General features: G+C 35.7%; 2 protein-coding genes and 1 pseudogene across 2 annotated transcripts; 1 reads left to right on the forward strand and 2 right to left on the reverse strand.

Annotated features, from left to right (window-relative positions):
* Nucleotides 1–9,774: 9,774 nt before the first annotated feature.
* LOC130941748 (cathecol O-methyltransferase 1-like) lies at nucleotides 9,775–13,215 on the reverse strand. The gene is made up of 4 exons (XM_057870326.1): nucleotides 12,758–13,215; nucleotides 11,310–11,620; nucleotides 10,930–10,994; nucleotides 9,775–10,139 (listed from the first exon to the last, which is right to left on the reverse strand). Exons 1-4 carry the CDS (start codon nucleotides 13,186–13,188, stop codon nucleotides 9,840–9,842), a joined length of 1,107 nt encoding a protein of 368 aa, XP_057726309.1. The 5' UTR covers nucleotides 13,189–13,215; the 3' UTR covers nucleotides 9,775–9,839.
* A 20,060-nt stretch (nucleotides 13,216–33,275) lies between these two features.
* LOC130939530 (protein FAR1-RELATED SEQUENCE 5-like) lies at nucleotides 33,276–36,918 on the forward strand (annotated as a pseudogene).
* A 4,885-nt stretch (nucleotides 36,919–41,803) lies between these two features.
* LOC130941608 (uncharacterized) lies at nucleotides 41,804–44,516 on the reverse strand. The gene is made up of 8 exons (XM_057870168.1): nucleotides 44,243–44,516; nucleotides 43,559–44,141; nucleotides 43,208–43,429; nucleotides 43,038–43,124; nucleotides 42,819–42,956; nucleotides 42,606–42,727; nucleotides 42,431–42,506; nucleotides 41,804–42,351 (listed from the first exon to the last, which is right to left on the reverse strand). Exons 3-8 carry the CDS (start codon nucleotides 43,343–43,345, stop codon nucleotides 42,232–42,234), a joined length of 681 nt encoding a protein of 226 aa, XP_057726151.1. The 5' UTR covers nucleotides 43,346–43,429; nucleotides 43,559–44,141; nucleotides 44,243–44,516; the 3' UTR covers nucleotides 41,804–42,231.
* Nucleotides 44,517–72,089: the final 27,573 nt, after the last annotated feature.

Raw genomic sequence — 72,089 nt, forward strand, 5'->3', positions numbered from 1 at the left:
GCCCGTGATTATATTCGTGAGTCGTCCGTGTCGTGTTTGCGTTTTGAACGGTTACTTGCTTTGTCTTAGTATGCTGGTTACTAATTTGTTCATTTTTTGTTTGTAGTGGGGATGTCTGCTGAAGTGACCGGCCTCGAGAATCTGTACAAGACTTTCTTGGTGGAGGATGATGGTGAAGAGGCCGGAGATCAATCAGCGGCGCCTCCTGAGGACGAGGGAACGCAGACGGCACCCACGCCTCCCGAGGTGGCCATGGCGGAAAAGGTTGCCACTCCACCTGCGTCCCCCATTCTCCAGGAGGTGGCTGTCCCCGGGCACTCGTCTTCCGTTCGCTGGGAGGAGGATGAGGAGTTGAGTGTCATCCCCACTCCCAAGAGATAAAGGTCGCAGTCTAGCCCTGAGGGGGTCCTTACCGTTATGGAAAGGAACTTTGATGCCGGGTCGTTCATAGATACCCAACTGCTTCCCGGCATGGAGGAACATTTCCATGGTACCGACCTCTCGGGGCAGGCACGATGGATGTACCGCACCCTCCTTCGCGGTGCGGCCATAGCTCGGAAGGCTGAGTTCGAGCTTTCGGGTATGGCCTCGGTTCGTTGGAAGCTCGAGACCGCCGCCACAGCCAACAATAAGCTCAAGGCTCAAGTTGAAACACTTCAGGGGCAGCTGACCGAGGCGAGGAATAAGCTTGATGCTGCCGAAAAGAAGACTGCGTCAGCCGAAGAGAAGCTGAAGGCTGCCGATGCTTCTGTGTCCCGTTTGACTGAGCAAGAAATGACTTTGAAGAGCCAGTTAAGTGCTGCACAAGGTCGAGTGTCCGTGTTGGAGAAAGAGCGGGACACAGCCGTGGCAGCCATCAAGACTGCTCAAGATGAGGCCGATGCGTTCAAGAGAAAGCACAAGGAGATTAGAGAGCAGGGCAAGAATGCGATTTTCATGACCGAAGAGGCTTTCAAGGCTCAAGTGAAGGTTATTGCTCCCGACTTCGACATATCGGCAATTGGTGTCTTCAAGACCATTAAGGACGGGAAGGTTGTTGATATGCCGAAGAAGTGATTTCTTGTAACTTTTTTATAGAACTTTCGTACCGAAACTTTCGCGCCCGTTAGTGGGTCGGTTGGTTTGTATATACGTTTGTTTGTTTGTTGTTGGTTATTTTGTTTGCCAATTTACTCGCTTTACCGTTATGTTGGTAATTTACTCGTTTTATTGTTGTGTTGGTACTTCTTCGAAGTCAAGTTCTCTCTTTGCTACGGTTGTTTGTTATGTTCTTGGCTTAGGGGGCTCTCGGGGTGATCAGTCCCGGAGCCGTGTATCGCCGTGCTTTCCGGTTCGTAAAGCGCGGGACTCGTTTGTGCGATAGTCGTCCCAGGAAAGTAAAAAAAAGAGAGCAAAAATATGGACAAGTATAACTTAACCGGTAATCAAGCAAGTCTATAACCATGGCAAAGGTATTGTTACAAAGTAAATGACTTAGGAATAAAACCTTCTCAAGTTGTTTGCATTCCATGTTCTTGGGATCTCCTTGCCATCGAGCTTTTTCAACTTGTAGGCGCCCTTGCCGATTACCTCTTTAACTCTGTAGGGATCTTCCTATTTTGTCGCCAGTTTTCCTTCTCTTGGGGCCGGTAAGCCAATGTCGTTGCGTCTTAGGACGAGGTCGTTCTGTTCAAATTCTCTTTTGAGTATTTTGGCATTGTATCGCATGGCCATCCTTTGCTTGAATGTTGTTTCCGACAAGTGGGCCATCTCCCTTGTTTCGTCCACAAGATCCTTTTCCACCGCTTCCTCTACTCCCTTCAGGAGCAGTCTCGGGCTCGGCTCACCGACTTCCACGGATATTACCGCGTCTAATCCGTATGTTAGTCGGAAAGGTGTTTCTCTGGTGGATGACTGCTCGGTTGTTCGGTAGGACCAGAGGACTGAGGCAAGTTCATCGGCCCAAGCACCTTTTTTATTATCAAGCCGCTTCTTCAGCCCTAGCAGGATGATCTTGTTTGCAGATTCGACCTGGCCGTTTGTCTGAGGGTGCTCTAGCCAATGTTCGGTAGGTTGGGTACCGGACGGTTCGGGTTGGTATCCCGGTTGATGAAGTGGGGATCTTGCCTAGTCGTAAGCTCCCGGGCTGGCGAGGACAATGTTCCAAGTACTTCGTGCAAGGAGTGGGGGGTGTCACCTGCAAAGACACTCCGATGCTCTAGTCAATAGAGTGTGCAGACGAAAAAGGGTGAGTGATAGGTGACGTACCTTGGGGGAAGGGTATGTCCCTCCCCATTTATACCGTGTCAAAGGTGGGCCCTGTAAGGACAGGCCCACCTCCTTTGAGCCCTCCCTTGCACAGCTGTAGAGTAGCTGTCAGGGACGCGTGTCCGGGTCGACGATCGAGGCGCCCCGCTCCCAACCGTTCGGATCGAGTGGTGCCCGAGTCGGGCCGACCCATATTTAATTTGGACCAGGCCGTAACAGTATGTTTATTGATGCACATCATGAATTTTCTATATATGAGTAAAGACGTGCTAATAGGTATATATGTTGATAGACATATATCATTATTTGATTATACATTAGGACATGTATATATTTTACATGAGACGGTCTTCCTTTTATTAGTTTGGCAGATTTTTTTTTTGGTAAGTAATAAATTGATTTTTTTAATATTAATAAGTATTACTAATTTTTTATCGTCTCGGATCTGTTTTTTGTAAAGCATTAATTAGAATAAAATTGATTAATAATTCTTTTGGGATATAAAGATTATTATGTATATGTCACTTATGCGAATATTGATCTATCCAAAAGAAGATCTATATTTGGCCAAGTTATGTGTACATATTAATAATATTTGAATAATAAAAAAAATTATTTAATTGTTACATAAAGAAACTAGTAACAATTTGGATTAGTATACCCATCTATTTTATAAAGATTTGGTTTTGGAATAAATTGATTGAACATTATGCTGCCAAAGTAGCCTCTTTTGTGAAAATTGATTTATTTAAAACATTAGGAATATGGTGATATGTAATTCATGCGAATATTGGTCAGCCCAAAGGAAGGTCTGTATTTGGCCGAATTACATACACATATTGATTGTAAATACATATTTGGGTAATTAATTAAGAATAAAGTAATGCTTATTATTTATGCGAACAATAATCGGCCCAAAGGAAGTTTATTGTTTGGCCAAATAATAAGCATTGCACACTTTTGTTTATTTTCTACTAATTATGCAGTCAATAATCGGCCCAAAGGAAGATTATTGTTTGGCCAATTAATAGAAAATATATGCAGTAATAAATAGGTTGCGAAGTTTAAGTCTCCATGTGCGCATTAAGTCGGTCCCATTATTTAACTAATGTTTACTGCATGTTCTTTTTGTTCTAAACCAGAAACTATGGCTTTAGCTACCAATGTTTCTACACAAATTAGCAGTATTCTTATGCTGAATGGTTCAAACTTTAAAGTTTGGAAGGATACCGTGGAGATTGTCCTCGGTTGTATGGATCTAGATATAGCTCTTCGAAAGGAGAAACCCACTTCCACTCTGGAAAACCTCAATGAGGTTAAAATAGAAAAGTGGGAAAGATCCAATCGAATGAGCATTATGATCATGAAACGCTCAATTCCTGAGGCGTTTCGGGGCTGAATTACTGAGGATAAAGATGCCAAAGAGTTTCTAAAGGGTGTTGAAAAATTCTTTACTAAGAATGAAAAGGCGGAGGCAAGTAGTCTTTTGAGCAAACTTGTCTCCATAGGGTATAAAGGTAAAGGGAACATTAGGGAGTATATTATGGAAATGTCTCATCTTGCTTCAAAATTGAAAGCACTAAAGTTAGAGTTGTCTGAAGATTTACTCGTGCATTTTATTTTGATTTCCCTTCCTGCACACTTTGGGCAATTCAAAGTGAGTTATAACACTCTGAAGGACACTTGGTCCCTAAATGAGCTTATATCTCACTGTGTGCAAGAAGAAGAGAGGCTACAGTAAGATAAAACTGAAAGTGCTCACATGGCTTCATCTTCTCAGAATAAAAGAAAGCGTGATACTACTGCGGATATACCTTCTCAGCAGAAAAAGGCTAAGAAATAGGATCAAGTTTCAACTTGTTTCTTCTGTAAGAAGGCGGGACACATGAAGAAGGATTATACCAAATATGCCACTTGGCGTGTAAAGAAGGGTATAATTCTTACTTTTGTTTGTTCTAAGGCTAGTTTAAGTTATGCACCTGTTGATACTTGGTGGGTAGATTCTGCTACTACTACTCATGTAAGTGTTACTATGCAGGGTTGCCTATGGAGCCGACCGCCAAGTGATGCTGAAAGATACATCTATGTGGCAGACGGCAATATAGTTGCAATTGAAGCTATAGGAACCTTTAGATTATGTTCCACGAGTGGATTTTACTTGGATTTATTAGAGACATTTTATGTACCGTCATTTAAGACGGAATTTGGTTTCTGTTTCTCGTTTGGACAAATCAGATTATTTTTTGTTCGTTTAGAGACAATAAAGTTAGTCTCTTTTATAATTCGAATAATATTTGCTCTGGTCATTTGGTGGATAATCTATATAGGCTTGACTTAAATTCCTATAATAATGAAATACTGCAAACGGGTACAAAACGAAAACTAAATGAGAATTCGGTATCATTATGGCACAAACGCCTAGGTCACATCTCTAAACAGAGAATTCAGAGGCTTGTGTCGGATGGAATTCTTGGACCCTTAAATTTGGCGGACTTTGAAGTCTGTATTGAGTGCATGAAGGGGAAAACAACAAACAAAAGGAAATTAGGTGCCGAGAGAGCTAAAGATGCCTTAGAACTGATACATACCGATATATGTGGCCCATTCCCTGCTGTCTCTTAGAATGGACAACGGTACTTTATTACGTTCATAGATGATTACTCTCGTTACGGGTATCTATATTTAATTCATGAAAAGTCCCAAGCCTTGGATGTTTTCAAGTCTTTCAAAGCTGAAGTTGAACTTCAACTTGGAAAGAAAATTAAAGCTGTTAAATCTGATCGTGGTGGTGAATACTACAGAAGATATGACGGTTCAGGTGAGTAACGTCCCGGGTTTTTTGCTATTTTCCTGGAGGAGTGTGGTATTGTTCCGCAATACACCATGCCAGACAAACCTAGCATGAATGCTACTGCAGAGCGAATGAACCGAACTCTTAAGGACATGGTGAGAAGTATGATTAATCATTCTTCCTTGTCTAAATCACTCTGGGGAGAAATCTTAAAGACCGCAGTGTACATCCCTAATAGGGTGCCAAGCAAAGCAGTTAACAAAACCCCATATGAAATTTAGACTGGAAAAAGACCTAGTATAAAGTATTTGCATATTTGGGGATGTCCAACTGAGGCGCAGCCTTATAGGCTGCATGAAAAAAAATTGGACTCAAGGACAATTAGTTGCTACTTTGTTGGTTACGCTGAGCGTTCACGGGGGTACAAGTTTTACAATCCTGTATTAAAGTCTAATTTTGAAACGGGAAATGCGAGATTTCTTGAGGATGTTGAGTTTGGGGGAAAGGAAATATTAGGAATGTTGCTTTTGATGAAGATTCTGTAACTGACAATGATCAGGTCCTTGTGCCTATTGTTGTTCAAGATACAGTTATAGTACAAGAGCAAAATGAGAATCCTACTGTAGATCCAGTTACAGTACAAGAGAACAATGAGAATATTGTTGTTACTCGAGATACTGCTACAGTACAAGAAAATGATGAGAATCCTCCTCAATCCCAATCCATACAGCAAGCTCAACAACCTCAAGAAGTGTCATTAAGGAGATCCAATAGAGAAAAGAGAAAATCCATCTATGATCTGAAACAAGCTTCCCATTAATGGTATCATGAGTTTCATCAAGTTATTACCTCATATGGTTTTGAGGTAAATATTATAGATAAATGTGTATACCGCAAGTTCAGTGGGAGTAAATACATCTTTTTGGTCTTACATGTTGATGACGTTCTACTTGCCAGTAACGATATAGGTTTGTTACATGAAACTAAGAAATTTCTATCGAACAAATTCGAAATGAAAGATTTTGGTGATGTCTCTTTTGTATTAGGAATCGAGATACTAAGAGATCGCTCTCAAGGTATTCTTGGATGATCACAAAAGAACTATATCGAAAAGATTTTAAGTAGACATGGCATGAAAAGATGTAGACCAATGGACACACCCGTAACTAAAGGAGACAAGTTCAGTCTCAAGCAATGACCTAAAAATGATCTTGAGAGGACAGCAATGCATGATAAACCTTATGCATCAGCACTAGGGAGCTTAATGGATGCTCAAGTCTGCACAAGTCCCGATATATCATTATAGTGGGAGTGTTGGGTAAATACTTGAGCAATCCAGGCATGGATCATTGGATAGCTATTGAACACGTAATGCGTTATCTAAAGAGACCAAAGGATTACATGCTTTCTTATCGGAGATCAGAAAATTTTGGAGATCATTAGGTACTCTGATTCTGATTTCATGGCATATGGTTGCGAAACTTTGTCATTGAGCTTCATATAGTAGATGACATTGAAAGGCCATTAAAGATATTTTGTGACAATAAGTCAGCAGTATTATACTCCAACAACAATAAGAGTTTGACAAAATCGAAGCATACACACATCAAGTTCTTAGTTGTCAAGGAGAAAGTTTAAGAAAAATAGATTTCCATAGGACATATAGGAACAGAGTATATGCTAGCAGACTCAATAACCAAGGGATTGACCCCTAAAGTCTTTCATGAGCACATTGCTCGGATGGGTGTCAACATTTGTGATGCCTTGGTTTAGTGGGAGTTTATTTTATGCTATATGTCCTATGACAGATATTGAGTTATTTTTCTGCAGAATTAAGTTGATGGTTTATTTCATGTTATATGAAATGTTCATTTTGCAATATTTGTATTGTGTTTGATCTCAATAAAGTTGGACCAGCTGGAAATAGACATGCATGAGATCACTTGGCATATAATTTCCATATTACTCATCCAAATTTGATCTATGTCGTTAAGTATATTAGGATGGTGATTGGCGTGGTTTAGTCACGGCATTTAATGTGATAAAAGTTGTGGTAGTTTCATATCTAATGTATGAGACGGACTAGATTGTTAAAGTAATGAGAGAAATAGCATTCAGATGCGCGCATAAAGTTTATGAGATGTGATTATGTCAAGAAAGAATATATGTATAGCCCAAGTGGGAGATTGTTAGGAAATTATTTAATTTCCTAACTTATTTGTGGGCAATACATATATCAATTATAATCACAAATGATGCTATTTCAAATTAAATGACTTATATAATGATGATTTCATTTATTGTTATAAATGCTAATTGAATAAGTCATTATTACTTTTGATTTGGAATTAAATGAGAATAAAACCGGATATTATCTTTTGTTCTTTAGATAATTATTTTTTTGGATTTTAGATATATTATCTTTTGGGTTTTAGATACTATTTTATTTGGGCTTCAGGGTTTAATGAGTGCCATGCTCAAATATAAATAGACCTTCAGGGTTTCGGTCCCCAATATACCAAAGCCGCCTTTGTTGCTTTTTCCCCATCAAAAGAGTTGCAGTTCAGCCGCCTAGGAATACAGAAGGCTTTGGTTGAGGAAGATCGAAAGAACTACAAGATTCAAATTCTTCCATTAATTTCTGACTCTTATGAGTAAAGGTACGCTTTCGCATTATATTATATTTTTTGGTGATTCAATATAGATGATCTGGGTCAATTAATTAATTTATTCTAACAAAACCATGATAACTGGTGACTAAAATTGTAGTATTAAAAAGAAAAGAGAATAAGTAAAAATAAAAGATAAAATAATAACCTCAAACAATAACGATGGATAATTGATTTTTTTTAGGCTGAAATTAGTTGTTTTTGTTGGTTTTTTAATTTGGATTGAGGGAAAAAAATTAATTTACCTCGTTAAAATAACAATTTGTCTCTAGAAATTTTTTTATGCATTCATATTCAAGAAATATTTACGCATCTGGTTCATATACGGGTATTTTATATAGGGTTGGCAATAGGTAGAGTATGATAGAGTTTAGACCTTACCTTAATTTTATTTACGAGTTAAAAATTTTATTAAAATTCTACCCTATCCTATGTGCAGGATGAAAATCTTTCAATTTTAATCCTATCCGCACTCTAAAGTTTTAAACCTTACTCTATCTTATCTTATCTGAAAAAATATCAAATTTTTTTAAAATAAATATAAAATTTAATTATTTCAAATTTCATATATATTAATAAATATTCTAAATTCTTAAATTAACTAATTAGTTTAGTTATTGCTCATTTATTACAAGTCATTATATGAGAGAGATTATGAGGATAAGATATAGTATGTATTGCCCGCCTAAATTTTGACAACCATTTTTCCAGTAACAAATTTTATGAGTCGATCTCTGTATTGATATTGTTATTTTTTATTATGAATTTGGAATATATCGTATTTACAACCATCAATAGGGTTAGTACTATAAAATTTAGGCCTTAGTCCTATATGGGTTAGGATAAAAAATGATCCAAAAATAAAGATTTTTTTTTCTCAAAAAATTCAGTTTGACAAAACTATTATACAGCCTAGAGGGTTTGGAGCCAACTTTAGAACTATCCTTTTTACCACATTTTTTAAATTTATTTTTAATATTTAATTTTGGCCTCTCATTTTAGCCCTATATTAACTATAGTTACCATAGAAGTGAACACGGATCAGATTGGATATGACCAAAATTTCAATCCGATCCGCACTAAAATTATCTGATCGAATCGGATTTTATATCCGCATTTTTTAAATTTGGATCCGATCCGATCCAATCCGCAAATGTGTGGATCGGATCGGATATCGGATATCGGATATCGGATATCGGATATCGGATATCCGATATCGGATATCGGATATCGAATATATCCGTAAAATACAAAAATATTTTAAAAAGCTTATTTTTATTAAAAAATATATCAATAAAATTCATTTTTTCTATACTTTTAAATATGTTTACTCTTAAAATAATATTAAATATACATTTCTTAAAGAATAAATTAAAATAATACAACATATATGATAATTATTAGTTAAAATAAAATATAAAAAGAATATTTATTTATTTATTTCTTTATTTTTTCGGATATGCGGATATGCGGATTAGATATGCGAATATCTACACAAAATTCGCAATTCGATCCGATTAGTATGCGGATCTGATCCGATCCGATCCGATAGCCTTACGGATCGGATCTATATCCGTAATTTTTAGATCGAATTTGGATAAATATCACGGATATGCAGATCAGATGCGATCCATGAACACAAAATATGGTCCATATTTTTACCACTTTCGATCCTATATCATTGAAATCGGGTGGTAATCATCTAGGGAGTTGGTCGGTCGACGATTATCCTGGTGTCAACAAATGATCGATCATAATAGCAGGTCACCATAAACTAATCGATTAAGTTAAAGTCCATACGTTATTACGTCAGTTATTAGAGTTGGTTGGTGTTGTTCAATAAGTAACCTAAAATTTTAAATAGTTTAGGATTAACTTCATAGATTATCAAGTCTAGCATTTTAATTGGAGGACTATTGGGAACTAAGACTAAAAAGGACTTTTTAGAGTGTGAGTCTGGAACTAAACCGAGAGCCAAGAGCCAAATTGACATCTCTATTCATATCTATTGAAATTAAACACAATTGTGAGAACACTAAAAGATATAAAGACCTAACTAATGATTTAACTTAAAATTTATCAAAATAAATTATTAACTCTTGTTTTAAGACATTTGAAAGTTTGTGGTGTGGCTATTGGTTGAAGAACTCCATGACCCATAAGCTAGATACATTACAAAGCAATGTTATGCTACTAAATCCAGATGCTTTGGCCAAATGCATGAAATCTTGGTGGGTTCGTTCCTTCCCTTTTGGCATTTGAATCATCATAAAAACATCAGATCTGAAAGTCATCTTAGCAACATCTGTCTGCTCTGGCACTGCAGGAAGAACTTTATCCACCACAATCACCTTCCCATCATTTGGTATAGCCTTCCGACAATTCTTTAATATCTTCAAGCATCCTTCATCATCCCAATCATGAAGTATGTTCTAGAAATAAAATAATATAATTTAAGAAAACTATGGGATCAACTCAATCATAATGTATATAGTTTGTTCCATTAACATTAACTCCGGTTTCTAGTGTAAATGTTTCGGAGAAAAAATTTATTAATACATGCTAATGTGATCAAACATTACGTGTACATAAAAAATTAGCTATCAAATAAATTTTTTATATAAAATAAAAAAATACATATAAAAAATGAATTCAATAACACATTTATTATACACAAATATTCAAAATCTAATTTACTAAATAATTTTTTGAATATGCTATATGTACATTAAAATCAGTTACTAGTATAAAATATATATTGAAAATAGGCTACACAACACATGTATTTATATACAAATACATGATGACTGATTTTGGTAACTAATTTTAGTATACAAATAGCATTTTTATTAATTTGTAGTGTGTATATTTGATAGATATAAGAGCAATGCATCAGAGAAGCATAAGGACCAAGTGACAGAGCAATCAAGAAAGCCTTCAAGAATATCTGTTTTAACTAATTTTCCTTTGTGCTTAGTTAGTTAGTTGTTCTCTTATCCTCTCTTAGACCAAATCAATCTCTTATACATGTATGTAAAGTGGATAACATGATAATCAAGTACACAAGTCACATATTCAATATCATAGTTTCTATATTCTGCAGAATTCATTTTCTCCTCTGTTTTCATCATTCTCTCAATCTTAGTGCCAAGTCTTTCAGATATTTTTTTAAGGCTTATCATGATGAATAATTTGCAAGTAACAGAGTAACTTTGAACTCACCTTAATAAAAATGGCATCCCCGTTGGGAACGCTCTCGAACATATCTCCGCCTATGTGCTCCACACCTGCAACAATAGAACAACATAACATTCAATTCTTTTTAGTACTTCAACAAAATGTTTCTATCAACTTCTTATAATAAGAAAACAACACCGTAACACAATATTCATAAATTCGAAGCACATATACAACACGAGAGATCGCTTACAAAATCAATAAAAAAAAAAAAGTTGGAAATTTGTTCTGTCATGCTACTAGCTTCATGTAACATCATGCCATCCTTAATTTCTAATATCATATCAACTTCAAGAGTAAACAAGCCATCTTAAATTAAACAAAAATGTATACAAATAAATTAAATAATGGTAGATCATATATACCAGCATAGATGGGAGCATTTTCTATAACATGAGGCAAATCAAAATTGACACCCTGGATATGAGGGTATTTGGAAGTGATCAAGTTGAGAGTGGCTCCAAGACCACCACCAACGTCAACCAGTTTATTGATGTGGTCGAAGCCTTTGTAGACATCAAGAATCCTCTTCATTGATATAGTGGAGGATGTGAGCATAGCTTTGTTGAAAACCTCGTTGAACCGTGGATCAATATTTGCATACTCGAACACATTCATACCATAAATCCTGTTGAATGGTATACCTCCTTCTAAGATCGCTCCTTTCAGTTCACTCCTGATAATTAAAAACCCACCAATAGAAAAAAGAAAGATACTATCGTAACTCATGCATATACTACTTACTTTGGAATGTTAAGTCTAAAATAAGTTGCAACTTTATTTATTTTCATCTGAAATTGATGGTGAAAGATTATTAGATGAGAATAGTAAATATATCAAGTTACCCTATAATTTTGAATTATCAGCTTTATATAAAAACAAAATAATTAACTAGATCTAAAACTCCTGAAATGAATTATTTGTTCATAAAATTAAATTTTAATTTATATTATCAACGATACACCTAGATCTTTATTAGTTAGGAAATAGTCAAAATCAAATATAATTTGTTTTTGGAAAAGTATAGATAGATAATAAAAATACTAAACAATGTAAACAATAGATATATCAGATGTTTAATTCTCTAGGTATGCGAATAGTTATCCTAATATTAAGATTTAAGTGGGTAATTTGGGATATATTGTGTTTTTACTTTATTGGTCCAATTTTAGAGCTCATTGTTCATATTGTTCACAAATTATTGTCTATCTAACAAAATTTCTTTTACTCTGCTTTTTGAATTTTTCAATAATTGAATAAAGGAATTATAATTTAAAATAAGAAAAAGAATATAAGAGTGAAATAATAATTTAAAAATATTTGACTAATAATCATTGAAATTTGTCGGTTTTTAATTGGATTTAAAGGATTAACCTAAGGTGTAGTTGCCGTCAGCCGTAATTATCAAGTTAGCATAACAAATAATTCTAAAAAAGTTATTACTTTCAAATTTTATATTTTATATTTTATTTTTTTTAAATGAATACTAAAGGAGTTAATTTTACATAAAAAAAAGAGCTAATGTTTTTATTTTTTATTATATTTTTTAATTTGACAAATTAAAAAATTATTAATTCATCAAAAATTTAAATTTTATTTAAAAATTTATAATTAATCAATACATTATTAATTAAAAGTTAATTTTCTAGTCTTCTATCCTTATTATTTTTACTAATAATGTATGTATGTGACAATATATACATAAATATATGTATTATAAAATAATTTTACAGATAAAAAATTAATAAAATAGAATAATTTATTTAGTGAAAGGGCATAAAAATCCAAGATAAGATGCGATGCGTTTACTGACCAGCATGGATATAAGACTTTATCCAGAAGATGCGCCAAAGAGGGTCCCCAAGACTCACCATCAGCATCAGTCACAAAGTATCTGGAAACAGGTGAGAGGCTATAATACAGCAGCCTGTGATGCAAGTTATTAGAGCTTTCTGGATCTTCAACAACAGAACAAGACAGTAATGAATGACTTGCAAGAAGCCTGAGAACACGATCCAACATTGATGCTGCTTCAGGGTTGTTGCTTCCAATGCGATCCGCAATGTCTTTTGCTGAGAGCTTTGCACCTTCGCCTTCTTTTGCTATAATGTCAAATACACCAAGCTCTATTGTGGTCCTCACAGCCATTGGAACCACAACTGAACATGCCATTTGCGCAAACATAAAGGCATCATCTTCTTGTTTCTCAAGTTTTGCATCGGAATCATGTGATGCAAGAGCCATAGATGTTCGGAAGCGACAGTAGCAACAAAGCAGAGAAATTGGATGGTGTTGTTTATGTAGCTTAGAGTTGGACTTATATAAACTGAAATCTTATCTCAATGTAGATATTACAATAAAAATTTTATAATTGTTTTTCTATGAAAATATATTTTTTTAATATTTAAATGATAAATTATATAATTAAATTTTAATATTTATAAAAATATTATTTTTATTTAAAATGTAACTAAATAAATAGATTACACTTTTAAATAAAACATCTTTAAAAAAAATATTTTTATCATCTTCATTTAATTAATTGTCTATTTTAATATCTTGAAATGGGAGGTACCCCAAAATGGTCCCTGAGATTGGCGTTTTGCACTGAAATCGTCCCTGAGATTCTAATTGCACCAATTACGTCCCTGAGATTGAAAAAAATGCACCATAGTAGTCCCTGACCTATTTTCCATTAACGACGTGATGATATGGCATGATGATGTGGACTGTAAGTGACACGTGTCACTTCATGATTTGGCCACGTGTAATGGTAGGATGATGCGGTGACCAGTGACACGTGGCATGCTGACGTGGATAGTTGTGCCACGTGTCACAATGTTATTTGGCCACGTGTCCGATTGTGCCACGTGTCGCAACAGTATTCGTCCACGTGTCATCCATGATGCCATACCAAATTAGTCCATCACTTTACATTAAGTGACTTATTTTAGTCCCTGAAATTGAATGTCGTGCACCAAACTAGTCCCTTCACCAATTTTTTCTCATTTTTTTCTATAAATTCAAAATTCTCAATATTTTTGAATGCATTAATTTCAATTCTATTTTTTCACACGTTATTCAAATAAAAGTGTTTTTATAAAATATTTTTTCTCTTGCGAATACCCTATTTGCCGACTTGGAGTTGACGTGAAGGCTTTTCAAGCACCTTCACTACCATCTCCAACCCCATTCAGTACTTTTATAAAATATTTTTTTTCTTGCGGATACGTCTAATAGCCGCCGTCTTGGAGTTGACATGAAAGCATTTCAAGCTTCCTTCATTATCATCTCCGACCTCTTTCGTCTAAACTGCAGAGATCAAAAGTGGTAGTGAGGGTAGTTGAAGTGCCTTCAATCTAGCTCATTTATACATAGCGAAAACGTGTATTTCATAAGAAAAAAATATTTATTTTAATTATTAATTTCTTGTTAAAAACATATGTTTTTTTATGAAAAAAATGTGTCTAATCAATCATATAATTATTTTTTTATAATAACATACTTATATATTACAAAATTTACCAATATTAAATTATTAAAAAAAAATTATATAATTAAAACTAAAATCTTAAAATTTTTTATAAAAGCACTTGTATTTAAACGATATATGAAAAAATAGAATTGAAATTAGTGGATCCAAGATATTAAAATTTTAAATTTAAAAAAATGAGAAAAAATTGGTGAAGGGACTAGTTTGGTGCACGACATTCAATTTCAGGGACTAAAATGAGTCACTTAATGCAAAGTGAGGGACTAATTTGGTGCATATTCAACGATGGCATAATGGATGACACGTGGACGAATACTGTTGCGACACGTGGCACAACCGGACACGTGGCCAAATAACATTGTGACATGTGGCACAACTATCCACGTCAGCATGCCACATGTCACTGGCCACCACATCACCCTACCATTACACGTGGCCAAATCATGAAGTGACACGTGTCACTTACAGTCCACGTCATCATACCATGTCATCACGTCGTTAATGGAAAATGGGTCAGGGACTACTATAGTGCATTTTTTTCAATCTTAAGGACGTAATTGGTACAATTGAAATCTTAGGGATGATTTCAGTGCAAAACGCCAATTTCAAGGACCGTTTTGGGGTTTAACTCGTTTTTGGCCCCACTCTTGATACGCATGTCAACTCTCCACTTTTACCACAAAGATGCTATTTATAGATTGGTGTCTTTATGTTTAATTGTGGTTTAATAAAAAATATTTTTTTAAATATGTTTAAATATCACGAATCAATATATTCAATTTTATGTTAATATATATTTTTTAAATAAAATTTAAAATAATATATATTATTAATTATTAAAATAAAAAATATTTTAAATATTTTATATAATTAAAAATATAAAATAATTAAAAATTAATTTATATTTTAATATAATAATATATTAAAATATTATTATAATTTATTTAAAAAATATTTTATATTTTATATATATAATATTTTCGTATCTTTTGAAAATTTTAAATTTGTGTGTGTTGCATGTCTTGTATTTTATCATATTCCATATTCGAATAAGTGTCTTTGCATCATAATTTAGAAAGACTTTCACATGTACCAGTATTTTTGACTTTACATTGATATACCGTAAATAATAGCCATTCAGATACCAATTAAAAAATAGAAACGTTGAGATGTTAGGAGAAATAACTGAAGTGCATTTCAGAAAATTCAGAACATGGTGTGTTATGAACCTGTCTTGTCGAAAAATTGTGTCCCCTCTTGATGGGCTGTACTGTTGTAGCATTAATTGCTTATAAATGATTCTTGGTTCAGCTAACTTAACTGTGTTAGGATTTAGGACCATTGACCAATAATCTATTATAGGTCTCTTTTTCTGAAAAAAATAGACCTCTGGAGATACAATTTTGTCATTAGACTAGTATAATGGTTTAATTTAGATTTTGTAATGAAATATATATTAGTGTTTAAATTAAGGAAATAGTTGTCATTAGACTAGTTTAATGTTATTAACCATTAAAATTATTATTTTTCGTCCTATTATTTCAAGTATTACACAAGTATTATAATACATTATAACATAAAATTTTTGGTTCTGAGAATAAAAAAAAATTTTTATAATATCGGTATAATTAAAAAAGTGAGATTTTCAACCAAATAATATTTTTAATAATAAAAATATTATCTAATATAATAAAAAGAAATTAGAAAAAATAGATTTAATGTATTTTTTTATGAAAAATATTAGAGAATCATCAAAATTTATTATTTTTATTCATCAATTAGTTATTAATATTTAAAAATATAGAATAAAAAATATTGTTAGACTATTAAACTAAAAAAAATTAAATTAATAACTAAATAATAACTAAAAATAATAAATTCTAATAACCTTTAATATTTATTTTATTTTTAAAATAGTCTTTATCATATGTATATGAATAAAAAAATATTTTTTTTTCATTTATAAAACTTAAATTCAAAATTTTTCAATTAAAGAATAAAATATTCATATACTCGTCATCTTTACTAATCTGGTATTGTAATAATTATATATAATAAATAAAAAGAAATTAAAAAATACCGTATATCTACTAATTTATTAGTTTATATATTTATCTATTAGTAATATATTAAAATAAAACCTAAAATAGTTTTTAAATGTATTGTATGTAGGTGAGTTCTGGAGTTTTTTAATTTAGATATGACGCCATTGATGGAGTTATGCAGCGATATGGTGATTATTGGTGTTTAACGGATTTGTGACGGCTGTGTAGCAAAAATCGGTGGCACCGATTGGTTGCAAGGAAATCGGAGGCATCGATTCCAGGTCACGGAGGGTGCACAAATCGGTGGCACCGATTTGCGTTCCTTGGCCACGCGTCACGCATGCAGTTCCCTCGGTTGCCCGTGACCCCCTTGCCACAAAAGAACCCCCTCATCCGTATCCCTTTCACTCTCTTTCACTCTCTTTCACTTTAGTTTCCCTCTCTTCAGCACCCTCAACTGTATCCCTTTCACTCTCTTTCACTTTCGTCTCCCTCTCTTCAACACCCTCAACCCCACCTCAACCCCACTATATCCTTGCTGCACACCATTGTTGGACCACAACAGATTTTGAAAAGAATTCAAAGAAAATGTCAAGAAGACCAAAAATTAAAGAAGTAAATCAACCAGAGCTTCACATTGTTAATTATCTTGGAGATCCAAATTATGTAAATTTTTATTTTTTAATAATCTGATTTAATAATAATAATAGTGATAAATATTAAATTTAATTAGAAATATATATTATAATAGCATTAAGTAGAGATTAATGAAATCATATATGTATGTATGATTTTATTATTAGGTGATTAGAAATAGAAATTAAAATTGAAATTAATCATGTATGTATGTATGTATGTATATATGTATGTATGTACGTATGCATGTATGATTAAGTGGTTAGAAATAGAAATTAAAATCGAAATTAATCATGTATGTATGTATGTATGTATATATGTATGTATGGTATGGTATGGTATGGTATGGTAAGCTGTAAATAATAATTTTTTTTAGTTAATGAACTAATGAAATCAGATCCTGTACATGCTCCCCTAAAGTAGATTGTAGTTATTATTAGTAGTAGTAATTGAGTTTAATAATTTATTATGATTAATAATTAAAATTTAATAAATTATTTTATTTATGATCAATAATAAATGAATTTTAATTCATTAAAATTTAGAGAATAACTTAGTAGTAACTAAACTTAAATTAGAAAATTGTAATGTTGTGTTATGAATAATAATAATAATAATAATAATAATAATAATAATAATAATAATAATAATAATAATAAAATTAGTATGTTGTTTTATGAGTAATAATAACAATAATAAAATTAGTATGCTGGTTTACGAATAAATAGTTTATCAGTCGTGAGGTTATTCTGGTTAGTTAGTTAAGGTTAAATAATTTTTGTTTTAAGGTAATGAATATGATTGAAAGATTTTTGTATAACAGATTTACTGCGTATGTTTGGAATGCAATTATGTTGGAATTAGTTATAATGGTCATGTAACGATAATTGTGTTTTTGAGAATATAGTTATATTATACTGGGACTTATGGTAGAAATGTGATATTGTAGGGTTCACGGATGTTGCTGTGTGATCATTTAAAGCCGCCGGATTCATACAACCAAATTGTTGAGTCACACTTACGCGAGACAGGATTTTATTATGTTTCACAAATTGGATTTATTCCATGTCAGTCAGCAATGATTAATGCTCTGATTGAGAGATGGCGGCCTGAAACTCACACGTTTCACTTTCCAGTTGGTGAGTGTGCCGTGACCTTGGAGGATGTGGCGATGATTCTCGGTCTGCCGACAAATGGTCTTCCGGTAACAGGACCGACCATGAGTAGTTTTGAGGCATTGGAAGTCGAGTGCTTACACCAATTTGGAGTTGCACCGAGGAAGACGGAATGTAGAGGGAGCTTTATAAAATTAACATGGTTTAGGGGTTTGAGAGATCGTATAGTGTTGAATGATGTTGAGCATATTCAGATGTATGTAAAGTGTCACATAATGTTGTTATTTGGGACAGTTATGTTTGGAGATAAGGCGAGTTCAGCTGTTCATTGGAAATTTTTACCTTTGCTCCGTAACTTTCATCAGATCATACAGTTTAGTTGGGGTTCGGCATGCCTGACACACTTGTATAAATCATTGTGTAGGACAACTCGTGTCGACTGCAAGGAGATGGACGGTCCGTTGGTACTCTTGCTGACTTGGGCTTGGATCCGGCTACCATTTCTAGCGCCTATTCCCGGCAATCCCCGAATGTTTCCAATTACAAACAGGTAAGTTTGATTAAAGTATGCATTGAAATGTATGATAGAAATTGTTTTATGTTTTTTACAAGATTAGTTAACTAATGAATTGTCTGATGGCAGGTGGCGTAGCTGGGACCGTGAAAACTATGCCTACCGATATAATTCTCTTGCGCACTACATGAGATTATTGGATGATCTACAAGAAGGACATGTATGTTGTAAAATACAAGTACCGTATGTAACTTGTATAGTAAATTAATTGTTGTGTAATCATCTGACTGGTTCGATGTGTCTAGTTTGTTTGGCAGGCATATGGCATTGGAAACATCGACCCAGACGTGATTCCTTTAGACATCCATCATAATTCGGTTATCTGGAGTGCCACAGTGCCACTTATATCTTTTGAATGCATCGAGTGGCATGCATCTGATAGAGTCAGGAGACAATTTGGATTGACACAGGGTGTTCCTAATCAACTAGAGAATCTAGGTGCATCACACGGCGAAGTTCTTACTGGGCCTAAGAATCAAGGTTGGGCCAATACCCACTCTTCTTGGGTGATAAAGTGGACCAATCGGTATAGTCACACTCTCTCTGATGACTTGGTGCATTTAGATTATCCATTGAAAATTTACATGCATTAGTACCGAGCTGCATTTGGTGACCACTTGCAATTGTCGAACCTTGTATTCGAAGAGAATTCAGAAGGTCCTCCACCACCACCAGCGCCGGAACCGGAACCAGATCCGGTACCTCCACCACCACCGCCAGTAATACCGCCACACCAGGGGGTTGAGTACTTTGTACCATATGTTCCTGAGACGCATCCGTCTAATTATTTTTCAGCGTCAGTCCCGGTACAGCAACAGTATTTGGGTGGTCCACATTTTGAGTATCCAGAGCAAACTTCATTTAGTCAGCTGCTTGGTTTCATGGCATCGGGGTCGCACCACTCACATTCAGGTAATTATGTTGACATTCCGACCGACCATCAAGCACATTCGGGTGGGATTACTCCAGCTAGGAGGTCATTGGATTCGAGACCTTGGGTTCACATTTCCTCGGCTAATTCTGGTGGCAGAATGTCTGTTGACTCAAACAGAAGTGCTGAAGGCATTGGAGGGATTATACAGAGTGGAAATCCTAGACGTATTCCGATGAGTCTGATTCATGAGAGTAACAGGGCAGTTGATGAGACTGATAACTACCTAGTAGACCATCCAGATGATGAGGATGAGGATGAGGATGAGGATGGGGGAGAGGATGAGGATGAGGATGATGATAATGATGATGAGGACCCAGCTCCCAGTGCAAGTAAAATAAAGTTGTTTTTGTATTTGATTACTTAATTTCTATTAGTAGCTTTATGGTGAAATTGTATTTGTATTACATATTGAATAGCCATTTGAGTAATAGGATCCACCATTTGTTGTGTTTTCATAGGTACGGCCACAAGTGAAAGAGGAAAAGGTTATATAACCTTAGAGCTGATCCTCCTCGTCGGAGTGCGAATCGGTATACACCATCTGCTTTTAATAGGATTCCCAAGAAGTGCAGAAAGTTATACACCGATATGAAGTGGGCACCAAGGAAGTGAAGTTGTACAGCCTCTACCAATGGCTTAATTGCTTCTGCAACTGTCTTCAAATCCAGCTTCGAATGGTCTTGAGAAATAGTAGACCTTGTACAGGTGTGACTTCCGTTGTACCTCCTTATCTCCCAACAGTACTTCTTCTGCATTTTGGTAACCCAGATCAACCAGTCACAACCATTACCATATTCTGTACATTTGGCATAGAATGTCGTCGGTTCCGACTCATATACCCGATAGTCTACTGATGAGCGGATAATTTGTACGCTTTTTGGCATTGTTTTTAGTATGTTTTTGGTAGTTTTAGTTGAGTTTTTATTATATTTTTATTAGTTTTTAGTTAAAATTCACTTTTCTGGACTTTACTATGAGTTTGTGTGTTTTTCTGTGATTTCAGGTATTTTCTGGCTGAAATTGAGGGATCTGAGCAAAAATCTGATTCAGAGACTAAAAAGGACTGCAGATGCTGTTGGATTCTGACCTCCCTGCATTCGAAGTGGATTTTCTGGAGCTACAGAAGCCCAATTGGCGCGCTCTCAACGGCGTTGGAAAGTAGACATCCTGGGCTTTCCAGCAATATATGATAGTTCATACTTTGCCCAAGATTTGATGGCCCAAACCGGCGTTCAAAGTCACCCTCAGAATTCCCAGCGTTAAACGCCCAAACTGGCACAAGAATGGGAGTTAAACGCCAAGAAGAGTCTCTACACGAAAAATGCTTCATTGCTCAGCCCAAGCACACACCAAGTGGGCCCGGAAGTGGATTTTTATGTCATTTACTCATCTCTGTACACCCTAGGCTACTAGTTTCTTATAAATAGGACCTTTTACTATTGTATTTTCATCTTGGTTCTTCTGGTTCCCTCTCTGGGGCCGAAACCAATGATCACACTATCACTTATGTATTTTCAACGGTGGAGTTTCTACACACCATAGATTAAGGTGTGGAGCTCTGCTGTACCTCGAGTATTAATGCAATTATTATTGTTCTTCCATTCAATTCCGCTTGTTCTTGTTCTAAGATATCACTTGTTCTTCAACTTGATGAATGTGATGATCCGTGACACTCATCATCATTCTCACCTATGAACAAGGTGACTGACAACCACTCTTGTTCTACAAGCAACCAAGGCTCTAGTGAATATCTCTTGGATTCCTGATTGCACGATGCATGGTTGATCGCCTGATAACCGAGTGCTCGCCTGACAAACGAGCCAACCATTCCGTGAGATCAGAGTCTTCGTGGTATAGGCAGGACCTGATGGCGGCATTCAAGAGAATCCGGAAGGTCTAAACCTTGTCTGTGGTATTCTGAGTAGGATTCAATGATTGAATGACTGTGACGTGCTTCAAACCTGTAACCTACTGGGCGTTAGTGACAGACGCAAAAGAGTGATTCTATTCCGGTAGGGGAGGGAACCAAACCGGTGATTGGCAGTACTGTGACAGAGTGCGTGCATTAGCTTTCACTGCGCGGATGGGAGGTAGCTGCTGACAACAGTGAAACCCTACACGAGCTTTCCATGGAAAGGAGTAAGAAGGATTGGATGAAGACAGTAGGAAAGCAGAGAGACGGAAGGGAAGGCATCTTCATATGCTTGTCTGAAGCTCTTACACCAATGATATACATAAGTATCTCTATCTTTATCTTTATGTTATTTTCGTTCATCATCTATACCCATTTGAGTCTGCCTGACTGAGATTTACAAGGTGACCATAGCTTGCTTCATACCACCAATCTCCGTGGGATCGACCCTTACTCGCGTAAGGTTTATTACTTGGACGACCCAGTGCACTTGCTGGTTAGTTGTGCGAAGTTGTAGTGATCACAATTTCGTGCACCAAGTTTTTGGCGCCGTTGCCGGGGATTGTTCTTGTGTATGGACAACTGACGGTTCATCTTGTTGCTTAGATTAGGTATTTTTTTTTTTTCAGAGTTCTTAAGAATGAATTCTAGTGTTTCAAGGTGATATTCTTATCATCACCAAAGCTGATTGGTCATCATCAATTTAGCTCTTGAATGCAATGTCTTGCTGAAGCTTAGCTAGCTATGTCTAATTCCTTTAGACTAAAGCTTTAGACTAACATTGCATGATTCCTGGAATTCTCATTAAGAATTTTGATACCTTTATTTTCTCTTCCATATAATTTTCGAAAAAAGCACAAAAAAATTACAAAATCATAAAAAAACCAAAAAAATATTTTATGTTTCTTGTTTGAGTCTAGAGTCTCATGTTAAGTTTGGTGTCAATTGCATGTTTTTGCATTCGTGCATGTGTCTTCAGTAATCTTCAAGTTGTTCTTGATGATTTTCTAGCTCTAACCTTTAAATTCTCTTGACTTGAGTGTTTTGTGTGTCTCATATGCATTAGTGTCAGTAGTGTTCAAACTGCTAAGTTTGGTGTCTTGCATGCATTGTTATTTGATTCTTGTTGTATTTTAATTTTTCCTTATTATTAAAAATCCAAAAATATTTTTAATTTGTGTCTTTTCAAGTCAATAATACAGAGAATTGAAGATTCAGAACATACTGCAGAGGAATCACACAGAAAAAGCTGGGCATTCAAAAATGCCCAGTGAAGAAGACAGACTGGCGTTCAAACGCCAGTCAGGGTGCCTGGTTGGGCGTTTAACGCCCAAAAAGGTATAGGTTTGGGCGTTAAACGCCAGAATGTGCACCATTCTGGGCGTTTAACGCCAGGATGGCAAAGGGGGAAGATTTTGTTTTCAAAATCAATTTTTTTCAAGTTTTCAAAGTTTTTCAAAATCAAATCTTTTTCAAATCATATCTTTTCAATCAAATGTTTTCAAAATCAATTTCTTTCCTTTTTCAAAAATACTTACTAACAATTAATGATTTGATTGAACATTTTTTGCCTTTTCTGTTGAGGAAGGTTTTATGTTTGAATCATATCTTTTCTTGTTAGGCAAGTCATTAATTTTTAAAATCATATCTTTTCAAATTGTTTTCAAATCATATCTTTTAGAATTGTTTTCAAATCATATTTTCTCAATCACATTTTTTTTAAACCAATCATATCTTCTTAATCACATCTTTTTCAAAATAGTCTTCAATCAAATCTTTTTAACTTCTAATTTCAAAATCTTTTTCAAAAATCACTTGATTTCTTTCCCACTCTTATTTTCGAAAATCAATTAGTGTTTTTCAAAAATTTTTCAAAATCTTTTACTTAATTTTCGAAAATTACTTCCCTTCTTCTCACATCCTTCTGTTTATGGACTAACACTATCCCTTAATGCAAAATTCGAACTCCATCTTCTTTGATAAGTTCGAATTTCCTACTTCTGTCTTCTACTCTTCTTCCTCTGACACCTCAAGGAATCTCTATACTGTGACATAGAGGATTCCATATTTTCTTGTTCTCTTCTCTTTCATATGAGCAGGAACAAAGACAAAGGCATTCTTGTTGAAGCTGACCCTGAACCTGAAAGGACCTTGAAGCGGAAGCTAAGAAAAGCTAAGGCACAACTCTCTGTTGAGTACCTGACCGAATTCTTCAAAGAAGAAGAACACATGGCAGCCGAAAAACAACAACAATGCCAACAATGCAAGGAAGGTGCTGGGTGACTTTACTGCACCTACTCCCGACTTCTATGGGAGAAGCATCTCTATCCCTGCCATTAGAGCAAACAACTTTGAGCTTAAGCCTCAATTAGTTTCTCTAATGCAACAGAATTGCAAGTTCCATGGACTTCCAAGGGAAGATCCTCACCAGTTTTTAGCTGAGTTCTTGCAAATCTGTGACACAGTCAAGACTAATGGGGTTGACCCTGAGGTCTATAGACTGATGCTATTCCCTTTTGCTGTAAGAGACAGAGCTAGAACATGGTTGGATTCTCAACCCAAAGAAAGCCTGGACTCTTGGGAAAAGCTAGTCAATGCCTTCTTGGCAAAGTTCTTTCCACCACAAAGATGGAGTAAGCTTAGAGTGGAAGTCCAAACCTTCAGACAGAAGGATGGAGAATCCCTCTATGAAGCTTGGGAAAGATACAAACAATTAATCAGAAAATATCCATCTGACATGCTTTCTGAATGGAGCATCATAGGTATTTTCTATGATGGTCTCTCTGAACTATCCAAGATGTCTTTGGATAGCTCTGCTGGAGGATTTCTTCATCTGAAGAAGACGCCTACAGAAGCTCAAGAGCTCATTGAAATGGTTGCAAATAACCAATTCATGTACACTTCTGAAAGGAATCCTGTGAACAATGGGACAAGTCAGAAGAAAGGAGTTCTTGAGATTGATGCTCTGAATGCCATACTGGCTCAGAACAAGATATTGACTCAACAAGTCAATTTAATTTCTCAAAGTCTGTCTGGAATGCAAAATGCACCTGGCAGTACTAAGGAAGCTTCATCTGAGGAAGAAGCTTATGATCCTGAGGCCCTTCAATGGAAGAGGTGAATTACCTAGGAGAACCCTATGGAAACACCTATAATTCCTCATGGAGAAATCACCCAAATTTCTCATGGAAGAATCAAGAGAGACCTCAACAAGGTTTCAATAACAATAATGGTGGAAGAAACAGGCTTGGCAATAACAAGCCTTTTCCATCATCTTCTCAGCAACAGACAGAGAGTTCTAAGCAGAATACCTCTGACTTAGCAACAATGGTCTCTGATCTAATCAAAACCACTCAAAGTTTCATGACTGAAACAAGGTCCTCCAGTAGGAATTTGGAGGCACAAGTGGGTCAGCTGAGCAAGAAAATTACTGAACTCCCTCCAAGTACTCTTCCAAGCAATACAGAAGAAAATCCAAAGGGAGAGTGCAAAGCCATAAACATGGCCGAATATGGAGAGGAAAGAGGGGAGGCGGACGCCACTGAGGAAGACCTCAATGGACGTGCACCAACCTCCTCTGAGTTCCCCAATGAGGAACCATGGGAGTCTAAGGCTCAAAATGAGACCATAGAGATTCCATTGGATTTACTTCTGCCTTTCATGAGCTCTGATGAGTATTCTTCCTCTGAAGAGGATGAGTATGTCACTGAAGAGCAAGTTGCTAAATATCTTGGAGCAATCATGAAGCTAAATGACAAGTTATTTGGAAATGAGACTTGGGAAGATGAACCTCCCTTGCTCACCAAGGAACTGGATGACTTGTCTAGGCAGAAATTACCTCAAAAGAGACAAGATCCTGGGAAGTGCATGGATGAATCCATCATCCTTGGCAGACCCTTCCTAGCCACAGCAAAGGCTGTGATTGATGTTGATAGAGGAGAATTGATCATTCAAGTGAATGAAGAATCCTTGGTGTTTAAGGCTCAAGGACATCCCTTTATCATCATGGAGAGGAAGCATGAAGAGCTTCTCTCAAAACAGAGCCAAGCAGAGCCCCCACAGTCAAACTCTAAGTTTGGTGTTGGGAGGCCACAACCAAACTCTAAGTTTGGTGTTGAACCCCCACATCCAAACTCTAAGTTTGGTGTTGGGAGGTTCCCACACGGCTCTGAGTATTTCTGAGGCTCCATGAGAGTCCTCTGTCAAGCTAATGACATTAAAGAAGCGCTTGTTGGGAGGCAACCCAATGTTTTATAGTTAACTATTTTCTTTTGTTATTTTATCTTTTTTGTAGGTTGATGATCATAAGAAGTCACAAAAACAATGAAAAAAGCAAAAACAAAATGAAAAACAGGAAGAAAAATAGCACACCCTGGAGGAGAAGAAGCTGGCGTTCAAACGCCAGTAATGCTAGCTGTTGGGCGTTTAACGCCCAGTCTGGCACCATTCTGGGCGTTTAACGCCAGAAAGGGGCACCAGACTGGCGTTAAACGCCAGTAAAGGGTAACAACCTGGCGTTAAACGCCAGGAATGGGCACCAGCCCGGCGTTTAACGCCAGAAATAGCTCAAAATGTGATTTTGAGCAACATTTGGTGCAGGGATGACTTTTCCTTGACACCTAAGGATCTGTGGACCCCACAGGATCCCCATAAACCCCACCACTCTTTCTCTTCTTCTTCACCCATTCACCAATCACCTCAACATCTCTTTCTCTTCACCAATCACATCCATCCTTCATAAACCACTACTTCTTCCCCTTCTGGCCGAACCACAAAGCCATCTCCCTCTCCTCCATTTCTTCTTCTTCTACTCTCTTCTTTCTTCTTTTGCTCGAGGACGAGCAAACCTTTTAAGTTTGGTGTGGTAAAAGCATTGCTTTTTGTTTTTCCATAACCATTTATGGCATCCAAAGCCGGTTCAACTGAGAAGGCATGACCTCAAGCCCATCACTAAGAGGAAGATGGAGCAAACAAGAGACCCCTCTCATCATGAGATCCCTGAGATACCTCAAGGGATGCACTTTCCTCCACAAGACTACTGGGAGCAACTGAACACCTCCCTAGGAGAATTGAGTTCCAACATGGGACAACTAAGGGTGGAGCACCAAGAACATGCCATCCTACTCCATGAAATTGGAGAAGATCAAAGGATCAAGAGAGAGGAGCAACAAAGACAAGGAAGAGACATTAAGGAGCTCAAAGCACTCCATAGGATCTTCAAGAAGAAGAAAGAGCCGCCATCACTAAGGTGGACCCGTTCTTTAATCTCCTTGTTCTTTATTCTTCTGTTTTTCGAAAATTATGCTTTATGTTTATCCATGTTTGTGTCTTATGATCATTAGTGTCTTAGTGTCTATGCCTTAAAGCTATGAATATGAATCCATCACCTTTCTTAAATGAAAACTGTTTTTATCACAAAAGAACAAGAAGTACAGGATTTCAAATTCATCTTTAAAACTAGCTTAATTAGTTTGATGTGGTGACAATACTTGTTGTTTTCTGAATGTATGCTTAAACAGTGCATATGTCTTTTGAATTTGTGGTTCATGAATGTTAAAATTGTTGGCTCTTAAAAGAATGATGAAAAAGGAGACATGTTACTGAGAATCTAAAAAATCATAAAAATGATTCTTGAAGCAAGAAAAAGCAGTGAATACAAAAAAAAAAAAAAAGAGAAAAAGAAGGAGAAAAACGAAAAAAAAAAGAAAGAGAAAAAGAAAGAAAAAGAAAGAAATAAAGTTGTGATCCAAGGCAATAAGAGTGTGCTTAAGAACCCTGGACACCTCTAATTGGGGACTTTAGCAAAGCTGAGTCACAATCTGAAAAGGTTCACCCAATTATGTGTCTGTGGCATGTATGTATCCGGTGGTAATACTGGAAGACAGAGTGCTTTGGGCCACGGCCAAGACTCAATAAGTAGCTGTGTTCAAGAATCATCATACTTAACTAGGAGAATCAATAACACTATCTGGATTCGGAGTTCCTAAAGAAGCCAATCATTCTGAATTTCAAAGGATAAAGTGAGATGCCAAAACTGTTCGGAGGCAAAAAGCTACTAGTCCCGCTCATCTAATTTGGAGCTTAGTTTCATTGATAGTTTGGAGTCTATAGTATATTCTCTTCTTTTTATCTTATTTGATTTTCAGTTGCTTGGGGACAAGCAACAATTTAAGTTTGGTGTTGTGATGAGCGGATAATTTGTACGCTTTTTGGCATTGTTTTTAGTATGTTTTTGGTAGTTTTAGTTGAGTTTTTATTATATTTTTATTAGTTTTTAGTTAAAATTCACTTTTCTGGACTTTACTATGAGTTTGTGTGTTTTTCTGTGATTTCAGGTATTTTCTGGCTGAAATTGAGGGATCTGAGCAAAAATCTGATTCAGAGACTAAAAAGGACTGCAGATGCTGTTGGATTCTGACCTCCCTGCATTCGAAGTGGATTTTCTGGAGCTACAGAAGCCCAATTGGCGCGCTCTCAACGGCGTTGGAAAGTAGACATCCTGGGCTTTCCAGCAATATATGATAGTCCATACTTTGCCCAAGATTTGATGGCCCAAACCGGCGTTCAAAGTCACCCTCAGAATTCCCTGCGTTAAACGCCCAAACTGGCACAAGAATGGGAGTTAAACGCCAAGAAGAGTCTCTACACGAAAAATGCTTCATTGCTCAGCCCAAGCACACACCAAGTGGGCCCGGAAGTAGATTTTTATGTCATTTACTCATCTCTGTACACCCTAGGCTACTAGTTTCTTATAAATAGGACCTTTTACTATTGTATTTTCATCTTGGTTCTTCTGGTTCCCTCTCTGGGGCCGAAACCAATGATCACACTATCACTTATGTATTTTCAACGGTGGAGTTTCTACACACCATAGATTAAGGTGTGGAGCTCTGCTGTACCTCGACTATTAATGCAATTATTATTGTTCTTCCATTCAATTCCGCTTGTTCTTGTTCTAAGATATCACTTGTTCTTCAACTTGATGAATGTGATGATCCGTGACACTCATCATCATTCTCACCTATGAACAAGGTGACTGACAACCACTCTTGTTCTACAAGCAACCAAGGCTCTAGTGAATATCTCTTGGATTCCTGATTGCACGATGCATGGTTGATCGCCTGACAACCGAGTGCTCGCCTGACAAACGAGCCAACCATTCCGTGAGATCAGAGTCTTCGTGGTATAGGCAGGACCTGATGGCGGCATTCAAGAGAATCCGGAAGGTCTAAACCTTGTCTGTGGTATTCTGAGTAGGATTCAATGATTGAATGACTGTGACGTGCTTCAAACCTGTAACCTACTGGGCATTAGTGACAGACGCAAAAGAGTGATTCTATTCCGGTAGGGGAGGGAACCAAACCGGTGATTGGCAGTACTGTGACAGAGTGCGTGCATTAGCTTTCACTGCGCGGATGGGAGGTAGCTGCTGACAACAGTGAAACCCTACACGAGCTTGCCATGGAAAGGAGTAAGAAGGATTGGATGAAGACAGTAGGAAAGCAGAGAGACGGAAGGGAAGGCATCTTCATATGCTTGTCTGAAGCTCTTACACCAATGATATACATAAGTATCTCTATCTTTATCTTTATGTTATTTTCGTTCATCATCTATACCCATTTGAGTCTGCCTGACTGAGATTTACAAGGTGACCATAGCTTGCTTCATACCACCAATCTCCGTGGGATCGACCCTTACTCGCGTAAGGTTTATTACTTGGACGACCCAGTGCACTTGCTGGTTAGTTGTGCGAAGTTGTAGTGATCACAATTTCGTGCACCATCTACACCTCTCCGGATGGTATAATCTTTCATTGCCTTGATTACTGCCTCCCTTGAACTGAATTCCATCCCCACTGTGAACTCACCATCCGCCACAACAGGAAGCACTGCATACATCAAAAATAATAAATCCTTTATTGTGTACTTAACAATAAATCATTTATTACAACTCAATTAATAAACACACTTTACCATGTAAGATTATAATAGTCTTCTTTGTCGCTATTCTATCTACGTAAAGAACATCTAAATATAACTCATAACAAAGAACTATTAATTAATAAAAAAACCAAATGCTATGCTCACAAATGACTATCCACGTATCACATATATTACTTATCTGACATAATGATCTGCTACTTAAGAGTTTCATACAGCTATCTAGCTTTACACACCTGGATTCATATATTGCGGAAACTCCGGTGCATGCATAGCCTCCAAATCCAACGACCGCATGAAAGAAGGCTCCTGAAACGGATGCGGGTTTGCTAGTGCATCTGCAACTGCCACCACATCTGCATTCATGTCGCTGCCAGCTTCATCTTCGTGTTCACCTGGACCAACGATCTCATTGTTACTTTCAAATTCATCCTCGCTTTCACTATTATAATCTTCCAACACAATGTTACGGTCCGCTTCAGATTGCTCAAACTCAACATACAACTCAATATAAGACATTCAGTGGCAATTTTCCATATACATTGAAAACATTTCATGCATACTCGCTTCATCCGTCACGTACTTGGTCTGAAATTAAACGAACCCACCAAACACAGATAAAGGATACATGTACAAAATACAGGATACTCTCCTAGATCTTTGAGAATCTATCTTCTCACAAATCACACCTTTCAATTCCTCAAACGACAACGTGAACGGAATAACAACATCTACTGGATTTTCACACACAAATTGAACTCCTTCATATGTTTGCAACAAAATCTGCCCATAACAATAAATCTTCAACATAACTCTATCATCCATATCAGTATACATACTTTCCTATTCTCACACTCATTTAAATTTTTTCTACAAGAATGACGGAAAGAATGACGGAGAAGAATAAAAGGAGAGGAGGAAGAACATCAGCTTAGACGAAGACCAGAGACGAAGAAATGAAGCTTCTGTGATGTTTTCTTCATTTTATTTAAGCAGTTACGGCAAATCGGACCCACCGACCGCGTTCCACACAAATCGCTCGCTCCGATTGGTGCACTGTCGTATTAAAAAAAAACTTTTGACGCCCAAAATCGGTGGGTCCGATTACTATGTTATAAAATAGGACTCCTACAAATCGGTGGGTCCGATTTGGTATCTCCATCTTACATAAATCGGTGAGACCGATTTGTGTTCTTCATCTCTCTTCCACAAATCGGTGGGACCGATTTGTGTTCCCTCTTCTCTCTCCTTGAAATCGGTCCCACCGATTTCTTTCCCCTAATTTCTTAAAATAACGCCGTCATAACAGTGTAATTCCCCCCAAATGATCATAATGAAGCATTACTCACAACACTAAATCATATAAAAAAAATCAGCCTGAGTTCTGTGGTAATTTGTTGTTCAATGATTAAGGTGACTTTCTTTTGACCATCCAATAGAATAAGGACACGTGCAGCAAGCAATCAAATGAAAGAGTGCACTAACTTTCGGTCAAAACTAATCGTTAGTGCTAAGTAGGGTAACATTAATGGTTTACTGCAGGGACATGGGTGGGATTTTGAGTTCCAAAAACAACACTTTCACATGGGCCAAAGTTTGAGTCTGACAAAAACATATAATTAAAAAACTGGTTGGATGACCAAAAAATTCTTAGACAATAACTAAGGTTTGTAATCTAATTTATAAATTATCTTATTTAATATTTAATATTTATTATTAAAATAATTATATAATTTTAAATATAATAATATATATTTATATATGTATAATAAAATAATTGATTAAATTAAAATCTTTTCATATTAAAAATTTTTTGTTATCGTAAATCATAAATAATCTTAAATTTTAATTTAATTGGTTTGAAAAATTTATATTTGTAAAATTCAATAATAATCAAGACATTTTGGACAATCCGCACGCTTTTTCAATAATGAAATGTTGGCTTAAACCAAAAGCGTGCGAATTATTCGAAGAATCTTAATTATTGTTGAATTTTATAAATACAAAATTTTCAAACCAATTAAATTAAAACTTAAGATTACTTATGCTTTATGATAACAAAAAATCTTTAATATTAGAAAATTCTAATTTAATCAATTATTTTATTATACATCTATAATTACATATTTGTTATATTTAAATTATATAATTATTTTAATAATAATTAATAAATATTAAATAAAATAATCTATAATTATTTATATTAAACTAATTTTTATTGTTTTCTAAATATTATTGATATAATAATACTGCTACGTAACTTGTCTCCTTAAAAGCAACGAAACGAAAGGGTCTTTTAAAATTTTTCTCACTTAAATTTTAGCTTCTAATACAATAAACAAATTTTTATTCTCAAAGAAATACTTTAAATTTTAAAATTACAACGATGAATTATTTTTTTTCAATTGAATCTAACACTTAAATTAATATAACTAAATTTTATTCTCAATTTTTTTATGGTTTTCATTTTATACTTTAATCATGCTGCACAAAATCTATAATTAATTTGAGTCAGCAAGTCAACAATCGAATATCATTCTTAAAGCTTATCCTAGTTAACATAACAAAAAATTATTGCATAATTTTTTTCTTTTTTTTTTTAATCAGACATACAAGAACCACTTTTATCCTTTTTTTTTGAATTTCGTCTACAACGGAATTTATAATTTATCTCTTTTTTTAGACTATAAATCTTAGTTATTGTCTAAGAAATTTTTGGATATCCAGCCAATTTTTCAATCATATGTTTTTGTCAGATCCAAACCTTGACCCATATTAAAGTCCTGTTTTTGGAACCCAAATTTCCACTCATGTCCCTAGAGTAAATATTTAATGTTACTGTATTTAGCACTCATTGCTAGCTTTGACTAAAAATTGGTGCATTCTTTCGTTGGACTGTCTATTGCATATGTGCCCTTATATCATTAGATGGTTAAAAAAAAGTCATTTTTAGCCACCAAACAACAAGCCACCACAGAAAATATCTTGTATCTTTGTCTTAAAGCAAACTCACCAGTACATTTATGCCCACCAAATTTAAACACAACAAATTTCCATCTATTTTTTTAATGTAATTGTCTCTTCCAATTATATTTGAGTCTGTATTTACAGAGTCTATCAATTTCCAGCCATCTAAAATTTATTTTAATGTGACTGACTTATTAATACAAGTCATCATTTAGTCACAAATTTATTATCTTTAGGTATCTTTTTTCTACTTTTTTAATGATTTATTCGTCAATATACACCATACAAATGTAAGATGACAAATTTTACTAGCTACCGATCTGTACATAGTATATTGTTGGGTGAGTTTTAGCATTAGCCTCACCTGGACAAGGCTCATTGTTAGCCCGTGTTTTCTGACACCAGTTAAAGGTGATGTGGCAGGTCTTTTAAAAATGCAAGTCTGAGCCCCTGAAAGATATTATTTGTTATAGAGGTATCTTGAAATGTTAAAATTAAAAAAGAATCCCACCGCGGCACCCCTTTCCCCAAAACCCCCCAGAATCCCTCATTCGTGAACGTCACTCACAAGTCACAATTAGAAGCAAAGTGCGAACAATCCCCAAATCAAAACCCTAGCTTCTTGAACTGTTCTGTCGCAATCCATCCTTCCCCCGTCCCGGACCCAGGCCCTGGGTTGTAGGTTGGCAGATCATCCCCATCCGCACTGGCTTATATGTTCGAGGCTTGGAGTAGGACGCCTTCGTCTCATCGGTCCCCGTCGTGTCGTCGGTCGCCGTCCGGTTCTCCGTCGAAGGTTAGTGACACTGATTTGATTTCTTCTGTTATTCCTTTTATGCTTTGTGTAGTGAAATTGTGGGTTAAAAATCAAGTCATTGATTTTGCGTTGTCGAAATTAAGCTATGCATTCGTGACTCTGCTGCTGGTGTTTTAAATTTTTTAGTATGCTGGTTTTGTTTTTTTTTTTTTTATAGATTTATTGTTTTCTGGATTAAGGGGATAATTGTTGTTGTTTATAAATTTTTGTTGCTAGTTGTTTTGGAGGATGCATGGAAGATAATAAGGTAAATGGGCAGAATATTATAATGTAAAGCAAATGTGTACTTTGTTGATAGACTAAAATATTTTTGAGCTTGAGTTAGAGTCATTGTTCTCTGGGGATTTATTTTGGTTGAACGCTTTATTTCCTGAGAAAATTGTATCGGATCATGCGGTGTATATATATATATATATATGTGGAGAGGATAAATTAAATTTTACTTTAGAGTGCTATATATTGATGCCATGCTTTATTAAAATTTTGTAACATAAAATTTTAGTTACACTTCGTATTGGTGTAAGGCTGCTGCATATTTTTTTTCTGTCTATCATGTCTCAATATTTCTTTTGACACTAAATTCTGATTGAACAGTTTTTTGAGTACATGCTAGTGAACCCTTTTAACCAAAAATTCTTGACAATTTTTCGATTGAAATATTTATTTTCAGAACTTCATTGTAAGGTAGTTACCTGTTTATGGTGGGTGTATTTTAGGTTCATAAAAGAATTATTTAGTCCTTGCTTAGCTTCATATAAGGTGGATTATGTGGTGTTAAGTTGCAGAAGCATAAAGTTTCTCCTTGAATATAGTACATGCAGTCTATTTCCGATTTCATGAATGATTCTTTTTCTGTTATTTTTAAGTGATTTTATATTTACAGCATGTCTTCATTTTTCTTAAATGGCAAATTTTCTTCATAGGTTGTTGGTAGAATGGAGGAGGGAGATGTAGCCTCGTTAGTTCATGGTGCACCGGCCATGGCCAATGAAGTTTCCTTTGTCGGGAACGAAGAAGAACTGGTTTCCGTTGACCCATATGTTTGTGTAGGCGATGAACCTTCATCAGAGGCAAGTGAGGATGCGAATATGGACGGGTATTGTGGCTATAATGATGGTGATGATTTTTACGAAAGCTGGGAAGACAGAGGCATTGATGGAATTGCTGACTTTGGCCGAATTAACTTTAAAGAAATAAGTTTTGATGAGATGAGATCGCTACATTTTCCCGATCGACATGTAGCTTTTGCTTTCTACAATTTATATGCAAAAATGAATGGGTTCGCCGCAAGGAAGACCAGGCTAAGGCGAAATGCCAAGAAACTGGCGACACAACAGCAGTTTGTTTGCTTTAGGCAGGGGTTCAGAGAATTTGCCGCTGATAAGGAGGCATACGAACGTAAGCGGGAGCCTAAGCCTGAGACTAGATGTGGCTGTTTGGCGCAGATGCGTGTTCATCTACATTTGGAGAGTGGTAGATGGATTATTTCATACTTTGATAATGTTCACAACCATGAGATGCTCGACGGAACACTTACATTTATGCTCCCTGGTCATAGGAAGATGAATTCTACCGCAATTGAACAAATGAACATGATGTTGAGAGTCGGGATTAAAACACCACAGATATATTCAGCATTTGTGCATACTGCAGGGGGCTTCCAAAATGTACCATTTTTGAAGAGAGACATGTACAACCAGATTGATAAACAGAGAAAGCTAATAGGGGGCGATGCGGTGTCTTGTCTTCGGTGGTTGGAATCATATGCAGAGGAGAATCCTGGAACGTTTGTGCGTTACTTAGCAGACAAAGAGAATCGTTTGGTGCACCTTTTTTGGTCTGATAACTGTAGTCAATTAGATTACCATGTGTTCGGAGATGTTGTAGCATTTGATGCAACTTATCGAAAGAATAAGTACATGTGCCCACTGGTTGTGTTTTCTGGCGTAAATCACCATAACCAAACCATTATTTTCGCTGCTGCCCTTGTTGCAAATGAGAGTGAGGAGACATATTCTTGGCTACTTGAAAGATTTTTGGAAGCTATGAAGGGAAAAGCTCCTGCGTGTGTTATCACAGATGGGCACGCGGCAATGAGAAGGCGATTGAAAAGGTATTTCCTATGGCTTATCATCGTCTCTGTGCATGGCATCTCCTTCGGAATGCAACATCACATTTGGCAAATCCAGCATTCACTTCTGAGTTTAAGAAATGCATGCTTTTTGATTATGAGGTTTCAGAGTTTGAAGCCAGGTGGGAGAGATTGGTCACTAAGCTTCAGCTTCAGGATAATCAGTGGGTCTGTGACCTTTATGATCGGAGGAAAATGTGGGCAACGGCTCACATTCGTGGCCACTTTTTCGGTGGATTTTGGACGACATCAAGATGCGAGGGTTTGCATTCGATGCTTGGTAAGTTTGTCCACTCCCGCCATAATTTGAGGAACTTTGTTGAACAATATTTTCGCTGTGTATCGGAGATGAGATCTCGGGAAGCACAATCCGATATGCATAGCGTGGTTGGACACTTAGTGTTGCAAAGTCCGTTACATGATTTGGAAAGGTCTGCTGCAAAGTTACTAACGAGGGAGATATTTATCTTGTTTCGGCCCATGCTGTCCCGTGCATGTACATTAAAGGTCCGGTCTTGTACATTGACTCCGACATCGGACATATACACCATTTCACGGTGGGGCAATTCACACAACTACTGGCATGTTTCGCACTATTCCGAGGATTCAATATTTAAATGCTCTTGTTTAAGGATGGAATCCCTTGGAATACCATGCGATCACATTGTAGCCCTTCTTGTACATCTTGATTTCACGGAAATCCCAACAAGTCTTGTTTTGGAGAGGTGGTCTAAGAACGCTCGGTCGAAGGTGAGGCAATATGTTGAGAAAGGACCGTTTAGCTGGGACTCTATGGTAAGTTGTCGCAATTGGATGCTGAACGACCTATGTAGGGAGATGTGTGTGCTTGCTTCAGTGAGGGAGGATAAATTTGAAACAATGACTGAGAAGATACGCAGTGAGATCAATCGATTAAAGCATGACACCGAAGCTGGGCCTTCGTCACCCGCGGTTGTTGGCCAATCGTCCACACTTGAGGGGTGCGTTCAAAACCCACTTGTTGTGCGTCGCAAGAAGAGGCCAAAGAGGGACTCAGTTAACCGTACCTTGGTTAGGGGCGTGAGACGGTGCAGCATTTGTCATCGGGTTGGGCATAATCGAACTTCTTGCCAGTCAAATGTTCGGCAGGGCCAGCGGCAGCAGCCTAGCCACGAGGAAGACGTCGATGTAGATAACTACTACACTCCTAACTTTGGGGAGGAAGTTGATGATGTTTGTTCTTTAGTATTTTTTTTAAATTCATTTGTTTTAGTTTGTCTATATGTTGATATTAAGTTAAATACGTATTTTCTAATGCAGAAGTATGCTCATTATCATTCTCAACCCGTGGGGCAAGAGGAACACTTTGGCCGGTATGAAGAGGAGTTCCAAGTGCCATTGACGGATCCTTATTATAGTTGGCATGAGTAGAACAAATATAATTGTGGTTCAATTCTTATGATTTACTGTTAGGGAATTCCTTTATTATATACGTTAACCATGTGTGAAGGTACGTTGCTGATGTAGTTTGGGTCTATGATGTTATTATTGTGACCTTGACATGAGGATCTGCTTAACTTAAATTTGGTGCATGAATGACTTTGTTGTGGCACACTTGGTTTGTCTTTTATCCGAGTATAAATCATGTGAAGTGCTTGGTAGTATTCTTGGCATGTTGAGATGTTTGCGACAGGAAAACTAATTCTAATTGTTATGATCGTGATCCGAATTCCCTAATTTCTAACCAATTTGGAGGACTACTAATTCTAAGTATTATTATTGTGACCTGAGTAAAAGGCTTACCACTACACATACCCGTCAATAATGAATGGGCTAATATACTTGTATATTTTTTTTATTATTAATGCAGTATATTTTTTATTTATTATTAATAACAGCAACCAAAAAGCCTTGTAAATAGTTGCATTAAAGAAAGTTTTAGTAAAAATTAGTTTTAGTATTTTACTTGTCTATCTTATAATAATTTAACCTTCATGTACTCTTTTGTACTCTAATTTGGAGGCCTAGTAAATCTAATTAGTAATAATAAATTTGAACACATCATTACTGGTATCAAGACACAATAAGGTCATAAAGAAAACCCAAATAAGTAATGTTATCAAAACATAACATAGTATTAATAAGTAGTCCATGTCCATTCAAAAGGTGGTCTGATAGAAACATAGGAAATGGGTGCTCCTAAAGTTTGAAAAATGTCATTTGTTGCTCCGCAATCTGCCAGATCTACTTCAGTTTGGGCATCCAATGCCTCGCCTCATTGAATGGAGCCATCAACAATGCAAGTGCCGTGTGCACTCTGACCATGTATTCATCCATCTGCAACATAAACTCAAAACATTTTAATTTTGTTGACAATACGGAAGAATAAGATGGGGTTCCCCTTTGTAAACAAAGATTAATGTTCGTAATGGTTATTGACATACTTTGTGATGAAGATTGTGTTGAAATGTATCACCCATAGCCATCCAGTTTAGAACTAAAACAGCTGACGTGTCACTGTCACAGTGAACTTATTAATTACTCAAGTTGCTTTGCTAAAAAATCCACAAGGCATGTTGGAATAATTAAACAGAAAGACTATAATTTAATTCCAAAAAATTAGTCGTGAAATCATGTTTTACACGAAAGCTGGATATTATTCAGCAAGTTTAGTTACTGCTCTATTACCGTTGTTGGCAAGCAGGAACTCTCTCCACTGGTGATATTCTGAAGTTCATAAGGTCGCCGGTTATCCTAGAAAACTCAATTGGGTATGACGGGTTGCCAACCATGCGAGACACCATATCTCCCTGCATAGAAATGGGATTCGAGGATTATAAACAATACCAATCAAATTGTGTCGAACGAAGAAGACAATTTTGGGAAAGCCATTTTACCAAATTGCGAACGAAAGCCCTCCTGTTTATGTTCTCTTCCTCACCGGTGCATGAGTCCAAAAGATATATCACTCCCTCTCTAAATCCGATCACCGCAAGATACCAGTGGCCTGAATTTTCTTTAATGGGGAAGTAGGCCTAAATCAAAATAAGCAGTTTGAAGTGAACTAGTGGAGTTGTGAATACGTAACAAGGGAGGGAGGAAGCAGCATACTCACATAATGCAGGGTCATGGATGGCTTCATCCAGATTTCCTTGTAGTTGTTAATCAGTTCAGTTACCAATTTACCTTCGCGCACATCCCTCTATAAATGTTACAGGTAGTTAGTAGAAAATATATGTTTCAACACCAGGCAAAGATAGAGAAAGGTTTAGTTACCGCGAAGGATGGTGGCAAGCTCCAAAAATGCCTACCATCGAGAACATCATTAGAAAGGGTCATTCTCATTGCAAAGGCATGAAAAAATTCATCATCCGGAATTTGACCCAGCTGCAAAGTCCCAAAATGGTGCCTCATGAGAACGCAGTCCCGAAACCTGACAAGCTCCTCCCTGTGAAGGAAATGGGTTATGGATTTAACTGAAGTTCCACCGAATCTTACTCGTAAATTCGTCAAAATAACTTACTCTGGGTCGCCATCGTGTTTGAATACGTATGCCACCACCAGTGATTCCAGTTGATTAAGCTTGTTCTCGCTTGGCCTCACCAAGTTTTCGCATGAGGTCTGCCCGATACATCGGTCACCACCCATGTTCACGAGGCTCCCGAACAGCTTAACTGATGTAGTAGAGGCGCTCCCAGATAGACCTCCGTTCATGGCAAGGCCTCTGGTGGTTGGCACACCTTGAATAATTAGAGTAGGGGGCGATGACGGCTGCATAAATGGTTGTAACATGGATCCCATTCGGGTCAAGTTCGATTGTGCGCAGCCTATTGCATTCCCAGCGTTCGTCGGCGGCCGGCCAATGACAGGGGGTGGAGGATTGAAAGGGACTCCACCTGCGACATCAACAATTCCTCCACTCAAGAAGGATGACATCGACTGCGACGGCAAGTGGTTACTCTTCCTTGAGATTGATTTTTGCTCGTCGAAGCGTTTGACACGCGACGGCGCGTGCAGTGTACCCTGCGCCACATCAGATTGAAATTAGGTATTCTCAGCTGGAATAATTGTTTACATAACAAATTCTGAACCCAATGAAATCCAAAAAGATTGATGGAATCCCTTGTTAGCCCAATAGCTAGGTTTGGTACTCCCCCTTGCCGTTTTTGTTTTTCATGTGCTCAATTGTTTTGGGCCATAATTTTGTTTCCTATTTTTTTTCGTCAGTCCATCAAGGAAACAATTTTTTTGACATGAAGGTTCTAATATATTTTTTTTAGTACATGAATTTTTAACTTATTTTTATGTATTATTTATTTTAATTCTAAAGTTCAATAACTTTTTTTTTTGTACAGACATATTGTTTTTAATATTTATATACTAATTTTTTATTTTGAACTTCATCCCAATATCTGAAACTTGTCAAGAAAATTTAAAATTTAAAAAAAAAATAACCTGATTAACAGGTTACTTTTTTAAATCCAGACCATTCAAATAAAATATAATAAATGAAGAATTTAGATTTAACAAATTCACAAGGTGTGTAGCACTCCATACTTAGCATGGAGCGTTTAAGGATGAGCCTTATATATCAGCTCAGTTTTGGTAAAGTGTTTTAGAGAAATATTTAAAAAACACAAGTATCTAGTGTTTGGTAAATTTAAAAAAAAAATTACATGCTTGTGTTTTTAACTTTGAAAAGTTAGGAGATGTTTTTAAAATTAAATTATTCGTGAAAACATAGTAAAAAATTTAACATAATCTTATATATTAATAAGTATTATATTTATTTGTTCTCTTCATTATACTTATGTCTATAAAAATTATTTTATATATTAAAAGCAATTTTACTGAATATAAATTTTATAATGTGTTTATTAAAAATTATTCTTATTTTCATTTATAAGATATATTTCCTTACAAAAGAAATAAAACAAAATAAAACCTAACAATTTTTGTCCCGGAAAAAGAAAAGTAAATTATCCATAAAGGTTTTACTTGGCTGCATATGAAGAGGATGCAACCGTGTGTACCTTTGCAGCGGACTTTACTTGGCTGGTTGTCTTTTGGCCTTTCCATGGTGGAGCACAGTACCTCGCGACATTTGGGCGGTTTGTTTCGGTGTCGTCGTCGTCAGGAATACATATAAACACATTCGTATTCTGGTCTCCGAAGGCATGTTTCTCTGTTCTTGCCTTCTTAGATGCTCCGGCAACCTCTACATGATCTGACTTTATTTCGGTTGAGTATTCCAACATTGTTTGCCTATCTCGTTGAGCAGGAGAGCATATGAGTTGGACAACACGGTCTCGTTCCTGCTGCCGCCCTTCACAAGCTTCAACCTTAGATGTCAAAACCTCTACCGCTGCTGTAAGAGCTTTCAAAGTGGCCATCAACTCCACATTATTGAGAGGTGGAGGAGGCTGCATTTCGCAAACACCTCGAACACTGAGTATGTTAATGTAAGTACGTAATAATGCATGTAATGACATAAGTTACTAACCTGCTCAGACTTCTGCGTAAGCGTTGCGAGGCCTATTAGATCTGGGGAGTCTTCCAGCAGCTTCAAGTCGTTCTCCCCTTGTACAGATCCCTCAACGACCATGGTTGCTGCTGTTGCTGTCGGTGGAGGGCCATCTTGTGGGTGTGTTGACGAGCCTTCGCACATAGGCAGTTGCTGTTTCGAACCCATACGCTAATGGAACAAAGAAAATAGTTGCATTCTAACTTGCTTATTCCTTGTTTTATAGGAATACCTCCTGAGTTTAGTGATGCATGTCACACCTGCCTGGCCATGAGACAATACCAAAGTATTACCATTAACGGCAAAGGAAGCTGCGAGAAGTGGATAAAGATAAAGACAAGGTTTTGCTCGTAATATGCTATTGGCCATAGTCAACCTTTGTATACGGGTGATATGTAACATCAATAGAAGAGCACAATCTTCAAAAATCTGGCTATCACCTTTTGGTACCCTGCCTTTGTTTCAGTACTTTATCCACTGCCAATGAACAATACGACTTAGGATTCATTTTGTCGTTACTAAGTAATTAATAATAGTGTTATCCCTGATTGCACAGACTCGCCTCTTAGATTCGATTTTTTTGACTGAATGAACATAACAAAATAATGCACATGGAAAAAATAATTCAATTCATTTAAGATTTACATAACTCCTATGAAAATATATACATATGAAAAATATTCTACAATACAGTCGGAGTTTGTATTTTGTAAAACATATACATAACTCCTATGAAAATATATTTATTAAAGTGACAGTTGAGTATAAATTTTATATGAGTTAAAAGGTCGGTGGACAGTGGCCCAAGTGTCCTTCATATCTAAATTTTGTCTTATGCATGTCATCACCAAACCCTGTGCAAATATATTTAAAAGAAATGATATTCCCTCCAGAGTCAACTTCACCAACTATAAGGATAAAGTTAGTCACAGTGAAAATAACAAATACAAGGGAACATGTTCTGAAACTTTAACTAGTGAGACAAAATGCATTAAATGCTTACAGCTTACAACAGACAAGGTGGCTATAGAAACATATTTCAGCCAACTACAACAGACAAAGTGGCTCTTGGAGCATATTTCAGCCCACACTACCTTAGGCCAGTCATGAGCGTACAAGCTATCATGACCTCGAATGAGGAATGTAAAAACTTTTTAACATTATTTATCCTAAACCTACACTACATTGATGTCCCTTCCTTGAAATTTGTGGTTGCGTGCTCAAGTAGAACCACCCCTCTGCCAGCGTTGTGCCCTTAGCCTAATCAGCCCTCCGATAGCATTGAATGGTCCACCGACAACGGACACGGCAGTCCTGCCTCTCAGGGTCAAGTCGTCAAGCTGTGTGGGAAGTCATAACTAAGTGAAACTTTTCTTTTAAAAAAATCAATAATTTGTGTAACATAAGATTTGTACTAACCACTCCACTAATGTCAAGGGAATTAAAGCAACCTTCAGGGTCCAACCATGATATAACCCAGGCGCCAGAACTATCACTGCGAACATGCATTCGTTAACCATAAGTGAGTAAATTAATCTTTTGCTTAAAAACATAATAAACAGCCTTATGATGATAAATGTTGAATTGGTATAACCTTGTGTTGCAATTTGGAATGCCTTGTCCTCTACGGATCGGCCAATCCCTAAGATTATTATGTGTGTTTACTTTAAGAGGACCATACGCAGGCGATGTCATCAGATCATGGATTCTCCCGAGCTGAAACATCCAACATGCAGTGCACAATCTAAGGAACAACTCATATTTAATGTATAGCTTAACGACGAAGAAGGTATAGTTGAAGACTCACAATGTCTTTCATAAGTTGTTCCCTGCCGGGTATCATATTGGCATCTGGATAAGAGTCCAAATGGTAGGCAGCTTTATCTACGAAATCAATCACCATACAATACCAATGCCCCAGAATGTCCTCAATTGGAACAAATATCTGATTCAATACTTACAATATGAAGTTCAGCACCTTCAATATGGGAAAATTTGGCATATATAATGAAATATAGAAACTCACGTGATTAAGGAAGCGACTGGGTTTCACCCAAAATGGAATGTATGTCTCTGTGAGTTCCTCTAGTGGCAATTCCTTGGTGACGTCTTCCTGAAAAGAAATCCAAGATCATTATCAGAGACTCACATCACAAACCATTAATTAGTGATACAGGCCGATTATGCGCCACATACCGCAAAAGCAGGTGGGAGGCACCAAAAGAACGGATGCCTAACATGCTGAATTGAACATGTGTTTCGCATAAAATGGCCCTTTCTCTCTTGTAAACCGTTCTTGCTTGAAAAAACATGGACTAGGAATTTGAGCATCATGGCACATCTTCACCAACCAATCCTCCATGTTGGCCACAACAGCAAAGTCCAAATTCAGCTCCTCCTCTGGAATAACGGGTAGCCCTGGGATTACATTAAACCAAAAACTAAATATCGGCCACCAACCACAACAAAACAGATCAACAAAATGCTATAACAAACCCGACAACACATGTTCTCAAAAATTCACCAACTGAAGTTTTAAATACTTACACGACACAACTGCACCACGCCGTGACCTTTCATTCGATAGATTGTCGTTATGTCCGGAGGCTCCTTCACCAATTGCGCCAACGAATTCACCACACGAAGCTTTCTCCCATGACAGCGAACACATTCTTGCCTTGAAGCACATACAAGCATGTTCATAGCTATTAAACCCTTGGTACTCTGGAAAACTGAAGTTAGTTACCTGTTCGTTAGCCTCTTCCCAACTAGTATAAACACCAGGACAGTGTCCCTTTGTCACAACAAAGAAAAAGAACCGCTTCAACCCTAAATCCATTTGTTCTTATCTCCTTCTCCCCAACTGTGTCTTCCCAGTAGTGTTTCAAAAATCAATTCCAACTTGGGGATTTTGTAACCATCAATTTCTCCCGTCTTTTGTTTTTTTTTTTGGCACGAGCCCGGCCCAATAACCTGACCCAGACCCAACTAACAGCCTCCAAGCCCCGCAACCCGATCCCGAGCTCACCGTCACTTTCACATTTGCTAAGGCATTCACAGTTTCAACGTTCCTCCTCTGGTGATTCATCTCAACTCAGAATCAAACCTGCATCTCCCGCCCACCAACATCCTTGAGTAGCACAAAATTAATGACAAACAAGACTTCAGATGTTATAGGCTTGGCACAACGATGAAAATAAAACAGAGTGGGAAAGCCAGTTTCAAACTAACCGATCTATCCAAGGCACTGACTGCATTTCTTGCTTAGGCAACAAATAAGGCATAGTGCCACTTTTGAACAAACAATGAATTATAAAAACCCCTCCCTATTCGGATTCTAATTCCAATTCCGATTGCACTTCACTTGGTCCATCGTTCTATCCCTCATTTCGGACAAAGAAACCGGATTGAAATAGCCACAAATTTCGATAACGACATATGAATTCTGAATATTTCGAGCTGATTGAAATCCGCGTGAAACATAGAGAGAACATATTCCACGGAAAGAACCAAAACCGGATAATCCTGCTGACTAATTACAAAGTCTACTATTTCGATTTTTTTATTAATACTTAATAGTAGTTAATTTTTATAAACGCTAGCCCAAATTGCCAAAACCGGACTTCATTTTTATTCTTTTGCACTAACTAAATGCTTGCTTTTTTTTCATACAGCTGCTAAAGCAACATAGGCTAACAAAAATTTTTACATAACAAGCCCAACACTAAAAACATCACACATTGCAACAAAAAAAATCTATTTCAAACGTTTTCATTTTTTTCCTATAACCAAAAGCCTTCATAAAAACAGGTCCAGACCCCAATACATCACACATAAGTAAAAAAAAAATTATATTTCAAATTCTCAATAAGTCACAACACAAAAATAGCTATTTCCACATCACTTTCAACAGTGGGTCACATTACAAATACAACAAAACCTATTCACCCATTACGTTCTGAAAAACCGAATCACACTCTCCAAGAATTTTTTAACTTTAAACACGTGTCTTCCTACCAAAGTGCCAGCACAACAAAAAATACAGGCTCACTGTGAGCCTCCTTCACATGAGGCTAATGCTAAAACTCACCATATTGTTGTACCAATAAAGTGGGTGGTAAAATTTTTCAATAAGTTAATAACACAGCATTTTGTCATTTTTAGTGTAGTTATATCAGAGCCATCTATATTTTGTGTTAGAATATAATTAAAATTAATTAGTATTATTTAATATATCTGAATATTTATTATAAGAAATTATATTTTTATTATTATAATTCTCTTAATATTTATAAATATTTTTTTATATTATATTATTTTAAATAATTTAAATAGATAATTTGAATACAATTTAATAATATACAATTTTTTTTTTCAGTTTAATCTCTTATTTCTAACATTTTAAATTATATGCGCGTGTTAGAGTGAAAAATATAATTTTCATTTTTTTTTCATCCTCAGTTAATAGATGATCAACTGGGTTAGTTGTAGATGTGTGGAACAACGGAATTAGTCAAATTATCGTTACGATCCTGTTAGTTAAATAATTAGGAGTAAAGTTAATTCTAATTAATTAATTAAAAAATAGGTTTCTTATAAAAAAAATTATTATCCTATTTTTTAAAATTTTAAAATGAAAAGAGATTAGCTTAGTTAGCTGCTATAGTTGGTTCCTAGATTTTTTTTTTTATAATTGTTATTTGTGTATCGTTTTTTACTTTTATTATTTACAAATATAATATATATTTTTATATTCATTTCTTTATACATATAATGAAATTGCATGTTTTCTTTTAGTTGATAACAATATTATTTATATGTCTAGTATATTATTATTTGTATTATTATATTAATTAATATGTATTTTTATATTATATATACATAATGAAATTACGGTTTTTCTTTTAGTTTGGTGACTCATGCAACAGAATCGTTTTTAGAATGGAATTCAATCAAAATTCAACTTGTTATACCTGAATAAAATAAGTTAACATAGTTTTTAGTTGTTTTTATTTATAAGTTGTTTTTATAATCAATAGTTTTTAATAGTTTTTGCACTTCAGGCGGATTCGTGATTATCTCCAACCTCTTCACATAAGCTCATTTACACAATATCCGTTTTAGGGACATCTTAGAACAGATCTAAAGTGGCCAGCAGTAATAGGTAATGATGACTAATGGTTGATGATAGTTGAAAAATTATGGTGTTTGGAAAAAAAAATAAAAGAAAAAGATAATTTTAAAAAATTGTGAGTAATTGAATTTACTTATTTATTGACTAAAGTTAATTGTTTTTTTGTTAGACTCCGTAACTGGGTTAAAAAAGAAAATGATAATTTTCCTCACCGAAATAACAATTTCCCCTTAGAGATTTGTTTATGCTTTCATATTCAAGAAATATTTACCCATCCTACTCCGATACTGGTATTTCAAAACCATTTCTTCAATGACTAATTTTATGAGCCGATTTCTAGATGTTGACAATATTATCTTTTCTGTTATGAATTTGGAATATATCGTATTTAGTACTGTCAATAGGTCAGTTCCATAAAATTTAGGCCTTAATCCTATGGGTTAGGATAAACAATACAAAGATTTTTTTTATCAAAAAATTCAACTAGACGGACCAGAATCCTATAGAACCTAGAGGATTTGGGACCAATTTTAGGATGGGTTATCTTTCCTAGGAGAGATTATCAAAGATCTAAGTGAGATAAGAAAAAAAAAAAAGAAAAAGAAAAAGAAGGAAGTGGGCGGTAAGCCGATAACAGCATAAGCTCAGTTGAAAACGGTATGGAATTTCTACCCAGATTGAATGAAAAACAAAAGAAGACTTGTGAATAGCCAGAGGAGCAAGTGGGCCTTATAGAAAAAGAAATAGGAGACTAGAATATGGCCCAAAAGAGAATATACAACAACAGGCTATGATGGACGAGATATAAAAAAAAAAAAAAAACTCTTTTACAACATTTATTTATTTTATTGTAGAAATTCACGTATAGTTAATTACTTAACTTTATATAAAATTGATAGTTAATAATTATTAGATGATAATTTAGTTAAACTTATCAAATTATTTAACGATTTTCAACTATCAACTTATTTTAATATTTTAATATTTAACGACTCTTAACTATCAACTATCAAATTATAAATTATTTATAATTACCATACTTTTTCGTTTTCTATCCTACATTCCTACGTCATCTCGAATCGACTGGCGGTCAACTGGAGGGTTGGTCGGCGGACGGTTGTCTTGGTGTCAACAAACGATTGATTTGGATAAAAGATCGCGATCAATTGGTCAGTTAGATTAAGGTTTTTATGTTATTTAGGGTCGGTCATTGGTTATTAGAGCTGGCTGATATTGTTTCTAAGACATTTAAAAGTTTGCGGTATGGCTACTGGTTGAAGAACTCCATGACCCATAAGCTGGATACATTACAAAGAAATGTTATGCTACTAAATCCAGATGCTTTGGCCAAATGCATGAAATCTTGGGGGGTTCGTTCCTTTCCTTTTGGCATTTGAATCATCATGAAAACATCAGATCTGAAAGCCATCTTAGCAACATTTATCTACTCTGGCACTATAGGAAGAACTTTGTCCACCACAATCACTTTCCCATCATTCAGTATAGCATTCCGATAATTCTTTAATATTTTTTGTAAGATTTGAAAAAATATTAATTGAATAATTAATTAATTAAATAAGAGTAAGCTAAGAGAATTTTTAAAATGCTTTGTTTGGATTAAAATTTTAAAATTAAAAAATTTACAGATAAATCGAACTCAGAAAATTAATTAGAGTGCAAAAATGTAATTATCGGTATTATAATTAACTGTACAGGCTTAAGTCTGTTCGGTATTGTGTATGAGAAAAATAAAACTGTAAAAATAACTAAAAAAATATTTAGAATAAAAATCGAAATACTTATTTTGAAGATTTTGGTCCTAAGTGGGACCAATAGATGAAAAAACATAAAAGTCCCTCATTCTATCTAACTTTTGCAGTGAGTAATCCCAATAACCTTATCTCATTTCTCCATTTTCATCTATTTTTGAGGTGTTAAAAAATTATGATTTTAATATTTTAGGTGGAAGTTTAAGTACAATTTTTAGTGGAGTTTTGACCCATGATTATGTGAAGCAAAGTAAAAAAAAAAATTATTCCTCCATTATCCCCAATTTTGAGTGAAAATCCTAGTGTAAATACTTGATAATTGATGTAATTAGATTGAAATTGAGTATCTTAGAAGCTTGGTTTGAATTGGTGCAGAATTGGGTGCGCCATTTGATCGGAGGAGGATCGGATGAGGCTTAGTGGTTTTGGTTAAAGCTTGGATGTGATTGAAAAGGAGATTCAAAGGATTTGAAAATCTACCATCAACGAAGATACAGATTTTTGTTTCGGGTAAACACTATGTAATGTTATGTAAAATCTAAGTTAGGTGACCCTAGGTTAGTGATGAATTGAGATAATTGATGTTGTTGATATTGATGGTTTATTGTGAATAATAAATACTGGTTGATGGTTGAATGGTGACATGATGTGGCATGATTTTGATGAATTGAGTCTTGATGAGTTATATATATGTATGATTGAAATTGGATACGGATTGTGGTTTGATTGATTATTAAATGTTGTTGAATGATAATTGGGCTAGAGGCTGTGATCGGAGGAATATTGGTAATATAAGTTGATGAGGATTGACTATGTGAATATGCTATAATGTAATATGCATTGAGTTTGTTACGGTATAATGTTGAGTTTGGAATTTATGGAAATTGGAATTGGTTGATTGGGTCTTTGAATAGCTAGGATGTGATTTGGGATTGATGTTTGAGTGTAGAGGGTACCTAGGAATTAGGTTATGTTGGTTTTAAAAGAGATAAATTTGAGAATTTGTAAAAGTTGATCTATGCAGAATTTTGTGTAAAAAATTTATTTTTGAGCAATTTTGACGTTCCATAACATGATGCTCAAAGTTTGAAATTGAATGAACTTTATCTTAAATTAAAGCTGGGGACAGTAATTTAAGGCTGTCCAAGAATGAAAGAAAAATAAATTTTGTAGCAAAAGTTATGAACATTTGAAAATCAGTGTGAAAACCTATAAATTACAAATTCTGTAGCACACCAAAAAACTTTCTTATGCATGCGTGTGTACAGGGGCGTGCGTACACACAAGAAGAAAAAAAATGAACTTGTGCACACGCACAGGGTGGTAAGCACGTATCACGTTGGAAAGCTTGCTGATCTGTGCGTGCGCACAGAGGTGTGTGCATGCACACGACTTGTTTTTTACAAAATGCTGTTTTTTACTGTTTAGCCTTCCTGGCACGCTTGTGACCCCCTGTAAACCCTGTATGACATCTGATAACCAATTTTTAAGTTTTGAAATAACTATGGGTATGTCTAATAAATTGAATTGAATTAATTCCCAGATAAACACTTGGTTAATCGGATGAAAATAGGGGATAGTGGTTCGTCCCGCCCACGATGAGGACGATGGTTTAATTTCGTTCATGAGATAACGAAATTGATAAATTGATAAAGAATTGGGGTTAATGAATGTCATAACTTATAAAATTGATTTGAGTAAATGATTTTGAATGAATGTGGTCTGAAAGACTGAATTAACAAGAGCGTGGGTTTCGTCCTGCTTGTGTATTGACTTGGCACCTGCACTGGGTAAAGACAGTGGTTTTATCTCGCTTGTTTGTAGTTGTAGTGTAATGTGAGGATGATAGTTCGTCCCGCTCACGGTGAGGATGGTAGTATAGTCCCGCTCAAGAATTGAGGAGGTTGAGGATTCCCTCCGATTATACATATATATGTATGTGAATAGGGTTATGATGAGTTATGCTCTACGAAGCTGGTTAAGATTATGACTAGGATTGAAGTGAATCGATTAGAGGCTTAGATCAAAACGTAAGGATTTATATGAGGCTTAAGATGAAAACTATGATTGAAAAGTATGGCAGGCATTATATCCCAAGAGTGTGGCGTGTACTATATCCCAGAGTGAATAGTTGAGGATGAAAGATTTCCTCTTTTGTTGTGGTAGATAAGTTTGAGGTTAAGGATTTCCTTACTTGTTGCATCGGAGGGATTGGATAGAAGGGTGAGAATTCTCTTTGTTTCAATTCTCAACTGTAGTGAGGATGGTGGTTTCATCCCGCTCACGGCTTGAGGATAATTATCTTTGTGATAAATGTGAATATAAGTAATTATGATTCCGATTCCGATTTCGATTTTGATTATGATTGATTGTGATTATGATTGAAAAGTGTACTAGAAACTATATCCTAAGATTGTGCCGGACACTATATCCCAAGAGTGTGATAGGCACTATATCCCTGAAAACACATTCTCTCTGTCTGCAAGGTAGTAAAGCACTAATCCCTCGATCAATATAGCACGGCTTCACAGGAGAAGGTGGTAGGGCACTCTCTCGCAATTTATTCCCCCTGGTGTATGCCTCTAGGAGAAGGTGGTAGGACACTCATCCCTCAATTGTATGCCTCCTGGGATGCACAGAAGAGAGATGATATCCGAGTTAGCTATTGGATGTGTCGGGTTCTGGCAGTTTAATCGACACGTGAGCTCATGGCCAGTAGAACAGGCGTGCATCATACTGCATTTGTTTGAAATTGCTTGGGTCTGCATAACTGTTTTGGTTTGCCTAATTGACTTTCTGTTAACTGTTAAATATACTATTTGTTGTAATTACTCTCTAATTGTGTTTATTTTGTACTGCTTATTGTTTGTGTATGATTTCGCTATTGAGACTTGGGATAAATGGTGATTATGACTATGGGAATGAATAAGATCGGTGGTAGTTCAGAGTATGTTAAACTTAGCAAACTAATCCCGTATTGATTATTATTTGTGATTGAAGTTACTGAACTAAATACTGAACTGAGCAATTGAATATTGGGAGGAAAGATGGCGGTGTATTGAGAATGATTGAGGCTAGAGGTAATTGATAGAGCTAAGATTTTAGAAATTGACCTTGTTGAGATTAGTTAAGACCCTACGCTTGAACTTTTATGAAGTTGGAGATTTAGGATTGCCTAGTGGGTTCATGTCTCTTTATATAGTCTTTATTTAAAACTATTACCCTACTGGGAACCTTTAGATTCTCACATGTCGTGAATTTTCTATTTTTCAGAGGTAAGGCGTGATGCACCCCGTTGAGTGTGCAAGACTCTTTTAGTGAAGCGAAATAGACTTTTGTTGATACTTGTTTTGTATTTAGCATTTCTCCACTTTTAAAAGTGTTATTATATATTTCTCTTAGCGACTTTTATTTTAGAGAAACATGATCTTATTTTGCACATTTTCTGGTTTGTAATGTTCTAGCCGGTTTCTTCTTCGCAGTCGAGACTAGTAAATATTATGTATATTATTCCAGAACTTATGTACCTATAGATATAAATCTGTTTTGTTTTTGTATACAACGTTCTCTTGCGTTAACGTGGTTCGAGTGTAGATGTCCGCGCTCGATTTTATTTATCTCCACAGACTCCTAGTTATATTGTTATTATTCAAGTATTATGCATGTTTCTTCTTTAGATATCGTAATATCTCATCACTTTTAATTTACAACTTAAGTATAAAACTTTGAGTGATAAAGTGTTACATCTTTAAACACTCTTCGTCATTCCCATCATAAAATACACTCTAGAAATAAAATAATATAATCTAAAAAAAATTATCGGTTCAACTCAATCACAATGTACAGTTAACTAATACATGCTAATGTGTGGAGTAAAAGAAAAGAGTGTAACGCTTTTTGGAAAATAAAACAAATAAAAAGATAAATAAATAAATTATCGGGTTTTAAAATTTTTTATAATCTTACAAAAAATAGTAATTAACCTTAGATTAGCATGTTATCTTTTTAAATTCCAACTATATTACATATATATAAAATATATATTAAAATAAAACAAATAAAAAATTATTGAATATTACATGTTATCTTTTTAATTCAACTATTAGCTTCATGATGAATAATAATTTGCAAGTAATAGACTTAAATTCATTTTAAACTCACAAGGAACAAAAAAAATCAGGGAATGCAGAAAGCTTTACGAAAAAGATACATAAATTCACGACTAAATTTTTATTTTGGTCTCTAAAAGTCACGTGATTATCTGTTTTAGTCTCTGAAATTTAAAATTATTTGTATTGGTCCTCCAGATTTAAGTTTGGACACTAATGGAGTCCCTCGACTCTTTCCGGCGATGACTAGACAAACAGAATGTTGAGATGACACTCTCTCTGTCACGTTGGACGCTGCAACGGTTAGCTGACGTGGTGAGGGTTGTATTTGTACACAATTAAATCCCTGAAACCCTAATTATCTTATTATTTATCTGAGTTAGGTGCATCTTCAACCTCCTCCTCCTTCCTCTTGTCTTTTTATTCCTCTTTATGTTCTTATTGTTGTTGCTCTTCTCCTTGTTAAAGCTTTGTTATTTGTCGCTATTAGTTGAGGCACCATGATGGGTGGTCAAAGCACAGCATCTGGAAGCTCGGTTCGCTCTCCTTCGAAGTGCGAAGGTGCCAGAATAATGTGGGTACTGCAGCCGTCCAGTTCTGGAATGGTATGGAACAGAATCAAATCAAAACAAGTCATTTTTTGGATGTCCCAGTTATAATGTAAGTTAAACATATGATCATTTTTTTGTTTATTCTTGTATGCTTGATTTCATCTTTGGTTGGATCATTTCAGACAAGGAAAAAGATTTGGTGTAATATGTTTTTTTGGGCTGATATTGGACAAGATGAAGGTAATAGGATAGCAGATTCTGATAGAGTCAATGCTAAAATGAATACGAACCTAGCATGGAGGGTTGGGAGTTTAGAAGCTGATGTAAGGAGTAAAAAATTTATGATTCATTTGTTAATGGTAGCTGTGTTCATGATAGTGGTGTTTTTGTTATTGATTTGTAACAGATTTTGAAGTAAAAGTTACAAAAAAATTCATGTGTAATGTAATGTAATGAAAGATGTATTGTGTGATGAATATTTAAATTGAATGAATAGTTTAATTTGTATAATTTCTGTGACTCACACATAATTAAACAACATTGCCAAAAAAAAAAGAAGCATAAACTAACAAAGCTAACTTATATTTAAATAGGATTGCATAAAGCAACTTAATCTAACAATTTTGACTTATATTAAAGTAATTATTATAGTTGAACAAAAAAATACAAAAACAAACATCATGGGCATTAGCATCAAAAGATCCAGTGTGATAACAAAACAACCATGTCTTAAGAAGGTTGATCAAAGTAACCATTCTCTAAATTGTCTAAATTTTAACAAAATATTAAAGGCCTAGTGCCACATACTAATGTTTATAACTTTCCTAACACTACAAGAAAAATTAGTTTTAGCGACAAATTTTTAGCGGCCATAATATAATAGCCGCTATTTTTTTTTTATTTAAACTATGTTTTTGTGGCAATTATATATTTACCGTTATTACTATATATTATAACGGCAATTACTACTATTGCCACTAAATTTTGATCCTTTTATACTTTTAATCTTACTTTTTCTAAATTAATAGTGGCAATTATCAGTATTGCCACTAATTTTTTATTATATATATTTTTTTGTCACATTCTAATTCAGTTCACTTAGAAAGTCTGGTCCTGAATCAAGTAACCAGAGAGAGAAACTCCTAAGCTCTTCCCTCCGTCGCCAAGCTCCGCCGCAGGCTTTACCATCGTCGACCACCGTCCATTATCCTTAGTCATTCACACTCATTCAAATTGATCGTTCTTCATGTTTCCATCCTTCCCCCGCAGATCCGCATCGCTATTCTTGTTCATTCGTGATCTCTATTGCTAGGTTCGATTCCTATCGCCAATGTTGTTCGCCAAGGAAGAAACGAAAATATGGCGGAACCAGCAACATCTTCATCTTCAAAAGCATCGTTAATGGTCCGACACTGAGGTTGAGGAGGTTCTTGATCAGATGCTCACTCATTTGGCTCTCTACGGCGATTCTAAGCTTGATCCCTTACTCTCCAAGCTTCTCTCTCTGGAACTCTTCACACTCCTCAAACTCCCCCGCTGTTCGTAACGAGGTTTGCCAATTCTCATCTCTCTCTTTCTAGCTTAATTTTATTTATCAGCAATTTCAAGTGTTGCTTTCAAAATTGAAGATGCTACTGCTAATGTTTCACTTTTGATTTTGTGAATACTTGTGTCAATTCTGCAAATGTCATAAGATTTCAAATTTGCAGTTGTGAGCAACTTAGGGCACATTGGAATTAGAATATAAGAGGGAAGATAGTTTTAGCATTGAATTCATGGATCTTCAATCCGAAGAGATAATAGTAACAAATTACACAGTTTTAAGTTCTACTAATGTTGCTTCTATGATCTATGAAGAAAAAGATATCATCCTTTTTGCAACTTGCTCTGCTATAATTATTGGCACTGCAGCTAACAAGAATGGAAGCTTGAATGTTACTCGCATTATGATTATTGCTGGTAAACTGCCACCTACAAATCCTAGAAATTTTGTCAATAAAGTTATTGGAATTTTTTTGTAACTAATGACAGAACATCTAATGGTGATACTTGAAAAAATGAAACTATTTCAGTTGATATTGGGATTTTTTGTGACTAACAACATAACATCTAAATCTAATTAAGTATTTCAGTGAATAATATAACTTGTTGATCTTCAAGTCATCAACCTGTTGATGTTTTTTATTTATGTGGTTATGCCTAACAAAACTCAAACTACAAGAGTTTTCTTTAGAAGTAAACTTTCCTTAATTTATGCTTCAAATCAACTAAAATTTATATTCTTCTTAATTTTTCTTCTGATGTCAAGGTCTTCCTTTTCAAGATATGCCACTTAAATATTGCCATGTTCATAACTTTGTGCTACTTCAAATTTTCTTCAGGTTCTAGTTTGGGGAAAAAGGACAAACAATATTATCTTTTTTTAAGTTATTGCTCATTTGTTTGCTACTAATTCAATTTCTATTTTTAATTGGTTACCTATATGTTGAATCAAGAGAGTAACGATTTTGAAAGAATGATTGGAAATTTGGAATGGAATATCCTATAATGCAATATGTGATTCATGAATGTGATTGATTTATAGGTTCATGGGTTCACTGTGGTTATCACTTGACAACATCAATAGTGGCACCACCACTCCTAAGTCTTATATTTGCTTTCACTTTTCTCGGATGGACGGCTGGGATCTTGTTCTTGGTTATTGCTGCTGTTGTTACTTTCTAAACTACAACTTGATATCTCTAGTTCTTGAGCACCATGCTAATCAGGATAGGTGCATGCTTTGAGTTAGAGACATGACTCGCGACATTTTAGGTACCAAACAAATTCCCTGCTCTAGTGATCTAGCAGTTAAGGACTATCTTCATTTGAGTCCTGCATAAAATTAGAATAGAGTTATATTAACAAGGTTTGGCATGTTAGATTAAAATACAAATTTTTAAAGATGAATTACAAAACTTGACTTTATTGAATTTGATATAGGTCCACCATGGGGTCAGTTTCTTGTGGGGCCAATTCAATTTGCACTATGCTTTTATGTTGTTGTGGCTTGTATCCTTCTTGGAGGACAATGCATGAAGGTGAGTTTGATTTACATTTCTCACATATCAAGTGATGAAGATGATATACTATACATGCCAAAGTGAGTAGTAGTGAAACAAAGATCACTTGAATGTTGTTATAATGTGACTAAAATGCTGAGGTGTTAATTGCAGACAATTTACCTACTATTGAACCCAAATGGTTCTATGAAGCTTTGAGTTCATCGTGGAATTTGGCTGTTTCATGCTGATTTTGGCTCAAATGCCATCTTTTCATTAATTGAGACACATTAATTTAGTGTCTTTGATTCTGTGCTTGGCCTATAGTGCATGTGCTATTGCTGGTTCCATTTACATTGGTACTTTCCTTTCCCTCCTTAGCACCCAAATTAATTATCAGCTATGGTTCCATTTAATCAATTAACTTATTATCCCTTTACTTCCTTAATTCCTGGCTAATCAGGATACTCATCAAAAGGTCCCAAAAAGGATTATTCAATAAAAGGCAACACAGAGAGTCGCATTTTCGGAGCCTTCAATGCCATGTCCATCATTGCTACAGCATATGGAAACGAAATAGTCCCAGAAATCCAGGTCTCAAAGTAGCTTAGATCAGTTCCTTAAAAGTCAAAAATCTTAGTACTACTCAAGTCATCATCAGATAATTCATTTAATGCAAAGTGCTATGTTTATGCTTGCATTTTCTTTGGTCACAGGCAACATTAGCACCACCTGTGAAAGAAAAAATGTTCAAGGGACTATGCATTTGTTATGCTGTGATTATAGTAACTTTCTTTGGTGCAGCTATCTCTGGCTATTGGGCATTTGGAAACCAAGCAGAAGGTCTCATTTTAACCAATTTTATGGACAGTAATGGGAAGTCATTGGTGCCAAAGTGGTTTATTTATAAGACCAACATTTTCACAATAGCACAATTAGCAACTGTTGGAGTGGTAAGTACTAAGTAGCTCTTTTTAACAATTACCTTAGCTACTGGATTAAGTTATTGCTCATTTGCTTGCTACTAATTCAATTTCTATTTTTAATTGGTTACCTATATGTTGAATCAAGAGAGTAACGATCTTGAAAGAATAATTGGAAATTTGGAATGGAATATCCTATATGATGACCTGTTGGCAATTGTATCACTTTGCTATCAAATAATACACATTCTCCAAATAAGGGACTTTGGAAACCTTGTTCATGTATGTGCTATTGAGGAATTCTACCGTGAAGATGATGAACTTTTTCTCAATTCTAATGCTCAGGTCAGTCCTTTCATTCTATGCTGTTCGCAGTGCCATTAGATAAATCTACATGTTTTCTTCCTTTTTGGAACTTGATGACTGGATTAAAGAAATATTGATTTGATATTTATCTTTGATAGTCATTACATCCTTCCTCACTTTTTAAGCCATATGAGCTCAATATTGTTATAACTTTTATACTCTGCTAGCACATTTTTATTTACTGTAGTTCTTTCATGTGTCATTTTTTGACAGGGCATGGCACTTTCTGACAAAAATAAACAGTAGCAGCTTCTTGAGAACCACATTGATAATAACATACACCAAGCACAGCCTAATCCAGGGAATTCCTTTCTAAGTGGTATAAAGCAGTGATTACTTTCATTCATGTTCCGGAGACTATGGAATGAAGAAACCGATGATACCTTGGTTGGTTTTCTAAAGTTAAACTTTGGTTTGCTGTTCCTGCTCCTTTCATGTATTCTCTTGCACTTCTCTTTTGCTTGTGTTTCAGGCACTTCTCTTTTTCTTGTGTTTCAGGAAATTCTTGAAATCTTTGAAGAGCTTATGTATCAGAAGGAGATGGAAACCACTGCTCAAGTTCCAAGTCTTGGCTTACAAACAGAAGCTTCTAGCATTGGGAGTAGATATCAATCTCAGTGAGCTTGAATTCCCTGATGATCTTCTTCTTAATAGAAGTGAACAAAGTGGAGAAGATGATCAAATTAGCTCTAAGAGAAGGTTGCAATCATTGCCCCTATTTACTTTAGATCATTGTTAACACTTGTATTGCTACATTGATGCAACATAGTTATAGGCTTGTAACATCTTTTGTTGTTTAGATTTGTAACATGATTTATTACTTTTCAAGAAAAATTTGTGTATCAATATTTTGAGTTTAATGAAATATCTCATTTTGTAGTAATTAATTTCAGTATATTTATATTATGTATAACAATAATAATAATTTTTGGCAAAAATAATTGAGATTCTAGAAAAAAAGATAGATCGTTACTTCTAAGAAAATGAGTATAATATAACTAAAAAAGTCTTAAGATTTTAGCGGCAATAGTAATGGCAACTAAAAGTGAATAACATTACAAATTTAGAATTAGTTTTACTGGCCATATAAATTGCCGGTAAAATGGGTTTTGGCGGCAACAGTAATGGCTACTAAAAATGAATAGCATTGCAATTTTAGAATTACTTTTGGTGACCATATAAATTGCCAAAAAGATGGCCGCTAAAAGTTATATATTTTTTGCAGCCATTAAAAAGGTCTTTACCGGTAAATATTATAATTGCCGCTAAAACCTTTTAGCGACAGAGCATAAGATAGCTAATGTCTAATTGCCGGTAAATGTATTAGCGGCTATTTTTATTGCCGCTAAAAGCAAAATAAATAGCCGCTAGAAGTGATTTTTCTTGTAGTGTAAATACATTTAATTAATTTCTTCAAATCTTCTTCCTTGGTTCCTTGAAACTGAGAGTAGGCACGAACTTCATGATACTTACTATTCTTGATGTTGTTGCTAAACTAGCACCCTGTAATGGATTGACTGTGGTAGAACTTACCGGTGGAGAACTTCTTCTTCTTGCCGGCAACTTTGCAGGCCTTATATTTCTAGCAAACTATATGATGTAAAAATATTCAGGTTTCGAAGTCAGCTTACAGTAATAGGTTATGATATAATAATGTCATTTATATCTTTACCTGCTGAGAGTCCTCTTATTCAGAATAGGTGGGTTGAGATAACTCAATTTCGACTGGTTGGACATCACTGGCTACCAGCAATAGGTGTTGCATCAGTAGATGACGCATTTCCTCCTTCAGCTTCTTAGTTGGTTCCATTAGAGACAGTAGCACATGTTTGATCGGCCGGTGGATCACTCCTCCCTTCACCGCTTTTGTTTTTTTTTTTCGCAGCCTCAACTACAGCAGCAGCTGCATCAATCAATTTTTTCTTTTTACAGCTTCTCTTGGTGCGACCTTTATCACCACAGTAGTAAATTTTTCAAGCTCCTTTTTAAATGAGTGTTATCATTTTTCTTAATGTCAAGCCTTGATCTCTTTCCACCTTCATATTTTTAATCAGAATTCATTTTTTTTATCTTCAATTTTTTTGTGGCCTCTTAACCTTTGGTGCAAGTGGCTTATTGAACTTTGAAACCTCCCACAAAGATTGTCCAGGTATTAGATTTATGTGGTGGTTATATGTTGCTTTGTATCATTCTATGATCACCAATAAATGACAAAAATTTTCTGGTAGCTTATTCATGCTAGATAGGACAGTACATGCAAATACACATGATATTTGGTGGACGAAATTGTGATTCATTCTTTTCTAACTCGAAACAATCCCCGGTAATGGCTCCAAAAACTTGGTGCTCAATATCACGGTGTCTAAAATTCAATTCACAACTCCGCACAACTAACCAGCAAGTGTACTGGGTCATCCAAGTAATAAACTTTACGCGAGTAAGGGTCGATCCCACAGAGATTGTTGGTATGAAGCAAGCAATGGTCACCTTGTAAATCTCAGTTAGGCAGATTAAATGGTCATGGTTTTCGAAAATCAATAATAAAAAGAAAATAAAAAGGATAGAAATACTTATGTAAATCAAGAGTGGGAATTTCAGATAAGCGTATGGAGATGCTGTGCTCCTCTTGAAACTCTGCTTCACTACTCTCTCTTCCAATCCTTCTTACTCCTTTCCATGACAAGCTGTATGTAGGGCATCACTATCATCAATGGCTACTTTTAATCCTCTCGGGAAAATGGTCCTATGTGCTGTCACTGCACGGCTAATCGTCTGGAGGCATCACCCTTGCTGATAGCTACATCCCATCCTCTCAGTGAAAATGGTCCAAATGCTCTGTCACAGCACGACTAATCATCTGTCGGTTCTCAATCAGGTTGGAATAGAATCCATTGATTCTTTTGCGTCTGTCACTAACGCCCAGCCTTCAGGAGTTTGAAGCTCGTCACAGTCATTCAATACCGGAATCCTACTCGGAATACCACAGACAAGGTTAGACTTTCCGGATTCCCAGGATCCTACTCAGAATACCACAGACAAGGTTAGACTTTTCGGATCCCCATGAATGCCGCCATCTATCTAGCTTATACCACGAAGATTCTGTTGGGGAATCTAAGAGATATGCGCCCGGCCTAAGGTAGAACGGAAGTGGTTGTCAATCACGCGCGTTCATAGGTGAGAATGATGATGAGTGTCACGGATCATCACATTCATCAAAGTGTTGTGCAACGTATATCTTGGAATAAGAATAAAAGAGAATTGAATATAAAGTAATAGTAATTGTATTGAAACTTGAGGTACAGCAGAGCTCCACACCCTTAATCTATGGTGTGCAGAAACTCCACTGTTGAAAATACATAAGTGAAAGGTTCAGGCATGGCCGAATGGCCAGCCCCCAAAACGTGATCAATAGTCTCCTAAGATGAAGAATAAAACAAAACTGAGACCAAAGATGTCTAATACAATAGTAACTTATCCTATTTATACTAGACTAGCTACTAGGGTTTACATGAGTAAGTAATTGATGCATAAATCCACTTCCGGGGCCCACTTGGTGTATGTTTGGGCTGAGCTTGATCTATCCACGAGCTGAGGCTTCTCTTGGAGTTGAACTCCAAGTTATGATGTGTTTTGGGCGTTCAACTCCGGATCATGACGTTTTTCTGGCGTTTAACTCCAGACAGCAGCATGTACTTGGCGTTCAATGCCAAGTTACGTCGTCAATTTCCGAATAAAGTATGGACTATTATATATTGCTGGAAAGCCCTGGATGTCTACTTTCCAACGCCGTTGGGAGCGCGCCAATTAGAGTTCTGTAGCTCCAGAAAATTCATTTTGAGTGCAGGGAGGTCAGATTCCAACAGCATCAGCAGTCCTTTTGTCATCCTTTTTCAGAGTTTTGCTCAAGTCCCTCAATTTCATCCAGAATTTACCTGAAATCACAGAAAAACATACAAACTCATAGTAAAGTCTAGAAATGTGAATTTAACATAAAAACTAATGAAAACATCCCTAAAAGTAGCTTGAACTTACTAAAAACTACCTAAAAATAATGCCAAAAAGCGTATAAATTATCCGCTCATCACAACACCAAACTTAAATTGTTGCTTGTCCCCAAGCAACTGAAAATCAAATAGGATAAAAAGAAGAGAATATACTATAAATTCCAGAATATCAATGAATATTAATTATAATTAGATGAGCGGGACTTGTAGCTTTTTGCTTCTGAACAGTTTTGGCATCTCACTTTTTCCTTTGAAGTTTAGAATGATTGGCTTCTCTAGAAACTTAGAATTTCGGATAGTGTTATTGACTTTCCTAGTTAAGTATGTTGATTCTTGAACACAGCTACTTATGAGTCTTGGCCGTGGCCCTAAGCACTTTGTTTTCCAGTATTACCACCAGATACATAAATGCCACAGACACATAACTGGGTGAACCTTTTCAGATTGTGACTCAGCTTTGCTAGAGTCCCCAGTTAGAGGTGTCCAGAGCTCTTAAGCACACTCTTTTTGCTTTGGATCACGACTTTAACCACTCAGTCTCAAGCTTTTCACTTGGACCTTCATAACACAAGCACATGGTTAGGGACAGCTTGGTTTAGCCGCTTAGGCCTGGATTTTATTTCCTTGGGCCCTCCTATCCATTGATGCTCAAAGCCTTGGATCCTTTTTACCCTTGCCTTTTGGTTTTAAGGGCTATTGGCTTTTTCTGCTTGCTTTTTCTTTTTCTTTCTATATTATTTTTTTCACCATTTTTTGTAAGCTTTTGCTTTTTCACTGCTTTTTCTTGCTTCAAGAATCAATTTCATGATTTTTCAGATCATCAATAACATTTTTCCTTGTTCATCATTCCTTCAAGAGCCAACAATTTTAACATTCATAAATAACAAGATCAAAAGACATATGCACTGTTCAAGCATTCATTCAGAAAACAAAAGTATTGTCACCACATCAATATAATTAAATTAAATTCAAGGATAAATTCGAAATTCATGTACTTCTTGTTCTTTTGAATTAAAATATTTTTCATTTAAGAGAGGTGAAGGATTAATGGAATTTATTCATAGCTTTAAGACATAGTTACTACATACTAATGATCATGAAGTAGGGACACAAAACATAAATAAACACAACATTAAAAACCGAAAAGCAGAAGGAAATAAGAACAAGGAATGAGTCCACCTGGGTGAGGGTGGCGCCTTCTTGAAGGTCCAATGGTGCTCTTTGAGCTCCTCTATGTCTTTTCCTTGCTTCTGTTGAATGATTCCTAATAATTTTGGTGTTCCTACCCTTAGTTGCTTCCAATATTTGTGTGGAGGACAATTTATCCCCTGAGGTATCTCAGGGATCTCTTGATTTGCAACCACATGTTCTACCACTGAGCTATAAACCCTTTACATGAGTCTTTCCATCTCCCATGACTCAGAGGTGGAAGCTTTTGTCTTCCCTTTTCCTTTTCTAGAGGATACTCCGGCCTTAGGTGCCATTGATGGTAATGGAAAAACAAAAAGCTATGCTTTTACCACACCAAACTTAGAAAATTGCTCGCCCTCGAGCAAGAAAAGAAAGAAAAGATGAAGAAGAAGAAGAAGATATGGAGGAGATGGAGGCATGTGTGTAGTCGGCTATATGGGTGGGTTTGGGTGGGAAAGAGTTTTAAATTTTGAGAGTGGGTGGGGTTTATGGGGAAGAGTGGATAGAAGTGAGTGGTGAATGAAAAACAGAAGGGATGACCATGAATGGAGAGAGAGAGGGCGAGGTAGGTGGGGATCCTGTGAGGTCCACAGATCCTGAGGTGTCAAGGAATTCAATCCCTGCACCAAATAGGCATGTAAAATGCCTTTGCACACCATTCTGGCGTTTAAACGCCCATTGGTGCACATTCTGGGCGTTCAATGCCCATGTAAAGCATGTTTCTGGCGTTGAACGCCAGTTTCATGCTTGTTACTGGCGTTCAGCGCCAGCTTTTCCTCTCCAGGCACATTCCTGGCGTTCAGCGCCAAAATGTTGCTTGTTTCTGGCGTTCAGCGCCAGAATGATGCTCTGTTCTGGCGTTGAACGCCGGCCAGATGCATCTTGCTGGCGTTGAACGCCAGCCTGTGCGTCCTCCAGGGTGTGAATTTTTTCTTCTGCTGTTTTTGATTCAGTTTTTAATTTTTATGATTTTTTTTTGTGACTCCTCATGATCATGTACCTAATAAAACACAAAATAACAATAAAATAAAAATTAGATAAATAAAATTGGGTTGCCTCCCAACAAGCGCTTCTTTAATGTCAATAGCTTGACAGTGGCTCTCATGGAGCCACAAGGTGATCAGGTCAATGTTGTATAGTCCCAACACCAAACTTAGAGTTTGGATATGGGGTCTTAACACCAAACTTAGAGTTTGGTTGTGGCCTCCCAATACCAAACTTAGAGTTTGACTGTGGGGGCTCTTCTTGACTCTGAACTGAGAGAAGCTCTTCATGCTTACTCTCTTTTGTCACAGAGGGATGGCCATGTGCTTTGAACACAAGGTAGTCCCCATTCAATTGAAGGACTAATTCACCTCTGTTGACATCTATCACAGCTTCTGCTGTGGCTAGGAAAGGTCTTCCAAGGATGATGCATTCATCCTCTTCCTTCCTGGTGTCTAAGATTATGAAATCAGCAGGGATGTAAAGGCCTTCAACCTTTACTAACACGTCCTCTACTATTCCATAAGCTTGTCTCAAAGACTTGTCTGCCAATTATAATGAGAACAAGGCAGGCTGTACCTCATGATCCCCAGCTTCTCCATTACAGAGAGTGGCATAAGATTTATCCCTGACCCCAGATCACATAGAGCTTTTTCAAAACTCATGGTGCCTATGGTGCAAGGTATTAAGAACTTGCCAGGATCCTGTTTCTTTTGAGGTAGAATTTTCTGAGTCCAAGTATCTAGTTCATTAATGAGCAAGGGAGGTTCACTTTTCCAAGTCTCATTACCAAACAACTTGGTATTCAGCTTCATGATAGCTCCTAAGTATTGAGCAACTTGCTCTCCAGTTACATCTTCATCCTCTTCAGAGGAAGAATAGTCTTCAGAGCTCATGAATGGCAGAAGGAGATTTAATGGAATCTCTATAGTCTCTATATGAGCCTCAGATTCCTTTGGATCCTTAATAGGAAACTCCTTCTTGCTTGAGGGACGTCCCAGGAGGTCTTCCTCACTAGGATTTTCGTCCTCCTCCTCCCTTGTGCATTTGGCCATAATGACTATATCAATGGCCTTGCACTCTCCTTTTGGATTCTCTTCTGTATTGCTTGGGAGAATACTGGGAGGAGTTTCAATGACTTTCTTACTCAGCTGGCCCACTTGTGCCTCCAGATTTCTAATGGAGGATCTTGTTTCACTCATGAAACTGAAAGTGGCCTTTGACAGATCAGAGACTAGATTGGCTAAATTAGAAGTGTTTTGTTCAGAATTCTCTGTCTGTTGCTGAGAAGATGATGGGAAAGGCTTGCTATTGCTCAGCCTATTGCGTCCACCATTGTTAAAGCCTTGTTGAGGCTTTTGTTGATCCTTCCATGAGAAATTTGGATGATTTCTCCATGATGAGTTATAGGTGTTTCCATAAGGTTCACCAATGTAATTAACCTCTGCCATGGCAGGGTTCTCAGGATCATAAGCTTCTTCAGAAGCTGCCTCTCTAGTACTGTTGGATGCATGTTGCCATCCATTCAGATTTTGAGAGATCATGTTGACCTGTTGAGTCAACACTTTGTTCTGAGCCAATATGGCATTCAGAGCATCAATTTCAAGAACTCCTTTCTTCTGAGGTATCCCATTATTCACAGAATTCCTCTCAGAAGTGTACATGAATTGGTTGTTTGCAACCATGTCAATGAGTTCTTGAGCCTCTTCAGGCGTTTTCTTCAGGTGAATAGATCCACCTGCAGAATGGTCCAATGACATTTTCGAAAATTCAGAGAGACCATAATAGAATATATCTAATATGGTCCATTCTGAAAACATGTCAGATGGACATCTTTTGGTCAGCTGCTTGTATCTTTTCCAAGCTTCATAGAGGGATTCACCATCTTTTTGTTTGAAGGTTTGAACATCCACTCTCAGCTTGCTCAGCTTTTGAGGAGGAAAGAATTTATCCAAGAAGGCTGTGACCAGCTTATCCCAAGAGTCCAGGCTATCCTTAGGTTGTGAATCCAACCATATTCTAGCTCTGTCTCTTACAGTAAAAGGGAAAAGCATGAGTCTGTAGACTTCAGGATCAACTCCATTTGTCTTTACAGTCTCACAGATCTGCAAGAACTCAGTTAAAAACTGATAAGGATCTTCAGATGGAAGTCCATAAAACTTGCAGTTTTGTTGCATTAAAGCAACTAGCTGGGGTTTCAGCTCAAAGTTATTGGCTCCAATGGCAGGAATGGAGATGCTTCTTCCATCAAACTTGGACGTTGGCTTTGTGAAGTCACCAAGCATTCTCCTTGCATTATTATTATTTTCGGCTGCCATCTCCTTCTCTTGTTTGAAAATTTCTGAAAGGTTACCTTTAGAATAATTTAATTTAGCTTCTCTTAATTTCCTCTTCAGAGTCCTTTCAGGTTCTGGATCAATTTCAACAAGAGTGCCTTTTTCCCTGTTCCTGCTCATATGAAAGAGAAGAAAACAAGAAAAGAAAGAGGAATCCTCTATGTCACAGTATAGAGATTCCTTTATGTTAGTAGAAGAAGAAAGGGGTAGAAGAATGAAGAAGGAGATTCGGATAATTAGATGGAGAGAGGTGAAGAGAAGTGTTAGTAATTAAATAATTAAATAGAATAAGAAAAGAGAGGGAGAATTTCGAAAATAATTTTGAAAAAGAGGTTAGTAATTTTCGAAAATTCAAGACAAAATATCATTGAAATTAAAATTTAAAACAATTAATTAATTAAAAAGAATTTTTGAAAAAGAGAGAGGTATTTTCGAAAATTGAAGAGGGAAAAGTAGTTAGGTGGTTTTGAAAAAAATAAGAAACAAACAAAAAGTTAGTTAGTTGATTGAAAAAGATTTTAAAATCAAATTTGAAAAAGATAAGAAGATAAGAAGTTAGATAAGATATTTTGAAATCAAATTTTGAAAAAGATAAAATTTTGAGAAGGATAAGATAAAAAGATAAGATAAAAATTTTAATAAAAAGATATTTTAAAAAAGATTTAATTTTTAAAATGACTTGACTAACAAGAAACTACAAGATAAGATTCTAGAACTTAAAGATTGAACCTTTCTTAACAAGAAAGTAACAAACTTCAAATTTTTGAACCAATCACATTAATTGTTAGCTAATTTTCGAAAATTAGATGTAAAGATAAGAAAAAGATTTTGAAAATATTTTGAAAAAGATTTTTGAAATTTTCGAAAAATAGAAAAAAAATGAAAAAGATATGATTTTTGAAAAAGATTTTGAAAAGATAATATTTTTAAAATTTGAAATTTTGACTTGGCTTGTAAGAAACAACTAATTTTAAAAAATTTTTGACCAAGTCAACCCAAAATTTCGAAAATTTGGAGGGAAATAAGGAAAAGATATTTTTTTGATTTTTGAATTTTTTTATGATGAGAGACAAAAACACAAAAATAACCGAAAACATGAAAATTTTGGATCAAAACACAAGATGCATGCAAGAACACTATGAATGTCAAGATGAACACCAAGAACACTTTGAAGATCATGATGAACATCAATAACATAATTTTGAAAAATTTTTGATGCAAAGAAAACATGCAAGACACCAAACTTAGAAATCTTTAATGCATGGAAAATATGAATGCAAAGATGCACATGAAAAACAAGAAAAGACATGAGATAAGAAAATATCAAGATCAAATAAGAAGACTTACCAAGAACAACTTGAAGATCATGAAGAATACTATGAATGCATGAAATTTTCGAAAAAATGCAAGAAAAATTTTTAAAGCATGCAATTGACACCAAACTTAAAAATTGACTCAAGACTCAAACAAGAAACACAAAATGTTTTTGAATTTTATGATTTTATAATTTTTTTTGGATTTTTTTTCGAAAATATAGTTTGGAAAAACGAAAAATAAAAAGAAAAATTTTGAAAAAGATTTTTGAAAAGAAAATTACCTAATCTGAGCAACAAGATGAACCGTCAGTTGTCTATACTCGAACAATCCCCGACAACGGCGCCAAAAACTTGGTGGACGAAATTATGATTCATTATTTTCTAACTCGAAACAATCCCCGGTAATGGCTCCAAAAACTTGGTGCTCAATATCACGGTGTCTAAAATTCAATTCACAACTCCGCACAACTAACCAGTAAGTGTACTGGGTCGTCCAAGTAATAAACCTTACGCGAGTAAGGGTCGATCCCACATAGATTGTTGGTATGAAGCAAGCAATGGTCACCTTGTAAATCTCAGTTAGGCAGATTAAATGGTCATGGTTTTCGAAAATCAATAATAAAAAGAAAATAAAAAGGATAGAAATACTTATGTAAATCAAGAGTGGGAATTTCAGATAAGCGTATGGAGATGTTGTGCTCCTCTTGAAACTCTGCTTCACTACTCTCTCTTCCAATCCTTCTTACTCCTTTCCATGGCAAGCTGCATGTAGGGCATCACTATCATCAATGGCTACTTTTAATCCTCTCGGGAAAATGGTCCTATGCGCTGTCACTGCACGGCTAATCGTCTGGAGGCATCACCTTTGCTGATAGCTACATCCCATCCTCTCAGTGAAAATGATCCAAATGCTCTGTCACAGCACGGCTAATCATCTGTCGGTTCTCAATCAGGTTGGAATAGAATCCATTGATTCTTTTGCGTCTGTCACTAACGCCCAGCCTTCAGGAGTTTGAAGCTCGTCACAGTCATTCAATACCGGAATCCTACTCGGAATACCACAGACAATGTTAGACTTTCCGGATTCCCAGGATCCTACTCGGAATACCACAGACAAGGTTAGACTTTCCAGATCCCCATGAATTCTGCCATCTATCTAGCTTATACCACGAAGATTCTGTTGGGGAATCTAAGAGATATGCGCCCGGCCTAAGGTAGAACGGAAGTGGTTGTCAATCACGCGCGTTCATAGGTGAGAATGATGATGAGTGTCACGGATCATCACATTCATCAAAGTGTTGTGCAACGTATATCTTGGAATAAGAATAAAAGATAATTGAATAGAAAGTAATAGTAATTGTATTGAAACTTGAGGTACAGCAGAGCTCCACACCCTTAATCTATGGTGTGCAGAAACTCCACTGTTGAAAATACATAAGTGAAAGGTTCAGGCATTGCCGAATGGCCAGCCCCCAAAACGTGATCAATAGTCTCCTAAGATGAAGAATAAAACAAAACTGAGACCAAAGATGTCTAATACAATAGTAACTTATCCTATTTATACTAGACTAGCTACTAGGGTTTACATGAGTAAGTAATTGATGCATAAATCCACTTCCGGGGCCCACTTGGTGTATGTTTGGGCTGAACTTGATCTATCCACGAGCTGAGGCTTCTCTTGGAGTTGAACTCCAAGTTATGACGTGTTTTGGGCGTTCAACTCCGGATCATGACGTTTTTCTGGCGTTTAACTCCAGACAGCAGCATGTACTTGGCGTTCAATGCCAAGTTACGTCGTCAATTTCCGAATAAAGTATGGACTATTATATATTGCTGGAAAGCCCTGGATGTCTACTTTCCAACGCCGTTGATAGCGCGTCAATTGGAGTTCTGTAGCTCCAGAAAATCTATTTTGAGTGCAGGGAGGTCAGATTCCAACAGCATCAGCAGTCCTTTTGTCAGCCTTTTTCAGAGTTTTGCTCAAGTCCCTCAATTTCAACCAGAATTTACCTGAAATTACAGAAAAACACACAAACTCATAGTAAAGTCCAGAAATGTGAATTTAACATAAAAACTAATGAAAACATCCCTAAAAGTAGCTTGAACTTACTAAAAACTACCTAAAAACAATGGCAAAAAGCGTATAAATTATCCGCTCATCAATATTCCTACAACAATTTAGCAAATATGAAAATAGTAAGATAATAATACTAAAAAAAAATAGTCCAAACACTATAAATATTATCAGAATTGGCATGTACATAATCTTTTTTTTTTCCAAATTAACAATATAGTTTGTGAGATATCCATGAACTTCAAATTTTTTATATTCATCATCTCTTGTTCATATAGGGTGTTAGTTCTTGGATTCCTTTCTCACTTTTTCTAATTTACTTGGTGGTAATTTTTTAACATGGTTGCTCAATTTGACTTTATTTTTTTCGATGGTTTCATGATAAACATACGGAACTTTTTTAAAAGAGTAATTTTATCTGTTAATTTTAATGATATATTTTATAATAAAAATAAATGATTAAATTGATCAAATACTAATATTTTAAAAATATTTAATAGGGGCATGGTACACATCCATGTAACCATGTAACTAAGTTGACCCAAGCCTAAATAGAGTTATGCGCATTAATGACAAGTGAAAACACGCGCTTTATTATCTCCTCCTCCTCCTCCTCCTCCTTCTTCTTTGCGCACACAGATTCTTCTTCTACTTCTCCTCCTCCTCCTTCTCTTCTTCTTCTTCTTCTCCTCTTTCGTTATCGTCATCACCAACAACACCAATATTTTGTTAATGGATTATTTTTTCAATCGAATTGAATGGAATGCAATTATTAAATTAAATTGAATTGAATTGAATGGACGCAGGTGTTCTGAATCTGAATTGAATTGATAATATCTAAATTGTAAACAGAGGTGTTTCGATTTTGATTTCATATAATGGATTATATTTCGTTCACCGAGTACAATCAGGTGAACCGAAATGGTCAACACCACTGAACCGAATACCAATCATGTGCTGAATAAACGTGATAAGCATTCAATCAGTAAGAAAAATATTTCTGTATGCAAAAAGACTCAAGTGAACACATTAACAATCAAATGAATCAAAATGAGCAACTCCACTTAACCGAGAAAAATGTTGATGTTATTGGTGATGATTACAACGAAAGAAGAAGAAGAAGAAGAATCTGCGTGCGCAAAGAAGAAGAAGAAGAAGAAGAAGAAGAAGAACCTACGTGCGCAAATTTGAAAGAGGAAGGAGGAGGAGGAAGAGGAGGAGAAATACTATTCTTGTTGATTGAAAGTTGATCACCATTTATAACGACATGAACATTGTTCGGTTCGGTGGCCTTTGTGATTTTGATTCACTAGATGAATGTTGTTCGGTTCGGTGGCTTTCTTTTACTTTGTTCAGTATTTAAAATTATTGTGATAGCATGCAGCAATCATTTTCTAGTTGTCTCAACTTAATAACCTCGTTCAACTGTTTTGAAGTTGATTCATTCATTGTTTCAATTCAAAAGTCCAGATCGAAGAAGAAAATCAAGAAAAAGAAGAACGACGAAGCTAATTAATTAGGTTGAAGTAAATTCAGATCTATGATGAAAAACGCGAGTAGAGAAGAAGAAGAACAAGAAAGAAAATGCGAGTAGAGGAGAATGACAAAGCCTATAACGCAAGAAGGAGGAAGAGGTTTAGGTTGCAGCAAAAAGTTTACGTTGAGCAAAGGTCATAGAAAGTTTACGTTATATGTAACGCGTGAATCACAAACGATTTGGAGATTGAAGGAAGGCGCGTATAGTCAAAAAAATTTGGATAACATCTATGTATTTTTTACATGGATGTAGAGCTTTTTTCTATTTAATAACCTTTTTATATTATCGACTCACTCTGAGTCTACAATTGTGACCGGTCAAAGTGTGAAACTAGCCGGATCGGAGTGGTTGCTTCTTTGGACGGCTGCGATGCTTGTTTTGAATGTATGAAATGACCTAGCCAGCTTTGCTAATTAATTAGTTTAAATTTTCGAAAAAGTTAGTGATATTATGACGGGACTTTCCGTGCATCAGCATGACATAGACCCTCCTATAGTCCTATTTGATTGAAGTGCGATGATGCACATGCGTGACTTTCCTTGACAGATAGTCAATCATGAGTGTTTGCCGAAACAGGCTTATTAGATGGTTGGTGCATATTGAGAAAGAAGTTATGCTCCACTTTAATTAGAAGAGGAGTGATTTCTTTGTTTCTGAAAATTTTTTTGGGGATAATATTAAACCATCTTTTGTAGACAACGGGGAATGAGGAGTATATATAACCATACATTAAGGTAGGGGCGGATCTAAAGAAAAGGTAAGTACTGGTTTTGGTCCCTCAAAATTTTGAAAAAGTATATATATAATTTAGTAATTTTATATATAATTATTTTTAATAATATAATAAATTTAAGTTTTAATTATTTGTTTATTAATATTATTATTTAATTAATTTAATATTATATACACAATTTTTTTAAGATTAATTTTTATATATTTATTTTTATAGAGTTTTTATTATTATATTTTGATAATCACATTATTTATTTTAAATATTTTTTATAAAAAATACTAATTTTTTTCTAAATTGATATTGTTGGAAGGAAAATACTTTCAACTTACTTTTTTTTAGGATAATTTATTTCAACTATCATTTTATTTTTAGTGTTGTATCTTGTACTTTATAAAAGTATTGGTATCTTTCGGATAATTAATAATTTATGATTTATCTTTAAATTTTTAAAATTTTTAAAAAAATTAATTTTAATTAAAAGGATGTATAACAACTTCTTAACTAGATATATTATAAAAATATTAATATTATTATGTGGTTTTACTAAAAATTATTATTGATATTGTTATGTTTCTTTTATGTCTTTTATATATATATATATATATATATATATATATATATATATATAAACCTTAAAAAATTCATTAATTATATATCATGCACAAATTATTAATCAAAGTCCATGCAAATCGAATCCATTAGATTCGAATTATGGGAGACGAAGCAAACATGTAAATTGAGCCAATCCACTCGATTTATTAACATTTTAACCATACACTTAATTTGAATCTACTTGATTCAATTTTCATTCAATAACTTTTTCACCTAATTCGAATCCATTGAATTCGATTTACTACGTGTTTCATTAAATCGAATTTAATCAATTCGATTTATATAGAAATGTACTTTGAGACTTTGACGTTGCATTTTCTAGTTTAGGACATTCAGGTAATATTGATGTGCATTTGGTTTATTGAGGTGTTTTGCCCTTAGCAAAATCCTAAAAAGAA

The sequence above is a fragment of the Arachis stenosperma genome, chromosome 7 (assembly GCF_014773155.1).
Source record: "Arachis stenosperma cultivar V10309 chromosome 7, arast.V10309.gnm1.PFL2, whole genome shotgun sequence".
NCBI classification, from domain to species: Eukaryota; Viridiplantae; Streptophyta; class Magnoliopsida; order Fabales; family Fabaceae; genus Arachis; species Arachis stenosperma.

Excerpts from the sequence above, each read along its gene's own strand:
- LOC130941748 (XM_057870326.1), bottom strand. The coding sequence starts at position 13,188 with ATGGCTCTTGCATCACATGATTCCGATGCAAAACTTGAGAAACAAGAA. Across the intron at positions 10,995-11,309 it reads AAATGCTCCCATCTATGCTG|GTGTGGAGCACATAGGCGGA; the intron begins GTATATATGATC and ends CTATTGTTGCAG. Across the intron at positions 10,140-10,929 it reads GGGATGCCATTTTTATTAAG|AACATACTTCATGATTGGGA; the intron begins GTGAGTTCAAAG and ends TTTTATTTCTAG.
- LOC130941608 (XM_057870168.1), bottom strand. The coding sequence starts at position 43,345 with ATGATGCTCAAATTCCTAGTCCATGTTTTTTCAAGCAAGAACGGTTTA. Across the intron at positions 42,957-43,037 it reads CCAGTCGCTTCCTTAATCAC|ATATTTGTTCCAATTGAGGA; the intron begins GTGAGTTTCTAT and ends GTATTGAATCAG. Across the intron at positions 42,507-42,605 it reads ATTCCAAATTGCAACACAAG|TGATAGTTCTGGCGCCTGGG; the intron begins GTTATACCAATT and ends GCATGTTCGCAG.